The 55,809-nt window shown below is 42.7% G+C and overlaps 2 protein-coding genes across 2 annotated transcripts; both read right to left on the reverse strand.

The window, feature by feature from the left end:
* Positions 1-15,774: 15,774 nt before the first annotated feature.
* On the reverse strand, positions 15,775-47,209 carry LOC111975001 (cadherin-16-like). Its single transcript, XM_024003132.2, has 18 exons — positions 47,147-47,209; positions 45,314-45,378; positions 45,068-45,166; positions 42,835-42,969; positions 41,963-42,092; positions 41,033-41,191; positions 40,317-40,513; positions 36,221-36,346; positions 34,647-34,797; positions 34,200-34,412; positions 33,761-33,837; positions 30,974-31,165; positions 28,340-28,581; positions 28,072-28,202; positions 27,132-27,371; positions 20,944-21,060; positions 19,358-19,474; positions 15,775-19,071 (listed from the first exon to the last, which is right to left on the reverse strand). Exons 2-18 carry the CDS (start codon positions 45,338-45,340, stop codon positions 18,971-18,973), a joined length of 2,454 nt encoding a protein of 817 aa, XP_023858900.1. The 5' UTR covers positions 45,341-45,378; positions 47,147-47,209; the 3' UTR covers positions 15,775-18,970.
* Positions 47,210-47,435: 226 nt separating this feature from the next.
* LOC111975006 (GTP-binding protein RAD) lies at positions 47,436-50,538 on the reverse strand. The gene is made up of 5 exons (XM_024003139.2): positions 50,424-50,538; positions 49,734-50,100; positions 49,142-49,215; positions 48,566-48,770; positions 47,436-48,387 (listed from the first exon to the last, which is right to left on the reverse strand). The coding sequence occupies exons 2-5, from the start codon at positions 50,086-50,088 to the stop codon at positions 48,110-48,112; spliced, it is 912 nt and encodes a 303-aa protein (XP_023858907.1). The 5' UTR covers positions 50,089-50,100; positions 50,424-50,538; the 3' UTR covers positions 47,436-48,109.
* Positions 50,539-55,809: the final 5,271 nt, after the last annotated feature.

The following is a 55,809-nucleotide window of genomic DNA, read 5'->3' on the forward strand; positions in this document are numbered from 1 at the left end:
AGCTAGTTCTGACTGGGAGCACTTACATGTGGAATGGTGCCAATGGGAGTGAGATGTCTAGCCAGATGCCTTCCACATGATTAGTTTGAGAGAGATGGCATGCTCACAGGGCTGATGCTGGTAATGGGCTTTCCCCTCTCCTTCCCAGAGAGAATAACTAAGAGCTCTGAGAGATCACGAGAATATACAGTAACTGCCTTTTTAATGTACTGCCTTTTTCCAATGTCCCCAGCCCCACCATGAATACCATCCAGAGAAATGTCAAACTGCCGTGGGATATTGGACAGAACGGCTTTTTTTAACGTTTATTGTCATGAGTCTTGTTTTGGAGGCAGAACCGTGTGATTTCCCCTTAGTCAAAATTGGCTATATTGTAAAAATGTTTTTTCCTCCCCAGCTTTTTGATCATATACTGAACTAAAATATAAATGCAACATGCAACAATTTCAAAGATTTGAGTGAATTACAGTTCATTTAAGGAAATAAGCCTATTGAAATAAATTCATTAGGCCCTAATCTATGGATTTCACATGACTGGTAATACAGATATGCATCTGTTGGTCACAGTCAGTATCTGGTGTYACCACCATTTGCGTCATGTAGCAAGACACATCTCCTTTGCATAGAGTTGATTAGGCTGTTGAATGTTGTCCCACTCCTCTTCAATGGTTGTGTGAAGTTGCTGGATATTGGCGTGAACTGGAACATGCTGTCGTACATGTCGATCCAGAGCATCCCAAACWTGCTCGATGGTTGACATGTCTGGTTAGTATGCAGGCCAGACATTTTCAGCTTCCAGGAATGGTGTACAGATCCTTACGACATGGGACCCTGCATTATCATGCTGAAACATAAGGTGAAGGCGGAGGATGAAAGGCACAACTATGGGCCTCAGGATCTCGTCACGGTATCTCTGTGCATTATGCCTGCCCATACCATAACCCCTCCGTCACCATGGGGCACTCTGTTCACAATGTTAACATCAGCAAACCACTTGTTGTGAGGCCGGTTGGACGTACTGCGAAATTCTCAAAAACGACGTATGATAGAGAAATGAACATTCAATTATCTAGCAACAGCGCTGGTGGACATTCTTGCAGTCAGCATGCCAATTGCAAGCTCCCAAAAACCTTGAGACCTCTGTGGCATTGTGATGTGACAAAACTGCGCATTTTAGAGTGGCCTTTTATTGTCCCCAACACAAAGTGCACCTGTGGGACAAACCCTTTACATGCTGCGTTTATATTTTCGTGCAGTATAATTTAAGGTTAGGTGTAGGCATTAATTAGGGGTAGCAGTGGGGTTAAGGCAGGACTGTGCAAAGGCCGGCCCAGGGGCCGTATGCAGGCTGCGACGTGATTCAATACAGCCCGCGGAATCATGCTCAGATCACATAAAGAATTTGCGATAATAACGTTTTGAAAAACGTATTTGCTATTCTAATTAAAAGCCCATTGAATACCTACCTGCCTTTGTTTAATGATTTAACTCCGACCGCTTGTGGGACATTTATTTTGAAGGCACGTATAAATAACAACTGCGCAAGGACTGACAGGCTGACACACATGTCAGTTACAAATTGCGCAAAAATGTGTTTTTCAAAGATTTCAAAGAAAAGGAAAGTAGACAATGAATGTAGGGTGTTCAAGCAAGAGTGGACATCGACATATTTCTTTTTTGAGGTATCAGAGAAAGCTGTGCGCTTAAGAGAGCATCGCTGTCTTGAAAGAGTACAACTTGTCCCGACACATCCAGACGAAGCATGCAGAGAACTATAGGAATATGTCTTCTGAGCAGAGGGCAAGTGCATTGWAAGAGTTTTCTCAGAAGCAGCAAGGACTTTTCACAAAACTGCATTCAGCAAATGACATAATTGCGAGAGCTAGCTATGTACTGTCCCACAAAATTGCTAAACATAGCAAGCCGTTCGAAAATGTTTCCCTGTCCAGACGGAACAGTGACATGGCGTGTTGAGGACATTGCAGAGAATAAGGAACAACAGTTAAAAGACAAGATAAAGGGTTTCACCTATTTCTCCTTGGCCCTAGATGAGAGCAGTGATGCACGTGACACGGCACAGTTGTTGATATTCTTACAAGGCATAACCCCAGACTTTGAAATTATAGATGACCTCGCTTCAGTGRAGTCAATGAAGAGCACAACAACAGGGAAGTATTTATTGGAGGAGGTTAATAAGTGTGTGGCAGAGCTGGGACTGAGTTTTGAAAAAGTTATCCAGTGTGACCACTGATGGATGCCCAAACTTGCCAGGAATTTTTTTGGGCCTTTTCAAAAGGATACAAGATCAAGTAGCTGAGCTGAACCCAGATCAGAAAAGTATTTTCCTCCATTGCATTATTCATCAGGAGGTGCTCTGTATATGTGTTCTGAAAAGGAGCCATGTTTTGGAGACCATCACTAAAGTGGTAAACTTCATAAGGGCATTATCTTTAAGGTAGCAGTGGGGTTAAGGCAGGACTGTGCAAAGGCCTGCGTGCTTTGAATGGTGAGTTTTCTCGTCGTTTTGAGGATTTCAAAGTGTTGGAAAATGACARGCTGTTGGTTTCCTCTCCTTTCACCTTCAATGTGGATAACGCTCCCACTGACCTGCAAGTTGAGCTTATCGATCTTCAGTCTGATGCAGTGATTTGGAGAACTATTCAAAACAATGTCACTGATGGGGTTCTATGCATCTCATACTCAGAAGATGTTTGTACTGTTTGGGTCAACCTATGTATGTGAACAGACATTTTCAGTGATAAATATAAGTCAAGGCACAGATCAACGAGAGTTAACAAGAGTTCTGTCCGTGATGCTGAATGCACAGTGTGCTTTTCCCTCCGTGTATTTCATTGCATGTTTAATAATACAAATACCTACCAAAAGGAGAACATGGATGTGGTTTATTTCTGTGCATGTTAAATAAGTAGCATATCTGGATGTGATTTACTGTAGATATATCTGTCAACACAGTCATACACATTATGTATTATCCCGTAACATGATTCTGGCCCGCAATTGCAAAAATATATTCTAATGTGGCCCTCTATGCAAAATAATTGCACAGGCCTGGGTTAAAATCAGATTGACTTTGTTAGCTAGTGACCACTGCAGAGCTGCCTCTTCTTTTTAGGAGAACAGAATTCCAAACTACTTAAGCATTTTTATAAGAGCAGAAGCGAGAGACAGATTTGAGGACATAGAAAACCAAGGGCTCATGCAGGGATCGAACCGGGATCCCRGCCGCAGGGGGGTTCCGGAGGCGGGAGTGCTACCCACTCGACCAGACTCCAGTCCGGACAGACCTCCTTGTTCTTGGTCTGTGRTCTACAGCGGATTCCTCTTGAAACATGCCAACATGTTGACCCCTGACCCTAGCAATGACACCAGCCAACAGGATTGACAGGGTTGCATAACTCGGCAGTTAACCTGAAATATTACGTCACTTTGAGAGTGACGTAGTAAACCCTCACTCCTTCTCTCCACATGATCCTAGTCACCTCCTCTCTAGTATGTGATCATCAGACAGGGTGGCCTGCCTCTGGCTTCAAGGAAAGTCATCAAATGGATGACCAACAATATCTCCTACTGCATGGACTCCAACCAACATGGTTAAGGTTGGCTCGTCACTCGCCACATCTGCAATCTCCTGAACCCACCACGCTTCGGTCTAGGGGGTCAATCACACACCCAGAGATCATTAGACGTTTTCCAAGACCCAAGGTCTAAAATAGTCCCCATCGCCTTTCATAAATCAAAGTGTATCTATAAAAAGCAGTGGGCTGACCAGCAGCCTCAGCCACATTGCCCTATCTTTAGCTTTATTTATGTCCTGCTGTTGACAGCACCACTTGCAAGCTTTCCAGTCACCGTTCAATAGGTCACATGTCGGTAAGCCCTCGTTGCTGGGAAGCACCGTCTATTGAAAACAGGCCAGCCAGGCTGCCTTACAGCAATACTGCCTGCAGCTATAGCTCTCATCATTATATTAACAATATTCTTGTCCTCATTCTTTCCTCCTACTTACCTTTTTAGGTTACTTTATTGATATGAGAGAAGCACCTCCTGTCGTAAAAACATGATTGACGGTGTTATGGTCATCTATACTGAACAACAATATAAACGCAACATGTATGTAAAGTGTTGGTCCCATGTTTCGTGAGCTGAAATAAAAAATATAAAAAATTCCATAAGCACAAAAAGTTCTCTCAAATGTTGTGCACATATTTGTTTACATCCCTGTTATTGAGCATTTCCCCTTTGCCAATATAATCCATCCACCTGACAGGTGTGGCATATCAAAAAGCTTATTAAACAACATGATCATTACACAGGTGCACCTTGTGCTGGGGACAATACAAGTCCACTCTAAAATGTGCAGTTTTGTTACACAACACAATGCCACAGGTGTCTCAAGATTTGAGGGAGTGTGCAATTGGCACGCTGACTGCAGGAATGAGCACCAGAGCTGTTGCAAGATAATTTAATGTTAATTTCTCTACCATAAGCCGCCTCCAATGTTGTTTTAGAGAATTTGTCCGTAAATCCAACCTGCCTCACAACCGCAGACCACGTGTAACCATGCCAGCCCAGGACCTCCACATCCGGCTTCTTCACCTGCGGGATCGTCTGAAGTCAGCCACCTGGACAGCTTATGAAACTGAGGGGTATTTCTGTCTATAATAAAACCCTTTTGTAGGAAAAAAAAACCTCATTCTGATTGGCTGGGCCTGGTTCCCCAGTGGGTGGGCTTGGCTCCCAAGTGGGTGGGCCTATGCCCTCCCAGGCATACCCATGGCTACGCCCATGCCCTGTCATGTGAAATCCATAGATAAGGTCCTCATTTATTTATTTCATTTGACTGATTTCCATATATGAACTGTAACTCAGTAAAATCGTTGAAATTGTTGCGTTTATATTTTTGTTCAGTATATTTTATATAAAGGCTATAAAATTCCTCCATAGGGGATTTGCCATGTCAATACAAGTTTGTATATACTTTGTCTGATATCTATTACTCTAAATATGCTAAATTAATGTCAAAGGCCCAATGCAGCTGTTTGTATCTCAATATCAAATCATATCTGGGTAACAATTAAGGACCTTACTGTGATTGTTTTCAATCAAAATGGTCAAAAAGAAACAAAAATAGCTTCTTATCAAAAGCAATTTCTCAAGCAAGAGTTTTGTTAGGACTGTCTGAGTGGTCTGAGAGGTGAGGGGGAAAACAAACTAGCTGTTATTGGCAGAGAGGTTTGGAACTCTCCTTATTAGTCTACTAACTAATTTACTGCCTGGTAGGTCAAAACTCCAACCAACCAAAACAGATTCACATTTAACAGGACGTCTTTTCAAACAGATCTTACACTAAAAGGGCATTATCATTTTCACAATTTCACAATATTATTCCAACCTCATAGTGTGGAAATATATATAAAACACAGGAAAATCAKGTTTTTGACTGGACTAGGCCTGGAGAAAACATGTCCAAAAGAGATGATTGCGGATGACTCCATACAGTTTTCCATTACAACTTTTTGGCATGCTGTACAAGTTTGGCCTTTGTCCAAAAATATAAAATATAAAGTAAACATCTTAATGACTAATCAAAGATGTTCTATATAAGAAACTTATAGGCCCCGTGTGGCTCAGTTGGTAGAGCATGGCGCTTGCAACGCGCTTGCAACGCCAGGGTTGTGGGTTCGATTCCCACGGGGGGCCAGTACAAAAAAAAAAGTATGAATGTATGTACTTGTAAGTCGCTCTGGATAAGAGCGTCTGCTAAATGACTTAAATGTAAATGTAAACTGGACAACGTAATGAAAACCAAAGTGAAGGTCAAACAAATAAAGCCCCAAACTTCACCTCTGAATGCTTTGTGCTCAGTGAGTGAAACAGCTGAAGCCTTCAGCTGGCTTTGCAGAGAGCACWGAGGACTTGCACCAAGGACTGCCTTACACTCACCCAGGAGCCTTGACAGGCCTGTTTCCCTGAGGCCAGGGACGTAAAGTCCCTCCAAGTTTCCAGGAAACATCCTTGATAACGTAGTAGCAGCGGGCTTATTTTGGAGTAGCCATTCGGTGTAGACTCAGAGCACTGGACGTGACAACTGTGTTACTTAACGCCATAGAGTCGATTTGATATGTTGRGTTGGTGCTTCGTATCCATGGCATAAAGGGAGAYTTCAGCTGACCTGGGAGTGTAGGGGCTAAGCCCAACCGCAGCCAGGATGACAGGAGGCCAGGTGTTGGAATTCCTGAGAGGAACCCAATACGGGTGTTGATGATTGGTTAATCCTGAGAGATCCACAGGGCCCAGCCGACAAGCAACCTGGGTAATGTGTTATGTCACGTCCACATTACAGGTTGTATAGCATTGCAGATCAGTTAACAAGAAATGGAATAGGGTTATATGCTAGGTTGGATCCCGAGTGGCGCAGCGGTCTAAGGCACTGCATCTCAGTGCTAGAGGAGTCATTATAGACCCTGGTTCGATCCCGAGCTGTATCACAACTGGCCGTGATCGGGAATCCCATAGGGCGGCGCACAATTGGCCCAGCATCATCTGTGTTAGGGGAGGTTTTGGCCGGGGTAGGCAGTCATTGTAAAATAAGMATTTGTTCTTAACTGACTTGCCTAGTTAAATAAAGGTAAAGAAATATAAATACAGTTTAAGTCGGAAGTTTACATACACTTAGGTTATTAAAACTCATTTTTCAACCACTCCACAAATTTCTTGTTAACAAACTATAGTTTTGGCAAGTCGGTTAGGACATCTACTTTGTGCATGACACAAGTAATTTTTCCAACAATTGTATACAGACAGATTATTTCACTTATAATTCACCCCAGTGGGTCAGAAGTTTACATACACTAAGTTGACTGTGCCTTTAAACAGCTTGGAAAATTCCAGAAAATTATGTCATGGCTTTAGAAGCTTCTGATAGGCTAATTTACATAATTTGAGTAAATTGGAGGTGTACCTGTGGATGTATTTCAGGGTCTACCTTCAAACTCAGTGCCTCTTTGCTTGACATCGTGAGAAAATCAAAAGAAATCAGTCAAGACCTCAGAAAAAAAAATTGTAGACCTCCACAAGTCTGGTTCATCCTTGGGAGCAATTTCCAAATGCCTGAAGGTACCACGTTCATCTGTACAAACAATAGTACACAAGTATAAACACCATGGGACCACGTAACCGTCATACCGCTCAGGAAGGACTGTCTCTTATACACATCTAGATGTGTATAAGAGACAGCCTGAAAGGCCGCTCAGCAAGGAAGAAGCCACTGATCCAAAACCGCCATAAAAAAGCCAGACTACGGTTTGCAACTGCACATGGGGACAAAATCGTACTTTTTGGAGAAATGTCCTCTGGTCTGATGAAATAAAAATAGAACTGTTGGCCATAATGACCATCGTTATGTTAAAGCTTGGGCGAAATGGGTCTTCCAAATGGACATTGAGCCCAAGCATACTTCCAAAGTTGTGGCAAAATGGCTTAAGGACAACAAAGTCAAGGTATTGGAGTGGCCATCACAAAGGAATGACCTCAATCCTATAGAAAATGTGTGGGSAGAACTGAAAAAGTGTGTGTGAGCAAGYAGGCCTACAAACCTGACTCAGTTACACCAGCTCTGTCAGGAGGAATGGGCCAAAATTCACCCAACTTATTGTGGGAAGCTTGTGGAAGGCTACCCGAAACGTTTGACCCAAGTTAAACAATTTAAAGGCAATGCTACCAAATACTAATTGAGTGTACGTCAACTTCTGACCCACTGGGAATGTGATGAAAGAAATAAAAGCTGAAATAAATCATTCTCTCTACTATTATTATGACATTTCATATTCTTAAAATGAAGTGGTGATCCTAACTGACCTAAGACAGGGAATTTTAAATAGGATTAAATGTCAGGAAAGAAAACTGAGAAAAACTGAGATTAAATGTATTTGGCTAAGCTGTATGTAAACTTCCAACTTCAACTGTATGCATGTTACAAAAATGTTTGTCTATAAGGCCATCTTAGTGCAGCTGCCAATATTTTTAAGCACTTTACCCTACAAAGTCATGGACAATACTGTCTGAGATCACAGAACTGTAAATGTAACAGTTTAACTTTACGTCCGTCCCCTCGCGCGAACCAGGGACCCTCTGCACACATCAACAACAGTCACCCACGAAGCATCGTTACCATCGCTCCACAAAGGCCYCGGCTCTTGCAGAGCAAGGGGAACCACTACTTCAAGGTCTCAGAGCAAGTGACGTCACCGATTGAAAGGCTATTAGCGCGCACCACCGCTAACTAGCTAGCCATTTCACATCGGTTACATAAAGGCGCCCGTATTCTAGGTTCAGTTTGCTCCTAGCAGAACTCGGCTAGGCGAAGCGAATGTCTGTGCCTCGCATACTCCCTTAAAAAACATTCAAAAATCGGCAATATTACTGTTTGTGCCTCCTGAGACGCTGTAGCAACAACATACCCAGTAAAACAAAATAGACAGAATGGATCTAAGATCAATATAGAAATCTGTAATTCATTTGGACATTTTAGCAAAGGGAGGTCCTAGTCACGTAATTTTACATCGAACTAAAATGTTTGGTGAAGTATTAGTTGTCTCTTGGTGAATGACGACAAACGCTTAATTGAAGAATCCCATCCATTGTTCCCACTCCTACTAAGAGTAGTACTGTTGGCCAATCACCGACGATGGGGCGTAGACTTCGACTACTGAACTTCAACGCATCAATAAAATGTTTTGTGTGGGTGAACAGCCGTAAAAAAAAAACTGCCAAATACCAAAACGAACAAAAACGTCACAAAATGTAATCATAATATATGCGCGAAATGTTTAGACTGGGAACCATATGACAGGCTTTAAGAGTGCTTTGAGCTTTGCTGCCCCAAGATGATTGGAACACTTTGCAGAAGGACTTAAAATTTGATCATTTTATTCTGATTGATGATTTTAAATCCTGGATTGGAGGACTACTGACTGCACGTGTTTTAAAACCTGCTCTTTTAAGCTCTCTWATGCACTTGGCACTGTTTTAACTTCCATTAGTTGTTAAGTTGTATGTGTTGTGGTATCTATTGTGTCACTGCATGTATGCTGCTCTCTTGGCCGGGGCTCACTTGAAAAAGAGATGGAAATCTCAATGTGACTAACATTTAAAACAAAGCAGCTTTGTGGACATGTGACACGACATTGGATACTCTAGGTGACATCTCGCTCTTTGTAATAGTTTTAGTTTGTGTAACCTTCAGGGTTGTTTTGTCTCCGTTTTAATTTTGTTATTGTCATTATTGGTCCATCTGCTCTTCAATTATTTTAAAAGCCTTCATTATAGTAATGTATAGTACATCCACCTCTGTCAACATCTGTCTGTGCATGTGCTCATCCCTGTGTGTATCTTTGCATTTTTGGATGTGCACAGACTGTGGCCCACAAGGCTCTGTGAAGGGAGAGCTTCTGTCAGGACCGGCGTAGCTCCATGATGTCAGCAGAGGAGAGGGAGAAAGATTTGCAGGAGTTCTGAGCAGCGGCAGCCTTTACAATTGCCAGGCTCAACTTTTAATGGAGCTATCTGTGCTTCTGTTATTACTGGGACTGAGCCATCCGATTAGAACCACTGATAGTCCCCTCACTGTGAGAGGTACTGTGAAGCTTGGTCTTTCAAATTAAAGATCCGTTGGAAAAAGGGTGAGGGGGCGATGAGTTTAAAGAGGGGGCTTGTGTAAATGGAAAAAGTGAGTTCAAGACCTGCATTTGTCATTTCAAATGAAGCCACTACAGTAGGTTCTCTCTCTCGCTCATATCCCAAAACAAACAGATGAGTAAAGAAGTCTTAGCTGTCTGCTTTGCTTTTAATATTCTTTAGACAGTCTAGGAATGATTATCTTTTAATTTCACCAATTTAAGATCAAAATGCTCTCTTCTCTGTTTTGCTACCATTATGATGATATCAAGCAATATCATATTCATGTAGCCAGGCGTACTGTTTAAAGTGTATACGTTGATTGCATGCATACTACGGTGCTGATCAATATGTACCCTGAAGGCCTTATGCCTGGCCTATCTTGAATTTCCCTTGCAGTAGGAGATGAAATATCACACAGACTGCCTGTGCCTTGTTCTGAGTGGAATCGCCCACACAGAGACAGAGGATCACATCCCACACAGCTCAAGGCTGCTTCTGCTGGTGACCTGACACGTTGGCACTCCACTGGTGGGCACTACACACTCCACAGACTCAGACAGTGGGCGAATAGTGTGGGATACTACTGTATGTCAGTGTGACTGTGGAGCAGCTTAGATCGAGGTGTTACTCTTCCACTATCGCATACTGAACGAGTGAGCTGGAAGTGCTGGGAAGAGTGGGCGGCCATGTTGGATAAAATGAGCTACTCTTGCTCTTTTGTAGTGTAGCTGAGCTGAGTTGAGCCATCAGTAAGCCTTGAGAGGAGATGTGAGTGACTGTGGAGGCTGACTCTGTGTGTGACAGTGCACTGCAAAGGAGTACGTGTGGGAGTAGGAGAGAGGGGTTTGTGTAGGCKGTTTGTGTAGGCAGCAAGTGACTGTTCAGGGTGTTTGTAGTGCTTGAAATCAATTTATGTGCTGTGTTCTGTTTTAGGCAATTATCGATGACGGTGACAAATTGGTCATTCGGGTCATGGTAGGCACTTACATGGGAATAAATGGTCAAAAATAAAGATTGTAATTAACATGGTTATTCATAATTGGAGAATAAAAACATTACGAGTGTTGTGGGACAATTCTAGGTTTTGTTCAGTGTTTTAAAAGAACAGCAGCAGGCCATGCAGAGTGCAGAATTTAATGAGTGATAGTGCACAGTCACATGTGTTGTGTTCCCACATGATGAATTACACTGACTGCTTTCCTTTCTAGTGAAGTCCAAACCTCTGTCTGTTACTATAGGAGCAGATGGGAGGAATCTAAAATGGATTTTCTGTTTTACCGGGGATTGTCTCACTAAATTACGATTCTTTCCTGACAGACGCAACATTGAGTAGATGGCCAGACCAGCGCACATGCAATACGGGTCTGAGTGCAGAGATCACTAAATTACAGACATACACCTACTGCATGTTGTACTGTATGTGGTATGTGTTGGACAATTACAGACATACACCTACTGCATGTTGTACTGTATGTGGTATGTGTTGGACAATTACAGACATACACCTACTGCATGTTGTACTGTATTGGTATGTGTTGGACATGTCGGCAAAAGCCAGCCATGCTGAGGTCCCTTCTCATGCTCCTGATTCTTTTCATAGCACCCATTCAGAGSATTGTTCTGGCTTCCCAAAGAAAGCTGCTTAGCTCACAATGTCCCCATCCTAATGRGAGCCATGTGATTTAATGAAACCATTGTCCCTGAACAACCTTCCCTCTCTCCACAGTCATCCACTCCTCTCRTCTTCTCTCTCCACCTAGCTGTGAATCACACGGGAAGGCCTACTTTCTTCCCTCCCTGCCATGTAATCACGCCGCTCTTTTGTGAAGTAGAAAATGTCACAAAGGAGTGGCGTGATTTCAAAGAAAAAAATATGAATGATACTCTTCTTGGCATTATGTAGTAGTTGACTGAGAAGAAAAAGGCTTGTCATGGCATACAATTGAGGCATTATGTGATCTTCAGGAGGGTTACAATAATCAAACAAACCAAAACGCTCTCCATGTATTTATCCCACTTATTTCACTGGGAATAATTATGGATCACGATCATCTGTAACCTTTTACCTATCACGACATTATATTGTATGCTGTGACATGTTGTTGTAGCCCATCACAGTGGCTTTTGCCATGTTCTACTATTCGTCTGACTGACGTGCTAGACCAAAAGCTAAGCTAATTGTATTAGCAAAGCCAAGCAGTAGCATTCTCACAGGGTGGCCAATACTGACTGCCTTAATGCAATTACACAAAGGTCTATTCCATAGCCCACGCCTGGATCACTACTTTGATAGGGAAGATGCAGAGCCCATTATCTGCTATATGAATTTAAACTTCTGTGCCTCTCTGTGAATTATCCTGTACTACGTCACAAGGCTTCAATGTCCAAATGAATTAAGAGCACCATCCACATCTCGCCGCAGATAGCATGAGTGACGCACAGACCTGGTCCAACCTGTTGCTTACTTACAGAAACAAACCTCCAAATGTGTTATTTTTCATACAAAAAGAGTGGAAAAGAAATCAGACGGACTCGGACATAAAGTTCGTACAAGCTGTTCCAAAGTGTTCTTCAGCGGTCTAACGGGCAGTAATGTACTTCACTCTTTTCAAAGGACTTTCTGCTCCTTCTCTGTTGCTTGGCAAATAATGCCTAAAGTGGGTCTGGAGACTGGAGAGTGCCTTTTCTTTAGCTGCCTACTTACACACCTCTGTGCTTTGATGAAGTGATGACCTTGCTCTACTGTAGCACAATGCAAATGTCACATGCAATGTTACGTGAACAGGCACCGTGGAAATGACTGTAAAATCATCATGAAATACAAAATCATCATTTGGAGTGTACATATTCTTGGAGTATACATTCTTTTGCCTGTCGTTTTCTTCAGAAGTGGTGATAGCAATGGTTTTCGGCTACTATTTGATATTGTTGTGTGAGGGCAGGACAGCGAACCGGTTTCTGGAATAAACCCCTCCCGTGCCAGTGCCAGCCCCCTTAGGCAGAATCCGTTTCTGTCACTAAATTGGACCTTATTGGAGCCAAAACATGCCTTTCTGTTTCTGGGAAGGCTATGACGTCATGAGGAGCAGCTGGGGACAGCTGGATATGTTGGATATAGTTCCATGCAGCACAACAACAGTTAGGCTACCAGAGAGCAGAGGCAGCCAGCTGGAGCATGAGGCTCACTATCATGCAATCCAATACCTCAGTAACATTTTCAATGTTTCCTGTCACTGAGTGTTTGCAAGTTAATCTGGAAAGACCTTGAATAGCCAGGGCTTTTCATAGGTAGGACACTAATAGGAATAAGAAGAGGATAAATTATAACTAGGTGTTAATAGAGTCAGCGAATCTAATCATGTTGTAATCAAAATGCTAAATTCAGACACCCTGTTTCTTGATTTCATGTTTCTTGTTTTGAATGTTATTAAAATGAGACTAATAAAACACAGACACKTTTGAAGGAGAGTAGTTATTTTCTGCAGACATATTCTGTGTGTCGCAGAGCAGACCCAAATCACAACCCACAATTGTCCCTTTCCCAAACCCACAGGAGATAGAAATACTCGATATGATTAAATATCCGTCAGATCAGGGAAATTACAGGTTTCCTGGTAGAGAGAGAAAGGCTTTTCATATTCTGTCTTCTAACCTTCAGTCGACTTCTGTAATCTTGCCCGTTGTAAACAGGCCGGTGCAGTGGAGGTAGGTGGAGAGGGGCTAAGTGGCCAAAGCCCTATTAAATTAATCAAGGCAGCGGRCCTCTCTTTCTGAGAGATTAAGAGGGTTTATAAATAGGCGATGGCGGCGATGGTAAATTCCTTCCAAGTGTGTAACTTTCTATCTGCCCAGAGTTTTGTCAGAATTGGCAGCGGTGAGAGCAGCTAATTTTCACYCTGCTGCCAAGGCTGGCATGGCATCACTTTAAGGTCATTCACTTCCTGCTCTTACCAWCTGAACAGGTCAACAGATAGACAGTAGAAGTGGGCCCCCCACTCACTGCAGAGGTCAAGCCCAGCAGGGATTCCCTAACGAAATATTCAGTATGGCAGCTTTTAAATTGTCTCAGAAACACTTGTTAGGTTCTATAATGGTACTGTGATGTCAAACTTTCCCAGTGCTTGACTTGGACTGAAATAGGTTCCGGGACTCATTTTGGTTTACGGTACTGTTTATATTTAGGTGCAGGAGCTCCACAATACTTTTGAGATAATATTCTATAAGAGGAACAGGAGTTCAAGCAGTAGAACATTTGAGGTGCCGGTACTCACCTCTAGTGAACTCCTGCCCAAGTTGAGCACTGAACTTTCCTACATGCTGCTGAAATACAAATAACCCCCATTACAGATGAGCACATGATCATGTTTGACCAAAGTCAAATTGCTCACTGAGAGAATTCAAAATATACTTTTTTTAAATGGGGGGGACATACCACAATGTTAAGTGACCCAGCAATGGAAACAGTACAGAATGCAAGCAAATTCACAAAGCATCCATATGTGGTGCATTACCTCTCATTTTCCTTGAGCTAGTTGGCGTAGACAGGTCAAAAAACGTCTCTTCATACATGTCCCTGTCGCATAGCCAGCTGAACCACTCTGGTCCACAGAGACGCAGAATATGGGCACAGAGAGGCTAATAATAGAGCAACAGTCCCTCACAGCCATACTAATGCTTGACCCTATGTCAAAAGCAGGCTTGTTGGGCCTTTTCTACAGGGCTTTTGCGGTTGTTCTGATTCCGAAGTACGTAAGCATATGCTGTTTTTAGCTGGGTCACGTGTGTATTCGGTCCAGTGTAATTCCCTTGTGTATGATTCCATYCACATGTACTACTGTTGGCTACTATTAGAAGACAACATGGAGGAGCATCTTGCCTACCTGTTCTATATATGGTACACTGCATTGAAATGTTATTTTTAAACGTCTTAATGCTTTCCTGTTGTTGTTGTTGTTATTGTGTTTTTCCTAGTACAGCCTAGTACGCCTGTGGAGCATTGTGGAACACGGCTGAGCAGAGTGCCTGTGAACTCCTTTCTGCTTTGATACACCGCAGCCCATTAACCCTGCTTGGGAGATTATATCGCTAACCCATCTGCTGACCTGCACACAGATGTATACATGAATAGCTATTGTCTCAGCGTCCACATAAACCAGATGCATGACAGGGAATAATGTGGCTGCTGGTCTTTGTTTTAAGGGCCGCCAACGGAGCTTGGGCCAATTGCTCCAAGGGAAAATGCACCATTAGAAAACCATAATGCATCGACTTAGCTAAACATCTTTCCTTTTTAGTATAAAATTATGTTGGTTGCTGCTGGGCGTCATTCAGTGGACCTTGAGCATTGGGCTATTTATGGCATCCCACGGGTCTATTTATAGCCCAGCACGCTTGTCAGGTCATCAAGTTCACGTATGCTATTGTCATCATCCTGTAAATTGGAGGCACCTTGCTAAATGGGATTAAGACTGCTCTCTGGATAATCCTGGCTGTTCTCTTACATGTATAACCATTTTGAGGGGGTTATTATAGATCCACAGGGGATGGAATGATTAAAGGCCCAGTGCATTCAAAAACGTGATATCCTGTGTTTTATATACATTTCCACACTATAGGGTTGGAATAATACTGTGAAATTGTGAAAATTATGATAATGCCATTTTAGAGGTTTCTAGAGCTGTTTAAAAAGACCCCCTGAAATGTCAGCCTGTTTTGGTGGGTTAATTAGTTAATAGTCCAATAAGAAAGAGAATTCCAAACCTCTCTGCCAATAATAACTACTTTTCAGTTATCCCCTCCCCACTCAGACCACTCTGACAGTCCTAGCAAAAMTCTTGCTTGAGAAATTGCTCTTTACTAAGAAGCTATTTTTGTTATTTTATGCCATTTTATTAGAAAACCATAAAAGTAAGGTACGTACAGGGTATTAAACCTGGGATTGCTTTAACAATACATCAACCTCGATGTGGTTAAGCTTTCTAAAAAGCATTGTGAATGAACAGTAGGCTTCTCTTTTCAATAGTTTTATTACAATGTGAAATGTAATCAGTGGAATGATATGGTGCGAAGAATAGATTAAATTTGGCATCGTGCCTTTTAATTACAAGGTTTAAAATCAACATTAAACAGGAAAAACCTACTGATTCTTACAAATCATTACATGTCAATATTTGAAATAGATAAAATAGCTACATGCTAAGATAACTAAATGTAACATCCCTATAATGCATAGCAGTATGACGCAATCTTAATTAATGATTATATTGTAATTGCGAGAAAAACAAAGTATTGTGTGTGTCACATAATATGACAGATACTATAACTAAAACGCAACAAATGTCTCATAAATGCTGTAGATAAGCAATGCCAAAAGTCTGCAACTTGGGTGGTTCTTGAATTGCGGTGGCATTTAAAACCATCAGAAACACCTTAAAATTACGAATAGTTACATTTTCAAACATGTTTTTGTCAATGATCAAATATAATACAAGCCATTTATACTGCCTTATGTTTATGCATTGTTTAAAGTATTTAGGGTTAGCAAATTGCCTTGTCCCAGTTGTGACCCAGTAGAGTTGTAGTCAGAGTCATATATTAAAAGAGTTCAGCCAGGTTTTTAGAACGGACGCCATGTTGTTTTCAAGTTTCCAGTTTTCTTAGTCATATGTACGGGATACGCATGTTATACCTAATATACATTGTCCAACAAAATACTTGTTAGTGTCTTTATTCACAATATTTTGGTGATGTAACTATACGAGAGCGTCTCCGACAATTCCCTATGAAATTACCCACCCCTCATGACAAAGTACTACTGAATTACTACACAAAACCTATTTGTGCAGTAGTGACTATGTAGAGTCTTGTAGGGAGTGTGTAGTGAATGTGTAGATTATGCACTACTCAAGTAGAGTTTTGTAGTATTCAGTAGGAAAACAGTAGTGTTTCCAGTAGTAATCAGGTATACATTTTTACTACTTGATGTTGATAAATAAGTAGTCAAAACATTACAGCTTTACTACACAGGCTTGTCTATAGCAATCAAGTAGTTTTACTACTTGATGTTGGTAGTGAATAAGTATCACAACACTACAGCCAGACTACCCCGGGTTTTTCGCGACCGCAAAAGAAGACAAAACAGGAAGTCGTAGCTACTGTTTTTGATAATCCCGAATGTAATCATCTTCCATCCTTCGTAATCCAGTCTTTCATAGCCGTTATACTGGCACCATCTTTTATATTTTATGAAAACGTTCATGTCGTTGTTTAGCCATTTATATCACTTTTTACTACATCAAAAAGATTGCTAGCCAAAACGGTATTAGCCGTTAGCCATTGTCATAGAGATGTATTGAGTTTAGCCTAGTTGTTTGCTAGCCACATTGAAATGTAGATATGTAGCCTCTGTTTTTGTCATGCTAGTTAATTAGTATGTGTGTTTGTATGCAAATGTTGGGTATGTTCATATTGGTATACTTACCCATTCTACTTACCTCTTTTGACATAAGAAGACTGGAGACCATTGTTGGTAAGATTAACATCGTTTATGAAATGTTTTTCTGTGTTGTCTWATGTGACCCCTGTTAGCTGATGATTGATAATGGCTTATAATTGGTTGTCTCTTTTGCTTGTCTGAATTTTCTAAAAGGTTAAGGGGTGGAGAAATGTTGCTGCAACAAAAAAAGAGGATCTGAAGATAGTTAAGTCAACTGAATGAAGACAAGGCCTCAAATGGATTAACAAAAAAGTGTAAATGTGTAATTTAATATGTAATTAATGTAATACAAAATGTATATATAATTGTTTGATGATATAACTACATTTAGAAACTGTTGTGTAGTAGATACCCAAAAGCTCAGTAGTTACACAGTAGTCATTAAGGGAGAATTATGTAGTGATTTGAGTAGGAAATATGTTGTGTTCACCAGTCATGAAACATCCCAATTTATCACTCATTACTACTTAAATTACTACATAAATCACTACTGGTTTACTACACATCTCAATAGCAATCAAGTAGTAAAATCAGTAGGTTTTGTGTAGTAATTCAGTAGTACTTTTCCACGAGGGGTCTGTAAACAAGCAAAACAGAGCAGCAATTTTCACAGATGTTTTTAATTATTAGCATTCTGAATAATGTGTATCCAAGTCTTTACTGTGTTGTGGTGTCAACAAATTGCATATCCGCTTTCGCCGGACATCTTCATAGGTTTTTAAAAACGATCAGTAATAAACATTACAACGTGGAAGTGTTGATTATCACTTAGCAATGGCTATGGAGCAAAAAGTGTCTCTCTCAGAGCGTTCAGACAGAAATTACATTGGCCAAACTCTCGCTATATACAGTATACTGTATGGCTCTGGTTGTTGTGACATGTTTTGGGGGATTTAGAGATATCTATCTATTATTTTGAATGCTAGAAAGTAAACAAAAGTATTAAACATACTGTAAAGATCTATAAAAACAGTAGGCTATTAAAAAAAAAAAGAAATACGAATATAATGTGTCCCTCAGTTTTATGTCATTGGTGTTACCGCCTCGAAAATCATTCATTACGTAAGGGATAATCAACGAGAGGCATGCGTTCTATGCAAAATAATGAACAACTTGGAAGGTGTGTTCCACGACACGCAAGCGTATTCCCTCTAGTGAGAATTCCCTCCAGTGGCAAACTGTTAACCGGGGAGTGGTRTATTAAATAAAATTACAAGCTAATCATACCCTTTTAGTATATCATACATTTAAGGATTCCATTGATCATTTGATGTGTCTAAATCCAACGTCTTGCTTGGTGTTACTCTATTTAAATGAAGGAAAATTACATTGTGAGCAGAATTATTACTCATATCACTTTAGTAAGTGATTTTTAAAGGGTTAATGGCCTTAGATTTTAGTATACATGGCCTCCATTTCAGAAAATCCTCATTTACCTAAAATGTGTCATTGGTGTTATCGTCATTGGTGTTACTACTCCTACTGATGGTACAATGTTATCATAATGGTGAAAATTATTTAAAGTCATTCAGCTGCCATTAGTTGATTTAGAATGGAAAGATGTACCCAAATACATTTACTATAAATAAAAAAAATCTAGAAAAATGAAGTGCATTTTTCCACCAAATGCACTGCACAAATACCACCGCAATATAAGAACTACCCACTAGGTAAATACTATGCACAGTACTGAATAAACATTCTCACTATATCATTGCTCTACTATCATGGCCCTGTCCATATGGGCAAAGTCGGAGACATATGCAGGCAGTACCCTCACAGTGAGATCCTCAGGGGTTCTCTCTCCTGGTTGGTTTTGCTCGGCGGTTTGGGGTTCTGGTAGGACAGCCTCACAAACACAACGATTAGAATGATTCCTGGGATAAATAAGAAAGATAKAATTAGGCCCAACATACTAAAATATCCCATGACTAACTCAAATGTAAGATCCTGAAAAAGATCCTAAGTGAACTCAGATCATCTTGACACAAAATTACACAAAGGACCATTTTGCTTATACTTCAGGCTCGGTTTCTGTACAAGCACTTTGTTACAACTGCTGATGTAAAACGCGCTTTAGAAAAACATTTGACTGATTGACTTTTTAACTTGGTAGCTTAATTAAAGGTGTTCAGTCTACAATCCAACAGCAGCTACTCTTACCTATGACCCCCAGGGTTCCCAGTAGGATGCCGACGGTGGACTGGATGGTTGGCATGCCTTGCAGCTGCTTAGCGGCGGTCCTGCAGTTTCCTCTCACATTGCATGGGCACACCGTCACTGTGATTTAAGACACAGTCAACACAACTCACAAAGTACAGGGACATATTCAGCACWCGTAAGCACATTACAGATACCCTGAGCAGACCACGGTGACAGGGAGAGAACATCTCCATGCCCCTGAGGCCTCAGGGTTTTACTAAATCAGTTCGGTGTGCTGTAGAGGGGGATCACTAGGCAGAGACCAGGCTGCGACAGGGGGAGAGGATGCACCTGCGGTACATCCTGTCATGAGACTGAGTCAGTCTGAACACAATGTCTCAGGATGACCAGTACTCTATTCCAACATGCTGCCATTCATCAGGCATATAGGGAAACACATCTACAGGGATCTATGAGATGTCCTTTTCTATTTAATTTTACTAGGCAAGTCAGTTAAGAACAAATTCTTATTTTCAATGATGGCCTAGGAACAGTGGGTTAACTGCCTTGTTCAGGGGCAGAACGACAGATTTTTACCTTGTCAGCTCAGGGATTCGATCTTGCAACCTTTCGGTTACAACACTCTAACCACTAGGCTACCCTGCCACCCCAGAGCAGATGCTGTCAACCAGATTGAGTTGTGGAGATATTCTGAGGGGTGGTAGGGCCAGGAGAAAACACATGAACACAGACCCAGCATACTGTATGCCCAACCCACTCCTATTTGTTTTCAGAGAAAGGACAGACATTAATTACAGAGTAATTACAGCTGCAACATCCCAGTGTGAAAGGAATGCCCAGAAGTGACATTGATTGTAAACACTGCATGTTTCTTTTGATAGTTCAATTGTCCATCGACATGACTGTAATAACAGCACAGCTACCAGAGCAAACAATAGTGGTGCTGACAGAAATGTATATTCTACTGAAAGGAAAAGACAACAAATAATGGCCATCTATTATTGTGACAAAATCAAAGTTACAGTTGTAATATATGAGAAATTATACATGTCACATTTTGTAAACATGTCTGCGTAGAGCAATATATTCTGCTTCAACACATACCATTGAAGTCGGAAGTTTACATACACTTAGGTTGGAGTCATTAAAACTCGTTTTTCAACCAATCCTATAGAACATTTGTGGGCAGAACTGAAAAAGTGTGTGCGAGCAAGGAGGCCTACAAACCTGACTCAGTTACACCAGCTCTGTCAGGAGGAATGGGCCAAAATTCACCCAACTTATTGTGGGAAGCTTGTGGAAGGCTACCCGAAACGTTTGACCCAAGTTTAATAATTTGAAAGCAATGCTAACAAATACTAATTGAGTGTATGTAAACTTCTGACCCACTYGGAATGTGATGAAAGAAATAAAAGCTGAAATAAATCATTCTCTCTACTATTATTCTGACATTTCACATTCTTAACTGACCTAAAACAMGGAATATTTACTAGGATTAAATGTCAGGAAGTGTGAAAACTGAGTTTAAATATATTTGGCTAAGGTGTATGTAAACTTCCGACTTCAACTGTATCAATATGCGTCACCTGGCAGGTTGATGAAGGTGCTCCTGGGAGGAGAGCTGCTGTCAGAGATGGTGAAGGGGACCGTGTAGACCTCAGGAGACAGGTATGGGATGTTCAGGGACAGGTTGGTATGGGTGTCTGGGGAAAGACAGATATTACATTGGTAGCCTATGGTAAATCTTTAGGACAAAAGTTTATTGGGCTCCATAACTTTTACATTTTCTGTACTTATTCTTGGTCAAATTAAATAATTGTTCACATAACCTTTCCTAGAATCATTCTGCAATTTCAGCCACACCTGTTGCTGACCGGTGTAAAAAATTMAGCATACAGCCATGCAATCTCCATACACAAACATTAGCAGTAGAATGGCCTTACTGAAGAGCTCAGTGACTTTCAACGTGGCATTGTTATAGGATGCCACCTTTCCAACAAGACAGTTCATCAAATTTCTGCCCTGCTAGAGCTCCCCAGGTCAAATGTAAGTGCTGATATTGTGAAGTGGAAACTTCTAGGAGCAACAACAGCTCAGCCTCGGTGTGGTAGGTCACACAAGCTCACAGAACGGGACCGCCGAGTACTGAAGCGCATAACACGTAAAACATTGTCTGTCCTCTGTAGAGAAGGGATCACCAGGCAGACTGGGCTGAGACCATGCTGCGACAGGGGGAGAGGGTGCACCTGCGGCCCATCCTACCCTGAGACTGAGTCAGTCTGAACACAATGTCTCAGGATGACCAGTACTCTATTCCAACATGCTGCCAAACATCAGCCAACATGCTGCCAAACATCAGGGAAACAAATCTACAGGGATCTATTAGATGTCCTTTTCTATTTACAGAGCAGATGCTGTCAACCAGATTGAGTTGTGGAGATATTCTGAGGGGTGGGAGGCCAAGGAGAAAACACATGAACACAGACCCAGCATATGCCAAATCCACTCCTATTTGTTTTCAGAGAAAGGACAGACATTAATTACAGAGTAATAACAGCTGCAACATCCCAGCATGAAAGGAAAACACAGAAGGGACATTGATTGTAAACACTGCATGTTTCTTTTGATAGTTCAATTGTCCATCGACATGACTGTAATAACAGCACAGCTACCAGAGCAAACAATGGTGGTGCTGACAGAAATGTATATTCTACTGAAATGAATGGATGACAAATAATGGCCATCTATTATTGTGTCCTAGGTTGCAACACTCACTCCCGAGTTCCAAATTGCCTCTGGAAGCAACGTCAGCACAAGAACTGTTCGTCTGGAGCTTCATGAAATGGGTTTCCATCGTTCTCTGGAGTGATGAATCACGCTTCACCATCTGGCAGTACGACGGATGAATCTGGGTTTGGCGGATGCCAGGAAAACACTACCTGCCCCGATGCATAGTGCCAACTGTACAGTTTGGTGGAGGAGGAATAATGGTCTGTGGCTGTTTTTCATGGTTCGGGCTAGGCCCCTTAGTTCCAGTGAAGGGAAATCTTAACGCTACAGCATACAATGACAATCTAGACAATTCTGTGCTTCCAACTTTGTGGCAACAGTTTTGGGAAGGCACTTTACTGTTTCAGCATGACAAGTGCACAAAGCGAGGTCCATACAGAAATGGTTTGTCGAGATTGGTGTGGAAGAACTTGACTGGCCTGCACAGAGCCCTGACCTCAACCCCATCGAGCACCTTTGGGATGAATTGGAACACCGACTGCGAGCCAGGCCTAATCGCCCAACATCAATCAGTGCTTGACCTCACTAATGCTCTTGTGGCAGAATGGAAGCAAGTCCTCGCAGCAATGTTCCAACATCTAGTGGAAAGCCTCCCAAGACAACTGGAGGCTGTTAGAGCAGCAAAGGGGGGACCAACTCCATATTAATGCCCATGATTTTGCAATGAGATGTTCGACGAGCAGGTGTCCACATACTTTTGGTCATGTAGTGTACTTTTAAGACCAATTTAACTGACGGTACACAGAAGACTTTTGTCCATTTTGGCTAGCGTCTAAAAGCAAAGTAAACATCTGAGGGAAATTCCAAAAGCTCCAAAGCCTGTGCAAGAATGAAAAACATTACCTCAAATATATTTTTAAACATCTGCTTGTACTCAGTAAAGAGTCTGAGATACAGGCCAATTCATTGGTAATGCCATTCACAGCTAAATATAAATACCCATGGCTGATTGATTAACTAGGTTTTGGTGAACATGAGTAAAATACTGGCATGATCAACAGCCCACATCAACATTATTCTGATGGAGGAAAGACCTAGGTCGGTTTATCATACACATGCTGTATGTGTGAGGGACCCTGTCACTTGTGTGTGGTGGACCCTCTGTGACGCAAAACAAACACACTGGCCAAGGGGTGACGAAGGTTGGTTCTAGTGCAAATGCACTGATACTTTATCTAATCTATGATCAAATCCAAAATACAGCGGTGTATAACAGACGGTCTACTATCAGACTGTTAGCTGTTATCCGGGAGTCCAAAAGCCCCTGGCTGGCCTCTGACACTGCTCCCCTTCATGTGCCTCTGTTCTGAAAGAGATGGAGAGACTGTGACGCACCTTTGGACCAACACAAAGGACATTCTTATCTTCTTCTATCTTCTACTATTATCACTACAGTTGCTGTACCAGGCGGTGATACAGCCCGACAGGATGCTCTCGATTGTGCATCTGTAAAAATTTGTGAGTGTTTTTGTGACAAGTCAAATTTCTTCACCCTCCTGAGGTTGAAGTGGCGCTGTTGCGACTTCTTCACCACGTTGTCTGTGTGAGTGGACCACTTCAGTTTGTCCATGATGTGTACTTAGAGGAACTTAAAACTTCCCACCTTCTCCACTACTGTCCCGTCGATGTGGATAGGGGGGTGCTCCCTCTGCTGTTTCCTGACGTCCACGATCATCTCCTTTGTRTTGTTGATGTTGAGTGTGAGGTTGTTTTCCTGACACCACACTCTGAGGGCCCTCACCTCCTCCTTGTAGGCCGTCTCGTTGTTGTTGGTAATCAAGCCTACCACWGTAGTGTCGTCTGCAAACTTGATAAATTMAGTTGGAGGCGTGCATGGCCACGCAGTCATGGGTGAAAAYGGAGTACAGGAGAGGGCTGAGAACGCACCCTTGTGGGGCCCCYGTGTTGAGGATCAGCAGGGTGGAGATGTTGTTTCCTACCCTCACCACCTGGGGGCGGCCCGTCAGAACGTCCAGGACCCAGTTGCACAGGGCAGGGTCGAGACCCAGGGTCTCAAGCTTAATGACGAGTTTGGAGGGTACTATGGTGTTAAATGCTGAGCTGTTGTCYATGAACAGCATTCTTACATAGGTATTCCTCTTGTCCAGATGGGTTAGGGCAGTGMGCAGTGTGATTGTGATTGCATCGTCTGTGGACCTATTGGGGCGGTAAGCAAATTGGAGTGGGTCTAGGGTGCCAGGTAGGGTGGAAGTGATATGATCCTTGACTAGTCTCTCAACGCACTTCATGATGACGGAAGTGAGTGCTAGGGGGATAGTAGTTTGCTCAGTTACCTTAGCTTTCTTGGGAACAGGGACAATGGTGGCCCTCTTGAGCGATGTGGGAACAGCAGACTGGGATAGGGATTGATTGAATATGTTCGTAAACACACCAGGCAGCTGGTCTGCACATGCTCTGAGGACGTGGCTAGGGATGCGCTCTGGAGAGTCCGCAGGTTTTGGTAGCGGGCCGTGTCGGTGGCACTGTATTGTCCTCAAAGCGAGCAAAGAAGTTGTTTAGTTTGTCTGGGAGCAAGACATCGGGATCCGCGACGGGGCTGGTTTTCTTTTTGTAGTCCGTGATTGACTGTAGACCCTGCCACATTCCTCTCGTGTCTGAGCCGTTGAATTGCGACTACTTTGTCTCTATACTGACGCTTAGCTTGTTCGATTGCCTTGCGGAGGGAATAGCTACAATGTTTGTATTCGGTCATGTTTCCGGTCACCTTGCCCTGATTAAAAGCAGTGGTTCGRGCTTTCAGTTTTGCGCGAATGCTGCCATCAATCCACAGTTTCTGGTTGGGGAAGGTTTTAATAGTCGCTGTTGGTACAACATCACCGATGCACTTGCTAATAAACTCGCTCACCGAATCAGCGTATACATCAATGTTGTTGTTCGACGCTGTCCGGGKATATATCCCAGTCCACGTGATCGAAGCAATCTTGAAGCGTGYAATCAGATTGGTCGGACCAGCGTTGAACAGACCTGAGCACGGGCGTTTCCTGTTTTAGTTTCTGTCTATAGGCTGGGAGCAACAAAATGGAGTCGTAGTCAGATTTGAAGAAAGGAGGGCGAGGGACCTTGAGAGAATGCCAAAAGTGTGCAAAGCTGTTGTCAAGGCAAAGGGTGGCTACTTTGAAGAATCTCAAATATAAAATATATTTTGATTTGTTTAACACTTTTTTGGTTGCTACATGAATCCATATCTGTTATTTCAAAGTGTTTGATGTCTTCACTATTATTCTGCAATGTAGAAAATAGTAAAAATAAAGAAAAACCCTTGAATGAGTAGGTGTGTCCAAACTTTTGACTGGTACTGTATGTAAATGTGATATAAACTTTTTTTTATATATATATACATTTGCAAATATTTCTAAAAACCTGTTTTTGCTTTATCATTATGGGGTACTTTGTGTAGATTGATGAGGGGGATTTAAAAAAAAAAAATACATTTTAGAATAAGGCTGTAACGTAACAAAATGTGGAAAAAGTCAAGGGGTCTGAATACTTTCCGAATGCACTGTATATCATCTTGTTAGGTAAGGCTGCAACCGACAGGCGTCAGTGACATAAACAGTAGAGGAGCCCTTGGTCTGCCACATCCTCAATGGTTTTTATTGGGACTTTTCTTTGATGTCATTGACAGGAATAGTGTATGTGAGAGTTAAAAAAAACATATACCTGCTTTTATCACAGCCCAGGAATATAGAGGTAAATCATTGCTGTATCTATTTATGATTAATTAAAATTGACTGACTGTCTGTTCTGTGGTGGACAGGAACAGTGTAATCTACTGGTACCCTCTCAGGACAAGCACAGCACAGCAGACTATGTGAGCTTCTCAAAGACAGAGGCTGCGTCACACCTCCGTCACTCTCTCCAGCCTCTCCAGTTGTCAGGGAGGAGGCCTAAGAGCCACAAAGGTGAGGTAAATAGGTGCGCCACGGCACGTCTGCAGCAGGTGTTATTAGGGACAAGTCTTGCAGCTGCTGGGTGCTGCTGGGAAAAATACACTTTTAGCCTCTTAGCCTTTAAGCCTGGCGGGCCCCAGCTGTGACATCACACAAATTAAAAGGGAAATATAATTATAGCCGGCCTCCGCAGCTTCCAATAATAACGTGTCAGAGAGAAATGGCGAGAGAAAAAAACTAAAGAGAAAAGGTTGTCACAGTGATACAATAGAGAGACTGTGTCAGCACAGCCAAGTCGACACGTCTGATTAATGTATGTCAGCCTGACACATTACAGACAGGCACAGCGACAGGAAGAGGGCCATTAGGCATATTAGAGACATTGCCTAGTCAGAGCGCCTCAGAAGAAAGGATGGGGGCAATTTACTTCCACTGTCAGTCAGTGTCTCAGTGCCACTCACTCTAATCCTCTACACGTGTCTGTGGATCAACAGGTGGTCTGAATGGATCCTTGAATTACATCCTATTCACCGTTCATCACACTGGAGCAAAACACCCTGGATTGTTCTCTTTCCAACGTTATTGCACGTACATGCTTTCTATTTTGAAAACCATTTTATCGTCAATGACGTTACCCTATACACGTGTAACCACAGTGAGAGTGTCAGGTCTAACGTCACCGTGACGACTCAAATAGAATAAGTGGTCTAATTTGGTACTTTAATTTAGCTGTCTGGTAGTGGTTCTTACACAGACATGACTCAACCAATCCAACACCTCGATCTGGATTGATCCTGCAGAGAGGTTAATGTTTCCTGGGTCCTACTTCCTACAGTATGGTGCTAGCCTACAATGTCATAGCGTTGGGTCACCATGTCGCTACTGCAGTGACTACACCTACAGTATTGTCATGCTAATATGCACAACAATTTCCACTGCTGGACTGGTTACTAAAATATCTGATGGGCTAAGAGGTTGGTGTGAGCGTGTGTTGATCTTTCTGTTTGTCAAGATAAAATACAAATGTGTTAGTGAAAAAACAGAAGATAGTTTATCTGGATGATGAGGCAGACCATTGATGGGGGTGAGTTTCCAGTTGCCACGCACGGTGGCGTCACTGCGGAGGGAGAAGTTGAGCCTGCCACCGTGCTGGGGACCATCACTGTCCCGGGATGCCAGCACCAAGGCCTGGTCCTCCCAGCGAGGGGTACACAGGTACTTCCAGGAGTAGTCTCCCACCAACACCGGACTGTTYTCATTCACATCCAGGATATGGACTGTGACCAGTGTTGAAGCTGACAGAGAAGAGTTCCCTGGGAGGCAAACAGTACAGTTTTAATAAACATTAGMTCCCACTGAATCATTCGTAACAACAGTCCTCGTGTTGTACCGTATTGGGTGCTGCTGGCCTGGCTTTGACAWGCACAGAGGGACATTAAAAGCATATTTTAAAATGTTTCTGATACCTGTACAATTCGATCCAACCAACATAATACATGATCTCCTCCACCAATTAACACCACTGCCCTCTCTAACCTCTATAGGTGTGGATTCAAGATGTGAGTCAGAGCCCCCATTCTGTGGGTAATGGACCAGTAGATTTTTCACTAGACGTGATCAGTGCATGCGAGAGATAAGGGCAGCGGGTAATTGGAGAGGTGCCGTGTGCAGCTCTCAGACCCTGCAAGTCTGTCTTCTGTTCTGAGTCATGCTTAACTAGTGTGGGGGAGGATTGGATTGGAGTTTTCTATACAACATACCCCCTCCTCACTTCCCACTCTACACCCACCAGCTAGCTACACACTGMCTGTCACTTCGCATGACTCACTCCCTTCTTATTACATTGTCAGTGAATACAGTGTGGTCTTGAATTCTCAATGTAAGTATTGCTTTAGCCTTGCCTTATTACATTTGAAACCCCCTGGGACAAACAGAAGGCTGAGGTCTAAGCTGCCCTGGACGCTCTGTCTGGAAAGATATGAAGTAGACATTATTCTCAGAAAACCATCTTACGTCCATCTTCAGCCATGACCTCCATAGTGTAGGTGCTGTTTTCCTCTCTGTCCAAGGCCTGGACGGTCTTCAGCTCACCTGAGTACTTCCCAATGGAGAAATACCTCTTTGTGTCTCCTCTGAGCGAGTATCTGGACAAAAACAAAACCCAAACCATTAGTACGTATTCCTTCAAAGTATAGATGGGGTGGGATAACACAATGATCCATGCCTTTAAACTGTGAATTAATGTTTATTTTTATATTATTTCCAATGAACGATGTTTCACCTGATTGGGTGTGAGTCTGGGTCATATCCACGAATAGTGGCAATAACCCGTCCTGGCTCCTCCCCCTCTCTGACAGTGACCTCGTAGTGGCTCTGGGACAGGATGGGGCCCTCGTTGATATCGTCCACATAGATGGAGACGGTTGCCGTGGACGCTGGGCCATACCTCCCTCGTACCAGGGCCACTGGGTTTTGAGCACTAAGGACCAGGATGTACTCGCTCTCCCGCTCAAAGTCCAGCACCTGCATGCATACAGGTTGCCATAGAAATGCTGCTCATATGGAAGGGCATGCACTTACATACATGTAGTGTTCGAATAGTTGTGAAACATGGGAACATAGTGTTTGTTCTACAGTGCAAGAATGAATACCAGGAAAATAATCATGGGAGGGATTTACTAACAGAAAATAGCAGACTTTATCTAAAGAGCATAAAAGCAGTCAGTGAATGTGTTGTGAATGTGCCATTTCAGCACTCCATGAGACGCACAGGCTGCTCATTTAGACTGAGCAACATATCGAACCGCCCCCTCCAACAGAGGCATGGGATTGTATTACGCTCATGGAGCAAACACAGGAGGTCAGAAAGAGCCTGTATATATCTGCTGGGAATCGACGTGTTCCACAGATTTACAGGCTTATCCTACTGGAAAGGAGAGGGTTGTAGAACACTGCACAGTGACTCTAAACAAGGCCTCTATAATACCGTCACCTGCATGTGAGACAAGCTGATTTACCGGCAAAGAGGAGTTTTATTTCCACTGTAAAACAAACTGGAATGACAGGGACGGCCATTTGATTCACGTTTCACCTGACATGAATCCTGCCTGTGACAGAGAATCCCGTTAGTGGACAGCCGTTGCTATGCTTACTCTGTGAGGTCACAGCCCGGGATTGTATCCCCTGTGTTGTCTACGTTCGGGTGAAATGAAGTGGTTGCTGTTGCTAATAACATGTCGCCTGGCCCAAATAGCTACKTCTGTTGCTAGAGAGAAAACACAGACGTTGTTCAGTGTTGGAGTGACTAATGGTGTTGACTGGAAGTGAAGTGCAGGTTTGTATCAGGCAACAACCAGAAGAATCCAACCACCACTCAGCTGCTGTTGCTGGCCTTAAGTTGCTGTGTGGAGGGCGGCCCACTAGGTTAAATGGGGACCCTTGAAGCATGAGAGTCTCCAGCTCAATGGGTTTAAAAAGAAGGAGACGATTACTTGTGYTCCCCTCTTTCATAGCAAGATCATAATAAGATCAAAGCATTAGTCCAGTGTGTGCGTGTGTGTATGGTATGTGTGTGTGTGTTTGTCTGTAATCTCTATTCTTCCCCCTGAAAAGGATTGAATCAGCTATGTGCACCTGCCACCCAGCTCAAGGCGACTGACCACTCTTTTTTACGCCATCCTCTCTCATTCACCATTCATGACGGCAGGTACTGCCTCTGTCTCTGTAGGAGACATTTCAACAGAACACATGCTTGACATGGGTCTGGTAAAAGGCCTGGAGTTTTTCCTGATCCGGTCACATGGATTAGCACGCTACACACAACCTCAGACACATCCGCCTACAGCACAGCAGGAGCTGAATATTCTCATTGATATTACCCTCACGCTCACACAACAACTGTTGCACAGCACCAGAGAGACAGATTAGCTAGTGTTTAGTCAGCGGTGRCTTGCCTATGTGGTTTATAGTGAGTAAACTGTAATTGCTTTCTACAGACTAATGGCACTGTGTAATTATTCAATTAGACTTTGTGCAAGCTGCTGTTATTGAGACAACGGGACTGCCCTCTGGGTTGTCTCAGTCTCGCCACAAGATCACATATTAGTGAGCATGCTCTGATGTACTAACAAGCTATTTTACCAGATGGACGGTCGTTGGCTGGCTTTAAGCCTGTAACTGCTGTACTAAATATACACCATATGTGGTGCTTCAAAATGAGCTACAGTAGGACTATGTCAGAGCCTTATACGGCACATCATTACTGTATGGCAGGGTTCATCAGAGACAATGCAAAGGGGATGTGCTCCAGTCCTGTATTAGTTTAGACAATACCGGAGGCAACTCCTGGTTTACCTCTGCGGAATATAGGTAACATTCCTCTACTCCAATAGAGAGGTAGAACGCAGTTGCCCCGCCTCCAGAGAATGGGGACACAAACAATGACAAACACTCCCTCTTTGTCTCCAAAGCCCTCCTGTCCAGGCCAGGGGAGATAGCTGAGGCAGGGCGGTGCTGGGGCGGAGCTGCGAGAGTGGAGGGGATTACAGGAGACCAGGGACGAGCCAGAGACACCCCAGGGATGGGCTCAGATTATTTTGGGATAAACTATTGTTTTTGTCATGGCTTATTTTTGGGACACGTGTCATTGAAATATCCATGTATGTGCGTATGAAGAGACATAGAAAGTGATATACAAAGCAAGATTCGATATGCATGTATCTTTTCCTTATGGTTACTTAACGAAATGCATAATTATTAGAGTCAATATTGCATATTTCTATGAAGATATTATTACCATGTTAAGATCATGTTAAAATGCATCCTATTCATCGATGTCTAGGTCTCTCTGGGTTGTGTCTTATTTGTGAATGAACAAGAGAGAATAGAGACTGTTGAATGAAGGAGATTGCCGTACCTTGGAGAGGATGAGTGAAACTTCATTGGTCTGCTTGTCTGTGACCAGCGTGAACACCTCCTCCTCGTTGCCAGACTCCAGCCTGTAATTCACCTGCCAGCTGTCTCCTCCCCTCTCATCAGCATCCCACGCTGACACCGCGGTTACCGTGGCTCCCAAAGGAGCATCCTCTGCCAGGTGGAAGGGGCCGTACTAAGAGAGAAGGGGAGAAGGGAGAGAGAAAGGTGAGAGGAGAAAGGGAGCAAGGAGGGGGGATGAGCACAGGGAGAAGGAAAAGATAATGAAGCAGGGGCTACTGCATAGCTTTCTTTTGGGCTCCCGAGTGGCGCACCGGTCTAAGGCACTGCATCTCAGTGCTAGAGGCGTCACTACAGATGCTGGATCGATTCCAGGCTGTATCACAACCGTCTGTGATTGGGAGTCCGGTGCACAATTGGCCCAGTGTAGGCTGTCATTGTAAATAAGAATTTGTTCTTAACTGACTTGCCTAGTTAAATAAAGGTAAAAAAAATAAAACAATTATCTCTGGGGTTTTAGGCTGGGTATCTGTAAAGCACTGTGTGACAACTGTTGAAAAGGGCTTTATAAAATAAATGTGATTGATAGTGAAATATTTGAAAAATGTATTATTTAGTATTAGATTGATTTAGCTTGGAATTTGCACTTTTAGGACTACTCCATTGGTTCCGTTGTTCCAGGCTAACTAGCTAACTATATCAAGTGCATTTCAAATATTTGAACATATTTGACATAATCTAGGTTATGTATTTGACCCAGGTCTGGTGTGTGTATGCAGGCATGTCCCCTGTGGCCCTGTGTTGTTGACCTTCATTCACACACCTCCTATCTCTCTGCTTGGGAGTCCTTTAATCAGCCACTCACTGTGGCCCTCCACTGAAACGGCTGTGTCTCTGATCTGCCTGCCCGGGCTAGAGGGTCACTGATACCATGGGTCTCACCACTCACCTGCCAGCTCCCTACAAACCCGTTCACATGTTGCTGGAAAAAGCAGGGGCACTCTGGCGTGACCCACTCAAGAGCTTTTTCCACCTCAGTGTGTGTGTGTGTGTGTGTGTGTGTGTGTGTGTGTGTGTGTGTGTGTGTGTGTGTGTGTGTGTGCGTGTGCGCGTGTGCGCGTGCGCACGCGTGTGTGCGTGTGCCAGAGTGAGAGAACATGAGCCTGGGGCTGGCATCGACTCAAAACATGATTGACAGCATTGTTGAGGTGCATNTGTGTGTGTGTGTGTGTGTGTGTGTGTGTGTGTGTGTGTGAGAGAATATGAGCCTGGGGCTGGCATCGACTCAAAACATGATTGACAGCATTGTTGAGGTGCATAGAGAATCCAAAATGAGAATGGCTGTAAATCTTTTGGCATGGCTTGAACCCAATGAGGAACAAACTGGATGACTCTGGAATAACTCTAGAATATGAATATGTCTCCTGTATCTTAACAGTACCTTCTCTCACTCCAAGAGCATCTAAACATAACAAGCACAGTTGGGGTGTACATTGACTTAGTCTAGCACCAGTGAGGACAACAACAGCTTTGTGCTTCATTGTCACATGTCCCCATCTTAAGATGACGATTTGCTCCCACATCTTTCACAACAATCCTTTCTCCTGCATTATTCAGGCGGTGTGGGTGTAGACTGTTTTCCATTCTGGAACAGTATGTGAGAAAATGGTCTATCTTTGGCCCGGATACTGCATACCTTGAGACCAGCGCAAATCCAATGTTGTCTCATTGTGACCTCAGCGGTGACTTCATTATTCATGAGGATCGACTATGGAAAAGACCGCTGGAAACACTGACTGTCCCCAAAGATGCTCTCATAGACCAAAAATAGTGTTTATGTTAAGACTAAGGTCCCTTTAATTGGTAGGCTCAGGGACACCCCCCTCCCCCCGTACCAGAGGAGATGACGACACTGTGCGGCTAATGAGATCTCTTCTGAGTCACTTCTCAGGGCTTTTTATTGACAAATTCCAGAACAACGCAGTTAATTTCTGTACTCGAAGGGATGCATTTTTCACTTTTAACAAAGTACTTAATATTTAATCTAGAACTGCTTTTTTGAACCAGTGAGCTCAGACATAATAGTAAATATTGCTCAGTGCGATGATTTTTCTATAAAGATGTGAAATGTTCCGACTGCTGTATGTGTGAGGGATATCATTTAGAGCTTTCTTATGGCGACGCTGTGGATTTGCCTATTCTATAAATAAAGGATTCTCACAGGCCTCATCTGAGGCTTATTCAGATTAACTAAGAACATTGTCCATTTGGAGCACAATGAGAAAAAACCCTACAATAATATGGTTCCATCTTTAAAGTTGTAGGATATTAATTTGATCACCCTGTTGTAGGAGAACTTTCCTGCAATGGAGGAAATGTAAAACGTGTAGTGTATTTGAGGTTTAAAAATGCTTCTGAAGTTTGGAATTTCCTCTTTGGAATTTCAGACTTGATTTTCCCTTACGAAAAATTGTCCATTAATTATAATCCACATAATAATTCACATTTTCTGTTGCTGAAGGATTACTTTCCTGCTGTAGCAAACTGGCTCAAATGAAGGTCCTACATTTGTATAAGCCTGAGATTAAAGCTTGGATCCCCCTCAAAGCACTCCATCTCGCTCCCCTCTGGGAAATCAAATCAGTGACCTGGAGGGAGAGTTCACACAGCAGCCATCCAACAGAAGAGAAACATCTAATATACTGTATAAGAGAGAGATTTGCAATGAGTGCCCTGAATCACTTCTGTCCCCCAAACCCAAAAAAGGTACCTCGTGTGGAGTGAAGACGGGTGGGTTGTTGTTCTCGTCCTGCACTGTCACAACCACAGTACAGGAGCTGTTTAAGCCTGCGAATGAAATCATCATCAGAGAGAGATAGGCTCCATTAGTGAGTCACTTAGTTTGGCATGCCTCTTTCATACTGATGCCCTCAGTCTTAATCATGATCATCAGTCACCGTAGTGTCATATTTAAACAATATTCTCCTCAAAGGAAGCAGAGGGAAAACCTCCAACGTTACATCTGCTAGTCTAAAACTAATTTACACTACCACTGCACCCGTGTCTACATATCATAATAGGTTACGACTATAGAGTATCTCTGGATTATCTTTACATTGTACTATGTATACATTATCTTTGTGGAAGTAATCCCTCACCCCTCTCCCTAACACCACAGAACCACATTGCCATGCAGTACTGTTGGTCACCTTTAGCGTCCTCAGCAGTGATGGTCAGTGTGTACTGTGGGGCGGCTCCCTCCAGGTTGTCTGCCTGCACTGAGATGACCCCAGAGTCACGGTCCACCCGGAACAAGGCACGAGGGCTCTCTGGGATCTGGCCAACCAGCCGGTAGAAGATCCTCACGTTATCTGTTTTCGGATCATCGTTGTCGGCTGCTTGAACTGTGAGGATTTCCGTCCCTGAGAAAAGAGCAAAGTCCTCACAGATTAGTGTGTGGGCAAAAAACAAATTTTCTTTGAACCCTCAAGTGAGAAACACAGAATCCTATTTTGAGCGTACTGATGAATTTCTCCATGGTTTTTTATTTCGGAGTATTTCGTTTCAAGCGTAAACAAAAGGCCTTTGTGATCCAGTATGTTCCGGAGTTGTCTGTACGAGTGTGTTATATGAGTGTTCTGAGGGTTGTGCCTCACCCCGTGGGGCGAGCTCCTTGACCACGGTGTGGTACTGTGTGGTAGGGAACGTGGGCCTGTTGTCGTTGGCATCGCCCACCATCACCCTCAGCTCCACAGGCTTGGCGATCTCCCTGCCGTCCGGACGCTCCACCACGATGCTGATCTGGAACTAACAGACAGAGCCACATGGGGTCATGTGCTTTCACAAAGTGTCCAGATCAAATCTCCCTGTCTGGACACACAGTGAGACCACAGACAGACACACTGGAATAACACAAAGCGCCAGCTCTCAGCCAGGAAAGATCTTCATGTTCTGTATTGAACGTGGCACAATTACACACTGGAACCACAGTCTGAGATGAAGGCACAACAATTTTGTATTCATTATTTATTGAGCTTTCTTAGAATAGATGGGGGGTGGGAGGTGTGTGGGGTGTATGTGTATGAATGAAATAAGTTGTTACTTTTTTAGAGTGCAGATTGCTCACCCCCCCTCCCCCCTTTCACTCCGACCTGTCTTCAGAAGATGAAGCCATTAGGTTAACGATAGGCAGTGACAGTGCTAACACTCAGCGTGTCCATTGATTCTTGGACTGCTACTCAGCTCACAGAACTGAGGCATTTTGCTTGTATAGCGCCTTCTTTGACACATCCAGAGATGATTCATCATCTCTGCGCCGTATACGGGCACGCAACTCTGTCAACACCAAGCGAGAGGTACTGTACATGTGCATGCATCCCCTTCCTCCTCTCCTCCCTCTTCCCTCCATCAGCTGTAAGAGTCACATGTCGCTGACATATGAATCTCAGTCAGTCAGCAAGGAACCATCTCAATCAGGGAACCTGGACTGCCTCACTCGTGTTGTTAGGCAGGTGTGTGAGGAGGTGGATCGATAGGCTGTGACTCAGTGTGATGCATGCTGGAACATGACAACTCCATCATGATAGGTGACAGTCACTGCCAGGTAGGGAGAGAGGAGAAGGAGGGAAGAGGGGGTGTGTCTGGCTTTATAATTACTGTACTATAGTTATAGTTCAGACAGAAAAGACTCTCTGAGGGCTTTCTGTAGAAACAGCACATCCAATACAGTGATGTATTTCTCCTTGTGTCAGACCAGTGAGCAGTAAGGTCTCTGGCCAGACACGTTGCTTGCTACTCTGCAGAATGAACCCAAAGTCAACCTGTGCCAAAAAGTGATGTTTATCTAATCCTGTACAGCTTTGGAGCTTAGCTTCTTGGCAAACTGCAGAGGAGGAAAAAAGACACGTTGGGATTTGAATCATGACGCTCCTTTTCACCACGATTTTCCTCTGTCCATACAGTGTAATTTACCATTATTTAACTAGGCAAGTCAGTTAAGAACAAATTCTTATTTTCAATAACAGCCTAGGAACAGTGCCTGTTCAGGGAGGAAACAACAGCTGGGGGATTTGAATTTGCAACCTTTCGGTTACTAGTCCAACGCTCTAACCACTAGGCTACCCTGCCGCCCCATGACATGATTATGCGTTCACAGCCCTAACAAGTCCTTACTATATGATTAAGACAGGAGGTACGATACATTATGAATGAAAACTGTGTGGTCACTCACCTGGTCCTGAGTCTCTCTGTCTAGTGGGGCGTTGAGAGAGATGACTCCCTCTCTGCTGACAGTGAACAGCATCTCTGGGAATTCCCCCTCCAGGCTATACTCTACCAGACCTCCACTCCACTTCACCTAGACACAGGATAGGGAAGCAGGGAAGGCACAGAACAGCTCATAAACTGAACATGGTCAATTCAACGTTCTCTCTGCACTGCGGGATTGTAGGATTGAGCCCCCCCTTCTGCTGTTCCCACTCTCTGTCTCTCTCTCATGTACCTAGGCTTTACTAGAGAGGGAAACCCTGTCCTTTAGTAAAAACCTGTGAGGTGTTTACATGATAAAGTGCTGAGTCAATGTACAGGATGTGATGAGGACCAGAGACCTCTGCCAAAACAAAAGCTCATACATGTTGGATGGGGAGCTTCTACTGATTTAAAGCACAGGGCCGGACAGGGAGCTGTATAATTGGCTCAGAGGACCCCATGAAACAGCACCCAAGAAGGAGAGGTCACCGGCAGAAACACAGGGGGCATGTGCATCTCCTCAACCCACTGTCACACTCCACTCCATTGTTTTGGAGCTGGCTCCCCAAATGCTGAGGCCGTGTATACACAAGCCCCTCTTCTCACGACTGCCTTCCTCCCAGTGTCATGGTATTTCAGGGCCTCAGTGCTTTGAAGAGATGTAGTATATAACAATGTGATTAATGACTTGGTTGTTCTAAAAATGGATATGAATAGAGTACACTGTAGCTGATGTAATGTTTTGCTTTCTGTGCTTTTTTTAACAGCTTGCAGTGCACACTCTGTCTTCTATGTCACCTTGTGAATAAGCAGTCTTAAAGGGCAATTCCGCCACTTTTCAACCTCATATTCATTATCTCCAGCATTATACCGGTGTCTACATATGTGAAAACGGCGCGTTTCTATGATCTGTGGTTAAAAAGATAAGAAGAAAGGTCCTAAAAATGTATCTGTGACATCAGTGATTTTCAAAACCTGCAACGAGTTTCTAGCCAGAGGGAGGGTATTTTCTTGCTCCTCACGTCACCAAGAAATTCTCATAGTGTTTGAAAATCACAATTTTTTATTAAATGTTTTCACTTTTGATGATGTSATCGGGTAGAACTTTGTAACTTTGTATATTTTTCTTCAAAACTTTGAAATGCGCCGTTTTCACATTTGTAGACACTGGTATTGTGCTGGAGATAATGAAAATGAGGTTGAAAAGTGGGGTAATTGCCCGTTAAGTGCACCACTACTGTATTTCTAATAGATACATTTTTTGTGACAAATCTGACTTCCATGTATAAGAAGTATGCACAATGTGGAATTCTCCTGCCTTGATTTGCCTAATTGTTATTTTGGAAAAAGACCAAAAATGACCAAAGAGGAGCAATGCTTCTTGAGATCAACAACCAAAGTGCACCTGTATCAATATCAATGACTGAAGGAAAATATTTTGAAAGAAAAATGCATGATAGAAGAGAAACCCATCAGCATAACGCTTTATGTGTCTCACAACATTTTCCTGAGTAGAAACATGACTTTCCATGCTGCTGATAGTAAAGGGCTCCCAGCCATACTCAGTCTTTCAACATGACCCCCCCCATCTGCTTGGTAACAGCACAGCTATGAGTCCTACCGCCTACAAACACATGGTGGTAAATGCAGAGTGGGTGGAGAGAGGCTTTTCCCATCATATAGGCATGGTCACCAGTGGTGGATTCTACACTGTTAACCCTTTACATGGACATGCAAATGTGATGTTATGTGCTGCCCTGACAACTATAATTGTAATATAGTAATAGCATGTTGACAAACAGATTCCTACTAAGTACATGCACTGTAAAAAACACAAGTAATAGCCAATATAATCTTTACATCGCAGTATAAAATAGTATACATCATGATAAAATAGTATACATCATGATGATTTGTGGACCTGTGTAGCTCTTGGCTCAGTTGGTAGAACATGACGCTTGTAACACCAGGGTAGTGGGTTCGATTCCCGGGAACACCCATCCATAAAATATATGCACGCATGACTGTGGATCAAAGCGACTGCTAAATGGCATATATTGTTATTATTTTGCAGTCAGATTTAAAAGAAGCGTATAGTTTTATGAGGGTTTGAGAATCTCAAGAACAGAGTCATCTTGTACTTTAAACCTGAGCCATGCTTTTCTGTCAGCAGCCCACCTCCCCGACCCTGCCTCTGAGCTGTGAAGAGCTCTAGAGTACAACCTCTAGCACATTCTCTCTCTATCTCTCTCACAAACACACATAGACACACACATTTATGTTCCGGCAGAGATTAGGAGGATTTGCTTGAGATTTTGCCTGTCCACATTTGGATAGATTTTATTTTATGTTGGTAAATTGGCATGGAAAATATGAAAAAGATCAAATCTGCCCACGTTTTGAGTCCACACGTTTTCAGTGGGCGGATGGCACTGGCGTGAGTGAGAGGAGGAGGAGAGGGGGAAGAGGAGGAGAGTTACTGTGGCGACACCCACAGACCACACTGAAATGTAGAAATACACATATTTGCAGCAAATCATGACTTTATGTTCTCGAGTTTGCGTTACTGTCTTGAGGTCTCGAGTTTGCATTTCTGACCATGTTCCATTGTTGTAAGCACCTATATATAGAAAACAGACTATTGTTCCATTGTTGTAAGCACCTATATATAGAAAACAGACTATTGTTTTCCAGACTAATAAATGTTGATAGAGATGCAGAGAAGATCCATACTACTGTACAGTTACAGAACGTCCTGTTTTCCTCTTTCTGATAATGTCAGATGTTTCCAGTTATTTACACAGCTTTAATGATTTGGTGCTGATGCAAGCACTGGGCCGTGGCTGATATTATAAATGTTGAATAACAAGCTAAAGGTCAGACTGTAAAGAAGACCAGGTGCAGATACAGAGACACTGGCCCCGCACAGAGCACAGAGACTGATCCCTATTCAATCACAACCGCTAAGTCAGAAACAAAGTGTGAGGTTTGATTGAACAATCTTTGACATTATAGACACACACACACACACACACACCACAACACACACACCACACACACACACACACACACAACACACCACACACACACACACACACACCACCACACACACACACACACACACCACACACACACCACACACACACACACACACACACACACACACACACCACACACCACACACACACACCACACACACACCACCACACACACACACACACACACACACACACACCACACCAACAGCGGGAACGGAACCTCAGGCTACAGTGACTCAGGCAGGGGAAAGCCTAGGGATATGAATGACATTAATAATGCACACCTTGGTCTCTTAGGAAGCCCAGGGGGGGGGGGGGACTAAAAAGACAACAAACACAACTGCAGTATCTGATGCTTCACCCATTTCATTCCATTATTACATTTTACAATGAACAGTCAAATAAATATTGGATGAAAGTTCACAGTGTTTGACATTTGTCAGATGATCCCTTTCCATGATTCTATACTAGAGGCAAAGGTCACCTGAGCATGTAATGTATGCAGGAATATACAGATATCTCTGTGATCCCTGAAAGCATCACTGTGTGTCACCTGTGAGATGGGGATGGAGAATGAGCATGATACTAGGCACCTGTAAGATGGATAGGGGTCAGGGAGTTTCTACCTGTAGATGTGGATGGGTAGGGAGCCAGGGAGTTCTACATGTGAGATGTGGATGGGGTAGGGCCAGGGAGGTTCTACCTGTGAGGGGAATGGGATAGGGCCAGGGAGTTCTACCTGTGAGATGAGGATGGGGTAGGGGCCAGGAAGGTTATACCTGTGAGATGTGGATGGGGTAGGGCTAGGGAGGTACCTGTGAGATGGGGTAGGGGCCAGGAAGGTTATACCTGTGAGATGTGGATGGGGTAGGGGCTAGGGAGGTACCTGTGAGATGGGGTAGGGCCAGGAAAAGGTTATACCTGTGAGATGTGGATGGGGTAGGGGCTAGGGGCTAGGGAGGTACCTGTGAGATGTGGATGGGGTAGGGGCCAGGAAGGTTCTACCTGTGACATGGGATGGGGTAGGGGCCAGGGAGGTACCTGTGAGATGGGGATGGGGTAGGGGCCAGGGAGGTTCTCCTGGAGGCGAACAGGGTCCGGTGACGCCCAAGTGTTCCCCGTCACCTCCACTGTCACGATGCCCGTGGAGAAGAAAGCGTTGGGTTTCCCCCCCATGTCCTTCACCATCACTGACAGCTTGTAGCGACCACACATCTCTGGGTCCAGGGTGGAAGCCCCTGGAACACACACACACACACACACATATCAATATATTACAATCAGAGAGCTGCATAACGTTGTTCACAGATAGCACGTTGAAAAAAGCGGGAAAACATTGTTAATAACCCACTAACAAGTACATCATAAAGACGTAATTAGCCAATTTCACAGTTAAATGGCCCTAAAGCGGCAGCCAATGTGGTGGATTGGGGTTGTTAGTGTTGTCTAGCTTCAGTCAAGCTGTAACATAGGGGCACCAGCACTGTGCAGAAATAGTCAATAAATCCAGAAATAACACCAGCACTGTCCAAATTGGGACTTTTTAAAATCTGATTTAACTGGTGTACGTGTGTATGTGTGTATGTGTATGTGTGTACGGGAATGTGCGTGTGTACATGCGTGTGCGTTTGTGCCCGTGTGTGTATGTGGATTGAGAAGGGGTGTACTAAGTAATTCATTTAACAGTAAACAGATAAAAGTAAGACAACACCATGTAGAATATAACAGGGCAGTTGAGTGAGGGGCCTGTAACTCACCGTCCTCAGTGAGAGACACCTCGCCGGTCACAGAGTCTATGAAGAACATGTGACTGGAGGGGATCCTGGGGGTCTGGTCCATCAGGCTGAAGCGCAGGTCAGCATGGGCTGTGTTACGGTCATCACGGTCAGATGCCCCCACCTGCATGAATGAGATCCCTAGCCAAGAGAAAGATAGACAAGCTTCTGTACAGCTGTGTACATTCACACTGTGATTTGACTAGGATGACAATGCCTAATTCTTATAGTGAAATATCCTTACATAGTTCAAATGCTAGTATTCCTCCTGGACAATCTTGATTTAATTATGATAACCTTCTGACTTTATTCTAACATAATTTGACATAACTTTGCATTTGGTAAAAACATTAGTTGTTAACATATTTGTATCTACTGTAGTTTATTTCAATAGAGGCACACTTTATGGGGTTATTAATGTAATATCCTCTCAATGTAAAGTCTGCTCTATAATTTCCTGAAGGTCATGTCACAATGTAATCAATGGTAACCCACTATTATCTGGTGGTGTGATGCTCACACACGCACACAGCTCCCTCCACTCAAACGCGAGTCCCCTCAGTGACATAAATCCAGACGCTTGAGTCATCTCTGACGCAAAAACTCAAAGAACTACCCCACAATAGCCCAAGATCAGACTGTAGTAAGACTTCAATTAAAATGATTAAGCAAATCACCTCTACTTCCAATACACATACCGTACATGTCCTTCACTAGAGCCATGTGGATAGTTCAGGTGATACTATTTATGTAAAAGTCATAAAGATTCAGACAATGCAAACATCACTCATCAGTATGTATTAAGAAATAAACTCATGACTGTGTCACAAATTAAAATCCCTTCTGTGAACTCCGGTATTTGTTTTCTCCTGAATGGTGGACGGGCTCTATGTTCTGGCTAGTACAACCAACCTTTCAGAAGTCCCAGCTGCACACTGCCTCTCATGCTCTCCTCGATAAACACAGGCACGTTGTCGTTTTTGTCAATGACGCATACTTCTACCATAAAGCTCTGAGACGGCACGGATGCTGAGAAGGACACCTGCGAAAAYCACACAAGGTTTCAAGCCCTTTGTATCTAAACGTGCCCCTCATAACACGCTAAAGATGTCTCCAATGCTATATGAAGACATTGTAGTCTCTCACTTTCACATAAACAGTATTTCTCACCAATCTCCAATCTAAAATGTTAAGATTTTATTAGGAATGTCGTACAGAGATCCAAATTAAGCATGGAGGTAATAGCATTCTTTCACTCAGACTYCTACTCAAATGGAAAATATTGACTTCCTAATTTAGGTCTGCCTTCCGTTCCTGTAATGACTGGCTATGCCTGTCACTCAATCCCGGGCTAACGTGGGTGACATTACTTGACTTCCTGTGCTAATTATTTTCTCTAGTGGCAATTACAGCTGAGAGATTGGGGGGAAAAACTCACTTCCAGCTTAAAGTAAATGCAGCTGTAAGTATGAAGGGCGAATATAAGTTAATAAAGACATACGGTAACCTGAAGATCTAATTTGATTGTAATTAACTAAGGAGTCTATGTCTCATTTGGTGTTGCTAAACAGTACATTGTTTGAGGACATTGTTTCTCTCAAGCCAGAGATAATACACCCCAATTAAAACAAATCATTGCAATATATCGCATTCAATTTTATGGTATTTTTGATGAGGATGATTATAATATCGTTCCATCCATGCAATCTCACAGGTCATAATCACATGTATTGTAAACATATCACTACATGCTTAGATAATGCCATAAATGTGTGACTGTCAACCTGCAGAGAGTAAGATGGCTGCTTCTCTCTGTCCAGAGGCTTCAAGGCGTAAAGAAATCCTGCCTCAACTCCAAAGATCCCCTCATCGTCCCCTGTCACCACCACGTCAGTGGAGGTAGCTGGGAGGTTAGGGAGCTGTGTTGGACAAGTACAAAAATATGAATTAAATCTACAATTCCTTCTTCTGTCACACCCTGATCTGTTTCACCTGTTCCTGTGATTGTATCCACCCCCTCCAGGTGTTGCTTATTTTCCCCAGTGTATTTATCCCTGTGTTTCCTGTCTCTCAGTGCCAGATCATCTTGTATGTTTTGTCAAGTCAATCAGTATGTTTTTCCTGTACTCCTTTTCTGTTCTCTTTTTATAGTCCTCCTGGTTCTGACCCCTGCCTGACTCTGGACTACTTTCCTGCCTGCCTGATCATCCTGCCTGCCCTGACCTTGATTCTGCTTGCCCTTCGGTACCTATTAGACTCTGATCTGGTTTTGACCTTTTTGCCTGTCCACGACCATTCTCTTGCCTACCTCTTTGGATTAATAAACATTGTAAGACTCCAACCATCTGCCTCATGTGTCTGCATCTGCGTCTCGCCRTGTGCCTTGATATCTTCAATACAATTAGACTTTAACTTTAGTATTCTCGGCAAGAGTCACATGTGCAGCTAAAATAAAACTTCTGCTTACTGTGTATGTGCAAATGTTGACCTTTTACATCAACAAGTTGAAAAGATAACTATACGTCACTGCAAGCACAGGAGATCTCTGGGCCTTGTGTAATGTATTTTTACTCTGCTCATATAAAGTCAATTGAACATTCACCCATTCTATGATGTGTAAATGGTTGAGTATGTGTATGTATAGCTCCATCTGGCAATCCTTTTGAATCTTTTGAGTGAGCGGTTATGTGTAATAATGACCGTTGATATTTTCCCCCTTATGGAAAACTTGTTCACCGCTGACAGTTTGTTCTCAAGGGTGTCACAAGCTGCTGGCAGAGGGGCTGTCACGAAATAGACGCCCTCTGGTCCAGACCCACGATGCCCGTGTCTGGCCCGGCCATGGTCAGGTATGAATGGGTATCCTAGTCATGGTACTGTGTGACTGTCTGTCGTAGAGGACTGTCATGCAGCCTGGCCTGATATGGTGTTATTGTTGCATGGCTAGAGCAGCCTATGAAACAGCAGCATGCTGGTGATCTCGTGTTTCCAATCAGCACTGCATGTTTTATGGCTTCACGTACCACATAGCAACTGGCTCTCAGCCGCCACAGCCGTGCCAATGATCTCAGCATGCGTTTAACTCCCGAGAACCCAACATTTTGATTTGGTCTGGGAAACGTATTTTTTGACTGCTCCATAACCTAATTTTAGACCAACAGGCTGAAAAGTTTATATTTAAGGCTATGCAGTGGTTGACAAAGTAGCTAATCATTCACACCAAACATTCTTCTCTTGTTAGGCCTCTAATGTGTTGACATGAAATGCAAATGTTTTCATGACAGAAATGTACCTTTTTCATTCTTACATTCATGTTGTGATAAAACAAAACAACTATCATGTGCCAGAGCAGAATATCCGAGAAGATCAGAGCCGTTCAAATAGTAAAACAGGTGAGAAAACAACTCTGTCAGTGCCGTTTCTGCTCAAGAACACACATTTTTAAGTAATAATGTTGTCCTTTCCACCCTAACACAAAGTTGTGCCAATTATCCGACCTCCACCATGTCCACCATTAGAGTGGATCTGAGGTGTGTTTTGATCATACATCATGCAAAAGGGAAGAACATTGACTGGACTACGCAGCTTCAAAAGGTGTCCAAATACAGTGTCAAACACATGCACAGCCAGGACAAACCTGATGATTTATAAGTGCCATTTTGAAACGAATCCTCCTGCCATGAATGCAGGGCTGATGGTCTAGCAATGAACAGACAGCCAGAGGCGTTCCAATTTTTGTTTAGTGAGGAGGGGGCTATGCGGGAGTAGCTCCGTCATAATTATATCTTGAGCACTGAGTGTAGTGCAAGAGCGAAACGTTTTATGGCCCTTCTCTCTCTTTAACTTGCATACAGCCATTAATACATCAATCTCAGCAGGCCCAGGATATGATGCATCACACAGACTGGCAGCAATATGGAGAGAATTATTCCTTAATTATTATTTCCCAATAAGCAAGCTGCTTTGTTGTAAATGTTTTTTGTTGCATAAATGGTCAATCTAACTGAAAAGTCTTACCTTAGCCAGGTACCATGGGAAAATACCATCATAGTTTTCAGGGACGCCAATTTTAAGATTGGCCCCTGAGCACTGTGCAGGAGTCTGAAGTACCACCAACTACACAATTCCAAGGAGACAAAGGACAGCATGAATTTCAATAATTTAGTTGAAGTTTGTTTTCACACTAACAGTATAAAAAAAGTATACTAATCTGAGATTGCTATAATAACTTGTGAAGGCCACATTCAAAGGAAGAATACTTACAGTCAGTGTAATAATAAAGATGAACATAACTTATCTTCTAGTCATGTGTTTCTGTAACTGTATATCTGTAAAGTCAGGATGCACAACATTTCCAATCAAACAGTGGTTATCTTTTACGTTTGGGAACACATGGTTTCTATAATTTCTGTCTTGTTACTGATTGATTCTCACTGTTATAAAGCAGAGAAAGAAAGATGGAGAAAGAGAACGACAGAGAAAAAAACTGTGTGAATGCTGCATGTGCAACTATTCTATTTTACTAATCTTTTAAATTATTTTTAAAAAACTAGACCTGCCAATCTGCGGAATCAACCATCTTTAAAATGTAAATACAACTTCAATAGGCCTACACCTGTGCAAGAAAATGTTGCATTTAATTGCCTGTTAGGTTAAACATATACTCAGTAGCCACAGGCAGTAGGCCTACATGGTACATTAATGTCTCAGCACAAGCTGAACTATCCCTGCAACCTGGACTCAAGGGTAGACGTAACATAGTAAATTAAAATCTGGGTCACTCAAATTAGTATATGTTTCAAATTACAATTTCTACATGTTACGAATTACAATTTGTGTGATATTTTATGAATTACAATTTGTTCAATATGTTACAAATTTGAATGATATTGTAACGACCCTGGGTTTATAAGCGCGGAAATCAACTCTGCCGCTGGAGCATGCTTTTGCGGCACAGTCGATAGCGCGCCGGACCTCGGGCTAGAAGGTCGAGGGTTCGAGACCTGCTCCTTGCCTGTTTCATTACATTAGTGTCAGAAGTGATCGGACCCTGCATCCACGACAGTGCGTGTGCTTGGCCGGTGAGCACGATCCTGTAAGACGTAGAGTCGCGAGGACGCGCTCTTTGAAAGAAGAGGGTAGTGTAACAACCCTGGGTTTATAAGCGCGGAAATCGACTCTGCCACACGAGCATGCTTTTGGGGCACAGTCGATAGCACGCCGGACTTCGGGCTAGAAGGTCGAGGGTTCGAGACCTGCCCCCTGCCTGTTTCATTACAATATGTTACAAATTCCAATTTGTTTTGGCTAACGTTAGCTAGGTGGCTAACACTAACGTTCGCTAGGTGGCTAACAGTAACGTTAGCTAGGTGGCTAACATTAGCTAGGTTAGGGGTTAAGGGTTAGGGGAAGGGTTAGCTAACATGCTAAGTAGTTGCAAAGTCACAAAAAAGTAGTAAGTAGTTACAAAGTTATACACCCGACCAACAACCCTCCTTTAGTTTTTGCCTTAAGTAGCCTTCTGTCTTGTGTAACCATACCAAAACTATACTATTTTGAGTGTACTATGTCACGTCTAGTCTATGAGACCGGGGCTGCACTCTCTGTTTCCAGCACACGATTACACCTGCGACACAAAACAGCCTAGCAATGAATTGTTCTCTCAATAAAAATAATAAATAAATACATATTATGACTTTATAGTATGTGTTATATGGTCACAAAGGATTAGGAAATTGGCACAAGAAAGAGTTAAGGATGAGATTTGGTATTCCAATAAATCACCCCAAAATAAACTTATGCTGGGCACAAGTCGAAGGAACCTCTGTGCCTCGCTGATGGCCCATCTTGCCGAGGAACAGGAATTCACAACACCCATCGCTTGGAACAATATTTACATGTCTTATTATGATTTACAAAGACCAGCAAATGAAAACAAACTCACTCTCTCAACCTCAACCTGTAGGCCAGAATAAGAACCTATACCCCACAAAATCTGAATAAATGATTGGCAAACATCACTTATTTACCTAACACTCCATGATCATTTTTATAATTCAATTTTCATTCGAAAACGTTATATTTCTTTTGTCTTACCTTCTCTCAATCATGTGCGTGTTCCCTATGAAGGTGGGAGAACGGTTTGAATAGTGTGGAAAAACAAAGTGGGTTTGCAGGACTCTCCAGTTTAATGTTTTACTACCTTGTTTCCTTCCAGTAATTCTGTTGGTCAACAAGACTCCAGTCCACTGAACAATCTAATGAATGAATATTTATGAGGACATAAATCAAATAACAAAGAGGTCTGTTTTAAATATATATATAKCTTTCGTTTTTGGTGTAGCCTAATTGTTCTATGATCTGGGTAACAAAAAATATAGAATAGTTGTATTTCATTTTTTTATTAAAAAAATTCAAATGTAAACATAACAAAATTATTAAAAGGAAGTGCAAATCAACTGTATTTAAAGCAAAACATTAAATTCACATGACAAATATAACTTATTATTGCTTTCTTCATTCACATCTGGACTGAAGGTAAGGACAATAGAATAATGTATTTTTTCAAAACCTGGCCTAACCCCCATTACACATTATTCATGTTCTCAGTATCATGGCCAAAGTACGAACCTGCGTACCCAGTTTCAAGTAAAAATGACTCCAGGTGACAGAATGCAGTGAAATCACTCATAGTGCTTACATTTCCATTGCTTTTCAGGACAGTGTACCATAATCTAAAATTTCATGAGGGCTATATACAACACTACCAACACTATATGGAGTAGAACCAAACACACTGTCCCCCATTATCAAGGCAATCTTACAACTCATGGTTTAAAATAACAAGCCTTGGTGGATTTAATATACATACACATAAGGCAGACAAAAAAAATTAAACCTCATGCAGATCATTAACATGAACATGTCTGTTGTGTTTAATTAATATAATAAAATATATCATTTCTGTACAGCTCTATCAGTCCTTGGGGTTAGTGATAAAAACACACAGCGTCTGGTCTTGAAGGCCTAAGAGAAAACAGCAGTCCAGATACTGTACTCTCAGAGGACCGAGAGGTCATGGCAGGACTTGGACTTCTGTCTGAAGGCCATCTTCTTGTTCTTCCGGGCCACCATACGGCCCAGGAAACGCTTGGCCTTCTTGCCAATGCTCTCGCGTCGTTTGCAGTTGGCCATACGGCGAGCATTCTCCTCCTTGCTGTCTTTGCGCAGTCGGATCTGCCGGACGATGCCCTCGAACAGGTCCCTGACGTTGTGGTGGAGATTGGCTGAGGTCTCGATGAACTTGCAGTCAAACACCACAGCGCAGGCGCTGCCCTCTGCAAAAAAAAAGAGGGGAGGCGCAGGTGAGAATCTATAGTGTTCCCTGGGGACAGTGACTTCACCCTCACCATTATGCCTTTGCATAACACCTTGATACTAGCTTTAACATTCTAAAATAAGTAGCACTATGCAAATACAGAGATGCCTTGGACAGAAGAGATCACCGTCACTTACCATCCACAGAGACTTCTCTGGACCGCACCAGGTCGCTCTTATTGCCCACAAGGATGATGGGAATGTTTTCAGACTGGCGAGCTCTGCGTAGCTGGATGCGTAGCTCTGACGCCTTCTCAAAGCTGGACTTGTCTGTCACTGAGTAGACGATGATGTAGGCGTCACCTATCCTCATGCACTGTTCCTTCAGCCACTGACTGTTATCCTGTAGGCGAAGAGAAATAGAATTAGATTAGCTACATTGCTTGTCTAATCAAAAGCTACAGGTGCTCAAATAAACATTATTATAGTGATATATGATATTATACACCAGCATTAGAGCACTACACATTACATCAAAATCAAATGATATTGGCCTTTCTAGGGAGTTTTTCCTAGCCACCGTGCTTCTACACCTGCATTACTAGCTGTTTGGGGTTTTAGGCTGGGTGTCTGTACAGCACTTCGAGATATTAGCTGATGTACGAAGGGCTATATAAAATAAAATTGATTGATTGATTGATTGATATGCTATGACTAAGACCAATTTTACTGAGGGTCAAACTGAAATTGCATAATTTGCATTATATGCCTCACCTGTTCCCAAATGTCGTACAACAAGATGGACGCCTCCTCCTCGTCCACCTCGATCGATCTGTCATATGTGTTTCCTGAAACAAAAGCAAGCAGACAGATAAATACTCCTGGCCAAAATTCTATAAACCCACTATCGAGTGTGATGTCTCACTCACTATTGCCCATTTATATTGCCCATTTCATGATGCCTTTAGCTTATTAACCTATATCAGCTTATTAACCTATATCTGTGATGGGTACTACTGTGCATTACTGTCTCCTTCCCTCAGTCATTGATTTTCATATCTCCCATCCACTATCTCTGTGGCTGTATATGCCAACAGCAGTACTTTTGATATATGTGGCGCCTTACTGACTGGATGGAAATAGCAATAATCAATGTACTTCAGCTTGTGTGCCAAGATGATATGGAAACCAATCCTATATTTACTTAGTTTGGAGCCTATGTACATTAGCTCTAATGGGGTGCTGAGAACAACCACAGTCAAACAGTTATTTTCTTTGTTTAAAAAAAGTATTGCTTTTTGGTGCATTCTCAATGCTATATAAACTTCAACACCATCATCTTCAGTAACCGTCATCAGACACACACCTGTCTCGTCGCAGTCGTGACCATCCTCGACTCCACCGAAAATTCGTGCCAGGCTAGACTTGCCGACACCCTGCTCGCCGAGGAGAACCACCTTGTACACATGTCCCTCCGAGTCGCTGCCGGAGGAGATAACGGAATCGGACGAGTCCGATACACAGCTGTCTCGGTGAGGCTCACCGGGGGTGTAGGACGTGCAGCGCATGAGGTTGGACAGCTCTCCAGTTTGCACCTTGCGCATCTCGCGGTCGTCCACTGGCATGCTTCTTCTGTGCAGGTTCTGCAGGTGCATGGGAAACGGCATGCTCCCTCTCCTTTTGTCCATATTCCGCAATTTGTCACCTTTGTTCAAAGTCATGATTTTTTTTGTCTGTGAAATAGATGCGCTCTTTAGTAAGATTCTGCTTGTTAACATGAAAAGCAACTAGCTCTGACAAAGAATGCATTTCTCATCACTACGCCTAGATGTTGATTTAAAAAAAATCCTTTATTAGGCCACAGTTTATATGAACTTTTGTGTCATATTTATTTGAACAAATTAATTTAAGACAATCATGTGCCTGTATCCTACGGTTTGATGGAGCATTGAGCAATGTTAACATTTAAGTTGAACTCATATTATTTGAAACAGCCATAGCCTAATTAATGTATTATCACGACTGCAAAATCATTCAATTCCATAAGCAAACTTACATTTGATGTGCGTCTGATGTATTCCAAAATCCTGAATCAGACAATCCACTTATGATCTATCCTTTCGTTAGCGTGGTCACTCAGTGAAGGGAAGTTTCTGTTTGATCCAGTGAACGGTACGGATCCCCATATTTATCTAGTTGCCGAGCGAGTTACGTCACCATGAGGTTTGCCTCTGAGAGTCACGTCTCTTCTCATTATAGTGGTACGTAACATCATGCCAGGAAGGGAGGAGAGGAAGTGAGGAGCGCTCCACAGAAACGTGATTGGAAATTATGCGCGGGCGGGCAGAGGGATTCTCCCTTCCTCCAATGCAATGCCATCATGCCAGTGATGTAATTATTTTGCAGAGTAATTCGGCCATTTACTCTCAAGCCTACCTGCGTTGAAGGGGTAGGCTAACTAGCATAGTTTTAACACCAGTTGGCCCAGAGCCATGGAGAGTTGACCTGACACGGCCTCCGTGCTTTGTGATGGCGCGCGCCACAATGTATATGGACAGGTGAGGTGTTCCCAGCCATTCGCAAGGTTTACCATAGTCAATCAATACTTTTAAATAACACGATTTGTTTGTAATTGATAAATGATCTGACACAAATTGTCAGTGGATTAGCCAAGAGCATCTGAGACGTCAAGCATTTCCAATAGATGCTTCTCAGCATTTCGGCGCATAGGTCGCGTAGCCTTGGTGACACGAGTTGTGAATGAGGCTAATGTGAAAAAATGTGGCTGTTCACCACAGAAATAGGACACATTATTACTTAAAACGACGCCTAGACATATCACTGGGGCCACATGTATCCCAAAGGACTCCGCAGGCGACAGGAAAGAAAGACCATGAAAGAAAACCATTGCGATCCAAAATAATGATGATTTCACCTGCATCAGTCTGATTGAGGTTAGTTAACCTAGTCTGTAGTCGCCATCTGTTGGTGGTTATGTGAAATGCACAATGTTATAGTAGGCTGCTGGGACTGCAAGGTCTGTCTTTTACAATTCTGCTTCCTGAGAAGGAGAGAAGACCAGTGACAAACGAAGTATTACTAGCTTACTTCATTATTATCTCTGGCAAGTTGGCAAGCCTCATTCCCCATGATTGGAGACAATGCTCAATGCATAAAGTCATTGGGTGGTGTATTGGTGGACAGACTAATGTTAAACGCCTTCTCAAGTGACATTAACTGTCACACAGTTCCCAAAGGTTTTCAGTTGAATAGCACAATGTTTCCAAAAACATGTATTGGTCAGATCTTTCCATTGATTGATGTTTTTCTTTGTTGTCGGGGCTTCTTTTGGTGCTCTATGAAACGTGTTTGACTCACTGGATTGCTCTGACTCAGTGGTAGCTTGTACTTTTTATCTTCTGTCTCCATCACTCACATACACATGCAGAACAGTGGAGATGGAGATGTTTTTCTCCATTCTTATAAACAAAGTCCACATTAAGCTACCAGCTGTTTTGTCCTCAGTGACTCACAAGTTATACTGGGTTGCTCCTGTAGTTTCATAAGTATAACATTTTAAACATTGAATAATAGATCAGTCAGTGTTTACGTAGCCTACTGAAGCCTGCTGAGTGGTCTGAGTGGTGTTCACTGATTGTGGGCTATATAAGTATGAACACCTCAGCGGGAGAACCCAGGGTGTAGGCTGTTGTTATTTATAGAAATAGATTTGCATATTTCCGTTAGGAAACGCATACTCTGTGAAAGTGCGCGTGTGCAATATCACAATTCGCCTTTGCACTCCTAAACCACGCACTCCTAAATAACACATCTTAGTCCACTCTGCTCGAAACAGGAAACAGATTCTAGTTTTGGGAACAGAAATCTGTATTGAGATCAAATGTTTCATCGACGAGAAAATTCTCGGCCAAAATCCATCTCGTTCCATCTTCTCCCACGGCCGGCACTGGGTTTACCCTACCACCATATTTGGTAGTGAGTAGAAACGCCAAGCGGATTCTTCACATTTATACATCCGGTGAAATATCTGTCTCATTGTTCTATCTGCGCTACAACGGTGGATATTGCGCGTATGCCTGCCGCTAACTCTAGCAGGATTGTAACTGCGCGTCCATGTCGCACGTGGCTGGCTAGTCCAACGCCGAACTCTTCATTGAAACAATGCTGAAACTTCAAACAATGGGCAAGTCGTGGTACATTTTAATTTGTGCTGAAATCGAATAAAATAAGCTATCTTGCAAATTCAGCAGGCTATCGTGTGAAATAGACGTTTAGAAGTGTTGTCTTTATTTTATTACTTTGGTGTGGTTATCAATGCACTAGCACATTTTTTCCCTCTCCTATGATAAAATAATTGTATTAAGTTGTACAAAAGTTTTACCTTGCGTGAAGTTTCAAATGCATTTGTCATTACTAAATGTGTAATGTCACCGGTATTTTAACGTTACTATGTTTTAGCACACAAAAACAGCGCAATCTTTGTGAGAGTGGGGGAATCTGATTTAATTGGTCCTCAACTTGTGGCACAGACACTTCATTCATGATACATATAGTTAGCCCTGAGTTAGCCTGCCCTGGAACAGGTTAGTTCTGAAGATTTCAGTGACATTTACATTTACCTGGCTAAAAGGAGAGCCACTTTATTAGTATCGGTTATCACAAGTTGAACTCAAGAGTTGACCAAAGTTACCTCGCTAACTCCTCAAACTACATTCCTAGTATAAGACTCTGCAGCCTGGCTCTGGATTTTTCAGGTATTTACTTTAAAAATAAATGCTAAAATGGTCATAACACAATAATAACCTATGTCACAAGGAAAAGTCTTATGTACTTAAATGTTCCATAGGGAATGAAGAGGAGTAAGTAAGTAGTCGTGCAAGGACTAGTCAGCTCCACTGAGACATGAGCTGTGTTCGAATACCCAAACTAACATACTGTATGCTACATACTACATACTATATACTATTAGTTCATTTTAGTATACTATAAACGAACAGTATGCTTTCAGTTGAGCGTACTAGCTCTTCGCCTGTCTACTGGAAGTTGATTCTGTTGCTATGCAAACTCTTGCTAGCTAGTTAGCTTAACAAATTACTAGTTAGACATTTTACGACTTGGGGTGTGTTCTTAAATTCAATGTGGAGTGCCAGAGTGCGCTCCTAAATTGAGAGCATTGTCAGATCGTCTGTGTAAATTCAGAGCGTTTCGCTCTCGGCGTGCACACTGGGCGCTCAGACCGAAGAGTAGGGTTGATTTGAGCATTCTGACCTTACAACGGCAGTCATGCACCCAAGCTAACGTTGGCTAGCTTGCTAGCTACTTCCAGACGCAAATGAGACCACTCTCACCATTTTACTCACCCTAGCAGAGCTGGTTAGGCCGTTTTCATGTTATCCAGAGCGTTGGTGACAGTAACTGTGCTGCTGGCAACAATTTAATTACACTTTTTTGCAGACATTTACTGACACTGGCCATATTCAACGGGTGTTGAGCGCTGGTATATTCATTATTCTGCGCTCTGGTACACTCAGACAGAGTAGATAGCCAGAGCGAATTTTATGAAAGCACTCGAATGTTCATTTCCTGAAGAATTGCATTATGGGCCCTACAGTACAAAAATAGTGTCCTCTGCGTGTATACTTCATATTTTGGCGAATTTAGTACGACATCCGGGAACTTTTGGCATACTAACTATATCCATACTATGACCAATAAGCATACTACATACTCAATTCACGTCACAAATAGTACGGTTAGTGCGGTTAGTATGAGTATTCGAACACAGCTATGCTGTATATAAGAAATCGTCATGTTGCTTTTGTACAATGCTACTCAACCAATGCTGCTTGGATAGGCTACCACAGTCATCTCCAATGCAACTAGGAGACTACTTCAGATCAGGCAGATTGTATCTACAGGAGTCTGAAACAACTCTTCTCTGGTCCCCAATCTGAGACACCACATGTTAGCTGACAATGCATTGGCAATGGTAACCTTCAAATTCAACACCTTAGCCCACCACACTGACCCCCTCCTGACCTCTGATGACCCTTCACACAAACAGCCTTTCAGGTGAACACAAACTAGTGAACTTCTATATGGGTAAATGACTTCAGTCAAATAGCTTTGTTGTGTGTATCGGTAACAGCATAGATTTGGTGCTATATTGGTGGAAGGCACTGACAACCCTCAGGGAATTGCAGATGGTCTTTAAATGGGCAAAATGGAACAGCATTGGAAAAGTGTTCTGTTACAGATAGAAGAAACCGTATCACTCATCCATTTTTAATGCACAGCAATGGCAGCAGATTCGAGTGGTAACTGAGAGAAGTCTCGGGCATAATAACTCCAGAATATTTCAACAACTTCATTTAATTTAGCTTTGTTTCAAACAAACTATATCACACATTTTATTAATCATAGTAGGCTAGTTCTAAATTAACTACTGCATATATCTCTAAATAACGTAGCATGCAATGTTAAAAGGTATGGTTTACTTTATCCTCAGTGTAACATCTTAAAAGAAGAATAGTTTATTGCCATTGTTTACAGAAAACAGAAATGTGTCTTGTTTTACGTTTCAATTGTCAGGAGATGGCGTCTAGGATCGCTCCCCACCAGATTTTCCCTTTCGACCTGGGATTCAAACCTGCAACCCTTGAGGTTACTGCTGCCTGAAAAAGGCTACCTGACAAAACCGAACCAGAGACCATTAGATCTTCAGTCTTAACGCCCTACTGCGCCAAGGATATCACTCATTAGACAAGGTTTTGCCACCAGGAATGAACAAGTATTGCGAATTCGGGGGATATTTTCTACCAAGAATGAACATACTCGCCGATGCCGACCCTGTATCGAATCCCGACACTGCTGCTGTATTTAGACTTGAATGTTTGTTTTTTTGCTTTCTTTTCCTACTGTGAAAATCTGACAGTAGAAAAGCATTGGGCTTCTTCTGACAATTCTCGCGACTCTTACCCCGTAAATCTGTCATCATCATCCATAACTTTTTAATATGAAAACCTGTTTATTTTTGTCAAACTGCTCTCCCTTGTCAGGATTCAAACTTGTTAAAGGGTAAATGTGTTAAGCCCTATCACCACAGGAGTTCAATCTTGTTTATAAGGTGTGTGGTTGACAATGCTTCCACCTGCTGGTCCCCTGACAAACTCACACATACTTTTAGTTKGAATTTTGGTTCAAATTAGGCTAACCTTTTACTGACGACAGGTACGAAAATGAGCCTCAGTTGATCGGGAGTCTTCTTGCTAACAGACACAGGCTCTCAATGTGTAGTGGAACTTCTAGAACTACTCAGATAAAATGACCTGTTATTTCATCCGCTGTCCATGAGTAAGTGGTAGTGAACACATCAAATTTGCACTTACGACCACATTGAATTATTGCGTCATTCCTGAAGG

The sequence above is a fragment of the Salvelinus sp. IW2-2015 genome, linkage group LG15, assembly GCF_002910315.2.
Source record: "Salvelinus sp. IW2-2015 linkage group LG15, ASM291031v2, whole genome shotgun sequence".
Classification (NCBI taxonomy): domain Eukaryota; kingdom Metazoa; phylum Chordata; class Actinopteri; order Salmoniformes; family Salmonidae; genus Salvelinus; species Salvelinus sp. IW2-2015.

Excerpts from the sequence above, each read along its gene's own strand:
- LOC111975006 (XM_024003139.2), bottom strand. The coding sequence starts at position 50,088 with ATGACTTTGAACAAAGGTGACAAATTGCGGAATATGGACAAAAGGAGA. Across the intron at positions 49,216-49,733 it reads TCACGACTGCGACGAGACAG|GAAACACATATGACAGATCG; the intron begins GTGTGTGTCTGA and ends CTTTTGTTTCAG. Across the intron at positions 48,388-48,565 it reads CAGAGAAGTCTCTGTGGATG|AGGGCAGCGCCTGCGCTGTG; the intron begins GTAAGTGACGGT and ends TTTTTTTTGCAG.